Raw genomic sequence first — 70,381 nt, 5'->3', positions numbered from 1 at the left:
TAAAAACTCCTAGAGGCCGGGCGCGGTGGCTCACGCCTGTAATCCCAGCACTTTGGGAGGCCGAGACAGGTGGATCACGAGGTCAAGAGATCGAGACCGTCCTGGTCAACATGACGAAACCCCGTCTCTACTGAAAATACAAAAAATTAGCTGGGCATGGTGGCGCGTGCCTGTAATCCCAGCTACTCAGGAGGCTGAGGCAGGAGAATTGCCTGAACCCAGGAGGCGGAGGTGGCGGTGAGCCGAGATCGCGCCATTGCACTCCAGCCTGGGTAACAAGAGCGAAACTCCGTCTAAAAAAAAAAAAAAAAAACCTCCTAGAACAGAAGGACTTCGGTTTCCAGTTTGAAAAAACTCACTGAGTCTCCTGCAAAATGAAAGGAAAAAGACCCTTGGTAAAACACAATCCTGAAACGTCAAAACACTGAGATCAAGTCTCACAGTGAGAAAAATGGAACCCAAGCTAAGGACTAATTGTCTTCCCAACAGCAATGCGGGAAGCTAGAACGCAATGGGAATGTGATCCCCTGATCCCGGGGAAGCATTCCGCTTAGACCCTAGACTCTGAAGGGTGAGTGCTCCAGCCGGATGCAGAAACGGCATTTTCAGTCGTGCGAGTTCCCAAGGAGCTCACTTTGCAGTTACCTTTTCTGAAAAAGCTGCTATTGGATGCCCTCCAGCAAAATAAAAAAATAAATTAAGGAAGCAAAGGACACAAGATCAGGGTCAAAGGCAGGCTCCCAGCCACCTGGCACCCTGAGGTTACGGCAGGCAGCAACCTGAACCACAGGATTTTTAGGAAGGTCTCTTTCCTAGGAACAAATGCCACTGATGGAATATGTGATGTTTTTGAATGTATTCGGAAGAGATTTGTATTTCTGATGACGAATTTTTGGAATGAATTTTCAGCAGGTACAGAAAAATGGATAACCCTTAGTACTTTACAATAAAACAGGTATCTGTTTCTGGAATGAAATAGACTGCTAATTTCAAGAAAAATGAGTGGCTCATTTTTGTTGCTAATGACATAAATGTTGGATGCCAATGTTAAAAAGTCATTGTTCTTAGTCCATTTTCTGTTGCTTATAACAGAATACCTAAAACTTGGGAATTTATAAAGAAAAGGAACTGATTGCTTACACTTATGGAGGCTGAGAAGTTCAAGGGGCCACATTTAGTGCGAGTCTTCTTCTGGCGGGGACTCTGCAGAGCCCTGAGGTGTTGTGGGACATCATGTGATAAAGAGGCTGAGCGTGTCAACTCAGGTCACTCTTCTTATAAAACGACCAGACCCCCTCTCATCATAACGCATTAATCCAGTAGCCTATTAATTCCTGGTTAGATTAATCCTGCCCTCATGACCCAATCACCTTTTAAATTCCCCAGCTCTCTGTAGTGCCACATTAGGGATTAAATTTCTTTTTTACTTTACTTTTTTTTTTTTTTTTTGAGATGGAGTCTTGCTCTGTCACCTAGGCTGGAGTGCAGTGGTGCGATCTCGGCTCAGTGCAACCTCCACCTCCCGGGTTCAAGCAGTACTGGTGTCTCAGCCTCCTGAGTAGCTGGGACTACAGGCTCCTGCCACCATGCCTGGCTAATGTTTTGTTTTTTTCAGTAGAGACAGGGTTTTGCCATGTTGGCTGGTCTGGTCTCGAACTCCTGACCTCAAGTGATCCACCTGCCTTGGCCTCCCAAAGTGCTGGGATTACAGGCGTGAGCCACCGCTCCCAGCCAGGATTCAATTTTAACATGAGTTTTGGAGGAGACAAATATTCAAACCATGTCAGTCATTAAAAGTTGAAAGCATTGAATACATATTTTTTCCTGATAATGTTCACAGTTCAAATACAAAAGAAATTTATAATCCTCAATGAGAAAACATATAATAACATTATGAGCCAGATATAATAAAGTATTTGATATATTATACTCTTGGGGGAAAATTTATAGAAAAATATTGTAATACAAATTTAAAAAATGGAAAATATCGTCAGAACCTGCAACATATTTTGGTAAACATTTCTGAATTAAGACAGTACAATTTTAGTTATCACTAATGAAATACAGTTTTATAGCTGAGGTATATTGTATTAGGCTGTTCATAGTCCCAGAACAAAATAGCATAGACAGAGTGCCTTAAACAACAGAAATGTATTTTCTCACTTCTGGAGGCTGAAAAGTCCAAGATCAAGGTGCTGGGACACTCGGTTCCTGGTGAGGGCCACTTCCCGGGTTGCAGAGGCTGCCTTCTCACCGTGCCCAGGGGTTGGGGGGAGTCTCTTCATCTTCTTATACGGGCACTAATCCTGTCATGAGGGCCCCACCATTGTGACCTCATCCAACCCTCATCCTTCCTAAGCCTTCGCTTCCAAATACCATCCCTCCAGGGGTGAAGCTTCCCCATTAGAATGAAGAGGAAGGCACAGTTTAGTCTGTATCATATATTAATATCTAGTCTTTCAAGAGGAGATAATTCTGTGGCTGGGGGTTGGGCAGTGACTCTTTGGAAAGCTCAGTGCATGCCCTGTGACCCAGCAAGTCTGTGCTCAGGCATGCGCACCTGTGCACCAGGAGAGACAAAAAGAATGGTTACATTTGCACTGCTTGGATTGTAAAAAAGTGGATAATGTAAATATCCATTCACAGAAGAATGAATGATCTAGCGTATGAACCTACACCAGAATATTGTAGGCAGTTACACAAATGCATCTAAAAATGCTAATGTTCTTTGTAAGAGGCAAGTTGCAAAACAATACATTCTGCCAGGTGCAGGCTGTAATCCCAGCACTTTGAGAGGCTGAGGTGGGCGGAGCACCTGAGATCGGGAGTTCAAGACCATCCTGGCCAACATGGTGAAATCTTGTCTCTACTAAAAATACAAAAATTAGCCAGATGTGGTTGCACATGCCTGTAGTCCCAGCTACTCAGGAGGCTGAGGTAAGAGCATCGCTTGAACCCAGGTGGCAGAGGTTGCAGTGAGCTGAGATTGTATCATTGCACTCCAGCCTGGGTGACACAGCCAGATTCTGTCTCAAAACAAATGCATTCCATGTTATGCCAAGTATACAAAGTTAAAAGAAAAGGCATGCACCACAATGCATTCGATTATTAATGCATGTATAAATTTGCAGTATTTAGACTAACCTCAATTATGTGAACAAGTTCTAAAAAGATACTGTACTAATTTTTGACTGGAGTTTCATAAAACATGTAAGATAAATGCAGTTTTTCCATTAAGAAATAATATATGTCTCACCAGATAAACCTTTTTTGTACCTCAATCAGTAGATTTTGATGGTTTTCTTCCTCAGTTTCTCTACGCTGCTTTAAAGATCATAAGCATTTAATGTATTTTTATTTCTGCTATTAATGGATTATCTCCCCCATTATAGCTTATATTCTGTGATTTTTGTGTTATAGAAAAGCCATTAATTTTGTAAGATTTAATCTTATGCATGGTCACTTAATACAATAGTTTTAAGATGATTCTCTGTTTTGTATATTATTCCACTATCCTTCGGTTGCGATAATTTTATTTCCTTCTTTTATGCAAGTACACATCCTATTTCTGTTTTATTTATATTAAAACATTTTTATCGCCTAAAAATTCCAGATAAATGGCAAATAATAATGTTCACAACAGGTAATTTTTTTCCTAATAAAAATGGGAATGTCTTTAAAGTAGGTTTTTGTTGTTGCTCAAAGGTAGGTAATAATCTCTTCTTCTTAGAGTTTTCAACTTTTCTTATGACTAATAGATATTAACTTGGGGATATAAATGAATGTTTTACTGAACTTTTTCAAATTAATGGATAGCATTATCTTAAACAAACGACGGCGTTGGCATTTCTGGCATAAACCTCCAACCCCGTGGTAAGCCAGAATAATATTGTAATTGAGGAATTTGGCCACTAGATGGCGGTGTGCCCCCAGTTTTTGCTTTGGGAACCTTAAATTGCTTAGTGTTAAAATTTAAACCTTTTAAACAGGGGTGTCCAATCTTTTGGCTTCCGTGGGTCGCGCTGGTAGAAGAATTGCTTTGGGCCCCACATACACTCCATTAACACTAATAATAGCTGAAGAGCTGACAAAACAAAACTCATGATGTTTTAAGAAAGTTTACAGATTTGTGTTGGTTTACAATCAAAACCGCTTTGGGTCTCACGCGGCCTGCGGCTGAGAGTTGGACATGTTGGTTTAAATTAACATGATCCACAAACTATCATCTTCCTTTCAACTTTCAATTTAGTGGCCTTAAATTTGGAATGTGCTTAAGAATACTTTTGTCTTTCAATTTAGTCAGTTTTATTGGGGTATAATTTATACCCCAATACGATTCAACAATTTTAGGCATACAATAGAAAGGGTTGTAACAAATGCCTCCAGCCTGGTTTCCACCACTACAATTGTAATGGAGACCACGTCCATCACTCCAGGCGCTTCCCTGTACCTTCCCTGCCTGCCAGCCCCTGGAACCACGGATGGGCTTTTGTTACTTGACCTTTTCTAGAATTTCATATCAGTGAACTCACACAGTGTATAGTCTGATGTATGTGGCTTCTTTTCCACGGCCCCATGCTTTTAGGATTCACCCATATTAAGTGATTCAGTAATTTTCTCCTTTTTATTGTGGACTAACGTTCCGTTGAATGGCTTTGCAACAATTTGTTTGCTCATTCAGCCACAATGGACTTTTGAGATGCTTCTAGAATTTGGGTATTATGAATAAAACTGTTACAAACATTTATACCTAAGTCTTTCTGTTGACGTTATTTTCATCTCTTGGTAAATACCCAGCAGTGGCGTTGCTGTGTCGTGTGATGAATACGTGTTTTAACTTTCTAAGAAAATGTTTTCCAAACGGTTTTCTGAGGTGGCTGCAGCATTTTATGCTCCCCCGCCCCGCCATGTGTGAGAGTTTCAGTTTCTGTGCGTCTTTGACAGCACGTGGCATTACCAGACTTAAGTTTTGGTGAGTGTGTAGTTACACTTCATTGTGTTTTGACTGCATTTCCTTAATGTCTATAACGATGATAATAAGCATCTGTTAATGGGTTTATTTGCCATCTAATATCTTCTTGGTGAACTGTCTGCTCGGATCTTTTGATCATTTAAAAAAATTACCTTGTTTATCTTCTCATTTTGGATTGTAACATCTCTTTATATATTCCGGATAGAAGTCCTTTCTATTATTTGCAAACATTTTCTCACAGTCTATGGCTTACCTTTTCATTTAGCAGTGTCTTTTGAAGAGCATGTGTTCTTAATTTTGATAAAGTTCCAATTGTTAAATTTTAATATATAGTTCTTGTTTCTTCTGGGTCCAGTTTAAGAAATCTTTGCTTAACCCTAGGTGACCAAGATTTTCTCTTATGTTTTATTCTAGAAGTTTCATAGTTTAGCTTTTACATTAAGATCTATGATCCATTTCAAATTAGTCTTCTTCTATAGTGTGAGGTAGGGGTTACATTTAATTGTTTCATTTTTGCATGGGAAAAATTTGCATCCAGTTGTTTCAGGACCAGTTGTTTAAAAAATTATCGTTTCTTTGTTGAATTGCCTTGGGAACTTTGTCAAAATTTTAATTGGCTTTACATGAGTGGATCTATTTCTAAACACACTCTTCTGTTCCCTTGATCTATATGTTTTTTTTCCTTACACTAACGCCACAATGTCTTGATGACTGTTGATTTATAGTTAATTTTGTAATGAGTAGTGTTAGTCTTGGAACCTCATTCTCCTTTTCCAAAATTGTGTTGGCCACAAACAAAATTGTTCTAGGTCCTTCGCATTCCACTTAAATGTTATGATTAGCATCTCAATTTCTACAGAAAAGAAGAAACTTTCTGAGACTTAACTTGGGATTTCACCAAATCTCTAAATCAGTTTCAGTAGAATTGACATCATAACAATATGGACTCATGAGCGTGGCCTACCTCTCAATTTATTTAACCTTCTTTAATTTTTCTCAGGATTGTTTTGTAGTTTGTGCATCTTTTGTTTAATTTATTCCTAAGTATTTAATATTCTTTGATGTCATTGTAAATGTTACAGTGTAATTGTAAACATTTCTAATTTTCCAATATTTTATTGTGTTTTAAAAATTTCCAACTTTCAATGTACTTCTAGTATGTAGAAATCCAATGAATTTTTAAAAATAGAACTTGTATCCTACAATCTTGCCAAATTCACTTGTTAGTTCCAGCAGCTTTTTGTACATTCCTTAGATTTTCCCGTGAAGATTACCGTATATCTGAATAAATCCAGTTACATTTCTTCCTCTCCAATCATATTTTTCTTCTCACAAGGACCTCTGTGGTTGGCAGAATAATGCCCCAGTGATGTCTATATCTGAATCCCCAGATCCCAAGAATATGTTACCGGACAGAGCAAAGGGGAATTAAGGTTTCAGATGGAACTGTGGTTGTTAATAAACTGATTTTAAGAGGTTATTCTGGAATACCCATGTGGGATCCAATGTAATAATGAAGGTCCTTGTAGGTGGAAGAGATTGGCAGAGAGGACATCAGTGTGATGGGTGAGAGAAGGACAATCTGATGTTGCTGGCTTTGAAGGTAGAGGAAGGAGCCACCAGTCAGGGAATGCAGGTGGCCCTAGAAGCTGGAAAGGCAGGAAATGATTCTCCCCTAGAGCCTCCAGAAGGAATCGCTCCAGCTGACACGTTGATGATAGCCCAGTGAGACCTGTTAGGACTTCCCTATAGAACTGTAAGGTAATAGGGAATGCCTGCTGTCTTCAGGGACTACGTTTTTGATAGTTTATTACAGCAACATTAGTGTATTCGTCTGTTCTCATTTTGCTAAAAAGGACACACCCGAGACTGGGTAATTTATAAAGGAAAGAGATTTAATTGACGTACAGTTCAGCATGGCTGGGGAAGCCTCAGGAAACTACAGTCATGGTGGAAGGAGAAGCAAACACATCCTTTTTCACATGGTGGCAGGAAGGAGAAGTGTGGAGTGAAAGAGGAAGGGATGCCCTTTATAAAACCATCGAATCTCATGAGAACTCACTATCACGAGAAATGCATGGAGGAATCACTCCCATGATTCAATTACCTCCCACTGGGTCCCTCCCACAACATGTGGGAGTAATAGGAACTGCAATTCAAGATGAGATTTGGGTGGGGACATAACCAAACTATATCAGTTAGGAAACTAATACAACCTCCAAAGTTAAAGAAAAATGGTGAGAGTGGATGGAAGATGCGTTTTAATGGAGTACATACATTAAAAATAAAAAAGCTCTTTACAGTAACAATTGACATATTGACCTTTTGACGAACCCCTGCCCCGGCTCTGATCTATAATAAAATAAATCTGGGTCTGTTTAAAATTACTTCTGGCTTTTGTCTTGCAGAAGTTGAGGATACTTTAACTGCAGTCTCCAGCTCATGGTGTTCAGGAGTGTTGTTGACTGTTATTTTCCTTCTCTGATTAAACTATTTTTGTGACATTTGCTTTGAGCATGAAGGCTTTCACATCACACTGCCTGAAAAGTGAGACTACTTTCTGATTCATTTAAAAAAGTCATGAGAAATTAATTTCATTCAGAAGATGTAGGCAGGCTGAGATTTATGTTGCAAAATCTTCCCAGCACTCTGGAAATACAGGTGGAAGAAAATGTGACGTTGAAGCTGGTCTCTCTCACGGGCTACCTTGGTCTGTGGGATTCATCATGAAGGAATTTCTGAGGTGCTGGAGAAGTGGCTTGGCTGATGGCCAGTGCTTAGTTTTCTTAGAGGATATGCCTGTCTGTCTGTTTGTCTTTCTCTTTCTCTCTCTGTTCTCGTTCTCACTCTGCCTCCCTGCTGAGATAATTTAAGCGCTCAGGAATATTTAAGACTCCGGGAGACACCTTCTGGATCTTTCTCTACCTCCTTCCAGTGAGGACACTTCCCGTCTTTTGCAAGGATAGCCTCCACCCACCAGCCGCCGCCCTCCAATCTCTGTGCTCCTTTCTGCCTTCTTTTTCGCACATGAGTTTGAGTTCATCGTGCAGCACAGAGCTATGCATTTATTTTATATGTCGCCATCAAGTATCTGGGGAGCAAGGCAAATAAATAAGGGTGTGCATTTAAACCATTTAAGCACCACACTTAAATATCCTGGCTTTGTGTCTAAAAAAGGAAAAGATTCCAAATGGGGGAGAATGGGAAAAATGGTGACGTAAGTGAGTGTAAAAGCGAGTGTAAAGGTCTGCGGCACATCGCGTGACCCTGCGTATCCATTCTGTCCATTTTTCCTGGTGAAGCAGAAGATGTGCTTCTGCCCTTCTTGGAGGCGACCCCTTCCCCTGTGCCCTGGCTGCCAACCAGGCCTGCCTCTTGGGCCTTCCCAAGGCATCCCGATACCCGCCTCTCGAAGGTGTCTGAGTAGCCATCTTCGGGCTGCTTCCGCCCATCCTGGAGACAAGGTCACGCTCATTACTGTCCTCGACCACCCCCCACAGCCCCACAGCCCCTGAGTTTGCTGCTACAGCCTCTTCTTTCACGACCAAATCCCTGGAATGGGTAGTCATCACCTGCGCTCTCCACTTCCAAAGTTAACTAAAGAAGAAGCAGGCTGGCCCTCCATGAGGCAGGCCCTGGGGGAAGCGGAGCTTTGGGCAAGCACATGACTGTCTCCTGGTCCAGCCTGTCTCTTTATCAAGGAGGAAGAGATGCTTGGGATGGAGTCTTGTTCCCTTTTTTGGTAGGAAGGTGACCTGCTGACTCGACTCCCTTGTGAGAGAGGAGCCTTCTATGTTCCTGAAGCCACCAGGAAAACATTTTCTTCCTTTGAATTTAGGTGGCAGGATTTCTGAGAAGGGAGGGCGCTCTTTGGATTCTGTGTTTATGTGCATTGGATGTTGGTGCACTGGGTGTTGGCTGGAAGCCTCCCCTGACTCTGCCTAGACTCCCCCTAGTCATTTGTATTTTTCCTTCTCTGCACTTGCCATGATTGCTGTTCCATGGCTGCTCTTCTCCATGGTGCATTTTGCCTGGGCCGGGTGTCTGACAGGCTCCACACGGTCAGACCACCCATCAGTGAAGGGCTGTCCAGGCTGGAGTGCTGGAGCTCCCTGCTGAGCCACTGCATGGGGCCCCAAGGCCCAGGAGGATGCCCAATATTTGCCAGATAAACATACAACTTTCCTTATAAATACAACACCCCATTTCCTTAGAAACAAACTCCCAGGTTGAAGTAGATTATAGTGATTATAGTCATCTGATCCATCTAGTCTTACAGCACAATCCAAAAAGTGGTCAGATAACCCTTGCCTTTTAAAAAATGTTTATATCCATTCACATCTAAATAAAAGCGCTGGAAAACAAAATCGTGTACTGTTTTATATTCAGAAACCATATTTTAATGATCTACTTCTGGAAAAGCTGGGAAATGGTTCATCTTCTTCATTTCCCCTGCCTGCAACAACGAAACACCATTTCTTCTCAATCAATCAGCAGCATTTGCTGATCACATCCGATGTACAAGGCATTGAATTAGACTCCAGGAGGTATGAAGTTGAAGCAGACACTCCATCTGTGCTTTTGGAATATATGTGCTAGGAAAGGATTATTAAAAGTGAGTACTTGTCTAAAACTTTCACTTTTAGCCAAGAAAGGGCAACACATGATATTTACCCTTCCACTTGAAACAACTAAAAAATCAGACAAATATATATAAAATAATAGTTTTCATGATGTTGGACATGAGGCAGGGAAGGACAGCGATCCCTGAGAGAGGTAGGAAACAAATGAGCGTAGTCCTGTGGTTTCCCAGCAGGCTGCCTGGAGAGAGTTTCCAGACTCCAGCTCACATGTTGGAACCTGGCACACTGCCAGGGCTGAGGAAGGGGAGTTGGGCATCTGGTAAGTCCAAGGCAGCTGGTATTTCCAGGGCACGGCACCACTGCAGAGAGGGCTGTGCAGAGAGAGAAGCCACAGATCTTCTGAGGGGCCCTGCAGTATTCAGTAGAGTGTCGATCAATGAATGTTTATGTGGAGCTACCCAGGGCTGGGAAGGACCCCATGCAAAGCATTAGAGGGAGCTGTACTGGGAACTCACACAGGGCCAGGAACAGTGCCTGCTCCCATGAGCCAGGCTGGAAGAAGACAGAATCTGTAGGGTACCGGGGACAGTACGCAGAAGGGCCTTCCCCCAGCGGTGGGGTAGTTAGTTCTAGACTGCAGCCTGCTCTGGACTCAAATAACAAATCTTCAAACAAGTCCTGAAACATTGAACTATTTCTAAGAATCTTAACTGCCTCCCAGAGAAAAGTTAAAAAAAAATTTGTAGGGATACAGAAATAATCTAGTATCCAATGAGGTCAAGTAGAAATTTTTGACATCGAATAGAAAATCACTATGCCTGTGAAGACATAGAAAACTTAACCCCGAATGAGGAGAATAACCAATCAACTGAATCTGACTCAGAACCGATGTTGATGTTGGAATCAGCAGACAAGAGCATTAGTTATTATAATTGTATTTCTTTCTTTCCTTTTTTTTTTTTTTTTTTTTTTACTAGGCAAAGAACTTTATTAACCTTGGTTTCAAACTTGATTCCCAGGCTTTTTCGGCTTAATTAGCTGCAAAGAATGAATTGTGTATAAGCAAAAAACTGAAAAGAGCTGCAGTGGCCAAGGGGCTTGGGCTTAAAAATATTAGGGATCTAGATTTTATCAGATCCATAAACAAAAATTTCTTAAAAAACAGTCATAATATAAAATAGCAGCTCCCAGTAACTTCTTCAGGTTTTATCTTCAGAAACGGACTCAATTCAGTTTGCCTCATTCTTGGAAGTCTCATCCGAATTCTCCACAAGAGCTGGAACTTCATCATCATCCTCCTCTCCAGTAGCAAGTCGTGCTTTGGACGCAGCTTCAGCCAGTCTCCGTAAACTAGTCAGACTGTCTGCCCCGAGCTGGTTTAGGATGCTGGGTGGCACTTCTGTCTGCTGCTTTGTCTCAGCATGGCCTGTAACGGTGAAAGTGTTCACTGCCAGAGATGCCTGCACTTCAGGGTTGTTAAAGTGGATCACTGTTCCTTGGTGTGTAAACATATTCACCTCTTCAATACCAGAGATATTGTTTACTCCTAACTTCTTTAAGGAGAACAGAAGTTTTTTTTATTATCTGCTATGGCTGTTCTAGGAAACACCTTCTTCTTTCTGCGAGCAGTTCCTTTCCCGCCAATGCACACGTGTGCCTGCAGTGTGGCGAGATTTTCCTGGTTCATGATTGTTTCTTTCATCTTGTCGGAGCGGATAAGGGGTCGCACGAGGGACTAGGGTTGGTGCTCAAGGGGTCTCGGGTGGACCAGCTGAGATTAGGCACACACACGCGGGGACGCAAGATCTATAATTGTATTTCTTATGATCAGAAAGCTAGAGGAAGAAGGACTAAAAAGGAAAAAAGACTAACATTTGGGTTAAAAAAAAAAACAACCTAAAAACCATCACTGGGCTAAAGGACAACTATACATGACTTCCACTCCTGTGATGTTGTGGGGAGGGATGGACAGAAGAGCTGAACAAATTATGATTGAAAAACATCCGAATTTAATGAAGAGTATAAATCTACCACTCCACAAAACTCAATAAACCCCGAACACAAGAAAAATGAAGAAAATGAGTCAAGGCACATCATAATCTAATCTTAAAAGCAGACAGAGAAGCAATACAAAGGAAAGGTGCAGAACCAGAGCAGGTTTCTCACTGCGAAGGATACAAGAGAGAACATGGAGGAGCTGCCCCTGCAAAGCGCACAGCAAAACCCAAACCATCAACCTAGAATTCCATGCCCAGAGAAAATACCCTTCAAAACGGAAGGTGAAATATACACGTTATCAGACATACAAAAGCAAGACAGTTCTGACCAGCAGCATGGCACTGCCAAAAACGGTAAAAAAAAAAAAAAAAAAGTCTTTAAGGCAGAAGGAAAATGATCCCAGGTGGGAAACTGGATGTAGGAACCGAAGAGTAAGAGAACTTTATAGCAATTCTAAGACTTTTTTCCTTTGATTTAAATTTCCTTAAAAGTAATTGTATAAACAAAAATTGCAGGGCGATGTGGGATTTATAATGTATATATAAGTAAAATGTGTGACAAATATAGCATGAAGTCATGGATGAGAGAAACAGAAGTATACTATCTCATGCTTCCTACAGAATACATGCAGTGGTATAATGTCACTTGAAGAAAGACTAATAGGTTAAAGACAGATACTATAAACTCCACAGCAATCACTTAAACGATAACAACAACAACAACGGCAACAACAAAATTAAGCTGAAAAAGGAGGGAATCCATCTAATTATCCAGAAGACAACAAAAAGTGAAAATGGAAATAAAGAGCTTGGGACAAATAGAAAGCAAATGGTACACAATAGATTTAAACCTAATCACGGCAATAACCCCATTAAGTGCACATGACCTAAGCTATCTAATGAAAAGACAGATCCTATTCCACGTGGGTGAAGTGCTAGCAAGAGCAATCAGGCGCGAGAAAGAAATGGCATCCAAGTAGGAAAAAAAGAAGTTAAACGATGTCTCTTCATGGATTAGATAATTCTATACCTAGAAAACCCTAGACTCCACCAAAAGGCTACTAAAGCTGATAAATGACTTAAGCAAAGTTTTAGGATACAAAACCAATGTACAAAAATCAATAGCATTTCTATAAACCAATAACATTCAAGCTGAGAGCCAAATGCAATCCCATTTACAATAGGCACACACAGAAAATACTGAAAAAAGCATCTAACCAAGAAGGTGAAAGAGCTCTGCAAGGAGAACTACAAAACACTGAAGAAAGAAACTACAGTGATACAAACAAGTGGGAAAATAGTCCATGCTCATGCTTGTGGATTGGAAGAATTAATATCATTTAAATGGCCACACTGCCCAAAGCAATCTACAGATTCAATGCTATTCCTATCAAACTGGACCCCTATATAAAATATACAAAGTTAACTTTCACCGTATACAAAAATTAACTCCATATGGATTAAAGATTTGGATGTAAGATCTCAAACTATAAAAATCCTAGAAGAAAATCTAAAAATACCCTTCTTAACCTAGGGAATACTGTCTGACAAAGAATTTATGGTTAAGTCCCCAAAAGCAATGGCAAGAGAACCAAAAACTGACAAAGGGGACGTAATCAAACTAAAGAGCTTCTGCTCAGCAAAAAAAATTATCTGCTGGGTGTGGTGGCTCATGCCTGTAACCCCAGCACTTTGGGAGGCTCTGGCAGGTGGTTCACCTGAGGTCAGGAGTTCAAGACTGGCCTGGTCAACATGGTGAAACCCCGTCTCTACCAAAAATACAAAACAATTAGCTGGGTGTGGTGGTGGGCTCCTGTAATCCCAGCTACTCAGGAGGCTGAGGTAGGAGAATCACTTGAACCCAGGAGGCAGAGGTTGCAGTGAGCCAAGACCATGTACTGCACTCCAGCCTGGGTGACAGTGAGAGACTCTGTCTCCAAAAAAAAAAAAAAAAAAGATATCTTCAACAGAGTAAACAGACAACAGGATGGGAGTAAAAATTCCCGAACTATTCATCCAACAAAGGTCTAATATCCAGAATCTATGAGGAACTTAATTCCACAAGCAAAATCCAAATAACTTCATTTAAAAATGGACAGACGTTAACAAACACTTCTCAAAAGAAGACATAAGAGTGGCCAAGAAACGTATGAAAAAATGCTCCACATCACTAATCATCAGAGAAATGAAAATCAAAACCACAATCAGATACCACCTCATGCCAGTCAGAATGGCTATTACTAAAAAGTCAAAAGATCACAGATGCCGGGGAGGCTGCAGTGTGCAAGGCATTTGTATACACTGTTGGAAGGAATGTAAAGTAGTTCAGTCACTGTGGAGAGAAGTTTGGAGATTTCTCCCCAAAGAAAATGGAGCTACCATTTGGCCCAGCAATCCCATTACTGGATATATATCCAAAAGAAAATAAATCATTCTACCAAAAAGACACATGTGTTTGCATGTTCATCTCAGCACTATTCACAGTAGGAAAGACGTGGAATCAACACAGGTGCTCATCAATGGTGGACTGGATAAATAAAATGTGGCATGTATACACCATGGAATACTATGCAGTCATGACACAGAACACAATCATGTCCTTTGCTGCAACATAGATGCAGCTGGAGGCCATTATCCTAAGCAAATTAACACGGAAACAGAAAACCAAATATTGCATGTTCTCACTTATAAGCAGAAGCTAAACATTGGGTACTGGTGGTCATAAAGACAGCAACAATAGACACTGGGGAATCATAGAGGGTGGGAGGGGGGCAAGGAATGAAAAACCAACTATTGGGTACTATGTTCAGTATCTTGGTGATGGTGTCATTCATACCCCAAACCTCAGCATCATGAAATATACCTGGGTAACAAACCTGTACATGTATCCCTGAATCTAAAATCAAAGAGAAAAAAAAATGAGAAAAGGTAACTTCTACCTCCTGGGTCCAAGAGATTCTCCTGCTTCTGCCTCCTGAGTAGCTGGTATTACAGGCTCCTGCCACCACATCCCAGCTATTTTTTTTGTATTTTTAGTAGAGACTGGGTTTCACTATGTTGGCCAGGCTGATCTTGAACTCCTGACCTTGTGATCCCCCTGCCTCGGTCTCTCAAAGTGCTGGGATTACAGGTGTGAGTCATCACACCCAGTGAACACATTCTTTTCAAGTTCATATAGAAAATTTATCAAGCCAGATTATAGTTCTGACCATATAATAAGTATCAATACATTTAAAAGGATTCGAACCATAAAATGTTATTTAACCACAATGGGATTAAATGAGAAAACAATAATGAGAGATCTCTGGGAAATCTCCAAATATTTAGGACAAGATGTGGCACATTCAGGGCGATTGATTGTAGACAAAACCTCTAAATATTTGGAAATGAACACTTCTATATACCTCATGGATTGAAGAAGAAATCAAAAGGGAAATTAGAAATCATTTTGGACTGAATGAAAAGAAATATCAACATTTGTGGCATACTGCTAAAACAGTGCTGACAGAGAAATCGTATCACTAAACATGCATATTAGAAAACAAAGGTTTCAAATGGATGATCTCAGTTTTCACATTTAAAAAAAACAGAAGCGAAAGAACAAAAGAGACCCCAAATAAGCAGAAGAAAGGAAATAATAAAGATCATAGCAGGGATCAATGAAACAGGAAAATGATCATAGAGACAATCAATTTTTTGAGATGGGGTCTTTCTTGGTTTCCTAGACTAGATTTGAACTCCTGGGCTCAAGCCATCCTCCTGCTTCAGCCTCCGGTACGTCTGGGACTACAGGTGCACCCCTTCATGCCCAGCTAGAAGCTGATTCTTTGAAGTGAGAAGTAAAATTGATAAACCCCTAGTCAGATTGACCATGAAAAAAAGTCACCAATTATCACACCAAGAAGGACAGAGATGACATCACTACAGATTGTACAGATGTTAAAAGGGCACCAACAAAATATGATGAAAAATTTATGTCACTAAACCTCACAACCTAGAACAAGGGACAAATTCCTAAAGGACATAAATGACCAATTCTTACTGAAGAGGAAATAGAAAAACCTTTCCATAAAGAAAACTCCAGGCCCAGGTGGCTTCACTGGGGAATTCCATCAAATACCTAAAGGTTTTTATTTTAAATTATGATTCTTATTAGGTTTATTTAGCTCTTGATTATTATTTTCATTATCCTTTTTAATTTTGAAGTTGTATTGCCCATCGTGACTACCAGGTACTGTGCCTTCCTTTCACAGTCTGTCCCTTTCGGAACCCCAGGGCGGCTTCAGCTCTTCACTGCTGCGTGACAGTCATCCCCATGCCCACAGCTGTGATTTGCTCATGACCTCTGCCAGCTCTGGGCTCGGCTGGGCAGCTCCCTCTTAGAGTCCCTCCTGCGGCAGCCATCGATATGGCCAAGTCATCTCCAGGCTTCTTTACATTCTCGTCTGGTGGTCGAAGCTGGCTTTCAGCTGGGATTCGAGCTGAGCCACCGGCCAGAACTTGTGGCCTGGGCTTCCTCAGGATGTGGCAGCTGGATCCTAGGCAAGATCCTGAGAGAGCCAGGATGTCTCCTTTACGACCTGGGATCGGAGAGCGGGTGGCATCACTCTCACTGCATTCTCAGATGCTGGTCTCACCTTTAAGGGGAGAGGAACTTTGCTCTGTCTTTTGTTGGAAACCATGTAGATAAATTCTAAATGTGTTTTAAAGTGACCGTGACATCCCTTAGGGTCTCCCATGGCTGCTGTAACAAAGAATCTCAAACTGGGAATGAAGAGCAGTGAGCCAAGAGGGGCCTGGTAGCTGGGCACCTGCATAGGCTCGCCTGAATTGCTGGTCTCAGAGCTGTGAGGTGAGAAACAAACTCCGTTGTCTTCAAGCGAGTGTCAAGTCAGCTTGTTCCAGCAGAAAACCCTTTCCTCGCACGGATGCAGACAGCTGACTGGCATGGCGCAGTTGTTTGATGAAGGAAGTTTTTTTCATGTCTTCGCTATGTGTTCTGAAGGGTACTTCTACCTTTAAGAATTTAAGATTTTGAAGTATTGCCAATATTTTGGAGTATCTGGCAATACTCCAATGAGATTAAGAGGGTGGACCCAAGAGTCAAAATACCAGGGTTCTGTCCTGACTCACTCGCTGGGACCTTGGGCAAATTACCTAACTTCTGAGAACCTCAGTTTCCCCATTAGCCGAAATGGTAATAATAGGAGTGCGGCCACATAAGAAGGCTGTCGTCAAAATTCAATGAGAGTATGGAAGTGAAGTGTTTGCACAGCGCTTGATACAGAAGCGCTCAGTTGATGTGATTTTTATTATTGAATATTTTAATGTTTTCAATGGCACTCAGAAATGAAACAGCCTCACAAAGGGGCCTTTTCAACTCAGGGGGACCTTTGTTCTGGAAGGGATGCAGGTGAATGATCACAAACCTTTTAATGGTTCAAGGAAGGAGTCACGTGATGTCACTTTTCAGTAGTTAGTCCAGTAGCATGTATCCTGTATGTGATTTACAGTTTTTGAACTCAGCCACAGCTGGGTGCTCCTCATGGGACAGCTGACAACCTGAGGGGTCCAGGTGCCCCCTGCCAAGGAGGTGGGGCCAAATCCCCCTGATCTGGCCACAAACCGTAGACTGACCAGGAGGTGGGGTCCCTGGCTGGTGGCTATTTCTGGCCCCTAAGGGGTAAGATGGCCTTGGTGGTAGGGTGGTGGGGAGTGAATGAAGGGCAGGTAGATGCTGGAGTCAGGTGTGTGTGGTTCACGAATGGTGAAAACTGTTTTGCAGCTTCTGGAATGTTTCCAAGTTGTTATAAAGATGATCTAGAATGTGCACTTTAAAATCGATCTCTTATCTTTTCTGTAGTTCCCAGAAATATAGGCCGTTACGTCTCTGTGCCTCCTAAATCCTGCTTGGGTGGGTACTGTACCATTGCCAGAGAGGCTCTGTCTGCTAGCTTGGACTGGATCCTCTGATCCACCGAAGATGGACTGGTAGCTGAGTGGAAGGTGCTGGCCACAGAGGCCTCTGCACGGGTTGGGGTGAGCCCTCCCACTCCTTCTTTATTTCTTTTATCTGCCTTGTTGCAAACAGATGGGCATGGCCGGTCCAAGTAAGTCTGTGGGCATTGGGGTAGAAATTGGTGCTTCCAATGTGCTTCTGGAATTTTGAGTTAATGCTACTGTTTGAAATTGTGTATGTGTATATTCAAAATCATGGGAGACTCCCTTAAAATATCATAGCTCTTGAGTTACAAGACTTCTTACGTGAGCCACATGATTTCAGGGTGGGGAGACCCCTTGTCCCCAGTTGAAACCTTCTGGTATTTAAGAAACCATCGAGAAGGTGCCAGACTGCACTCTGTCTTTTGCATCCATGAAGCCTGAAGCCTGCAAAATGTGCCCCCCTCTCACTGCCCGTGTTAGTTGAGCCCAGGAGTGATTACGAGCCGCGGGCAGGGGCTGCACTGGGCAGCAGCTGGCCTCGAAATGACCCTGGCAGCTGCCACAAAAGCAGCCTGCCAGGGGTCATCACATTATTTATGCTTAGTTTGGCCCAATTTCCAGTAATAAAAGTTCCATCAGAGCGTGTGCCCGGACATGCTGGGGGTGACATCTGTGTCCCCGGGGGGCTGGGGCGGAGCTGGCTCTGCTCCTGGCTCTGACTCCAGCACAAGCCCCTGCCACAGACCCAGCTTGTCCTTAGGTCCGGCTGCGGTGTGGGCTAGCTGAGCCCATCTGCTCAGCTGAGCTCAGTTATCCTGACACCAGAGGGAAGCCTCTGCCCCTGCAGGCCTCCCCCAGAGAGTGAAGGGCCCTACCGGTGGGGATGGGCAGGGTGAGGGAAGGAAGTGACGCCGGGGACCTGGTATCTAGACACCTGGCTGCATGGCCCCCATTCCAGCAAGGCTAGGGTTTCAGCCAGTGGTTCTAGAAGCGCCTCTAAGGTTTCATTTTCTCTTGTTGTTGTTGTTTTTGGAGAACTCTCTCCTTCCCCAATCACAGTTAGAAGGCCCCTTTCTCTGGGAGCCATCAGGGTGGCCTTGTTTCTTTGCTTCCATGGCACCCTATGGGTCTCCCATCTGGCCCTGCGTGTCTGTCCCTCGCAGCGGGTCGGTGAGAACAGGGCCCTGGTCAGCTGTGCAGCAGACCCAGCAGCTGGCAGCATGGGCACAGGCTTGTTGGTTCACATTTGTTCCTTAAGCTTTTCTTCCTCCTTTGAGATCCTGCCTTCACATCTCCCTAGGTCCACCTCCAGGCCGCCCATCTTCGCCTCTTCATTCTCCGCGTCCCACACCCCCTGGGTAAGCTCTGCTTTCTGTTCTCATTCTGGGGGACGCCTATGCTGATGCCATCCTTCCACTGTCCCGCCCTGGCCAAGAGACACAGAGACTGCTTCCCTGCACGACATGGCGGCCCCGATGCTCCACGTGCATGACAGCGTTCAGACTCAAGGATGGAAGACCTCACCCTGCTCCATGACAGAAGGCAGACAGTCACCAAATAATAAAAGCATGGCTATAGGACAATACTAGGTGCATGTGAGAGTCCTGGAAACTGGGAGAGGGAGTCTTCCTGCTGGAGTGTGGAAGGAGGGGGTGTCAGGCAGAGAAGCTTCACTGCCCAGGCAGGAGTGCAGTTGGGTCATGAAACAGCAGAATTGTACCAAGGGAGGACTGGGGTGGTGGGGGCAGGTGTCACAGCTGGTGTCCTGTTACCCACTGCAGTGGGCCTCCAGCTGGAGCCTGTATCAGATGCCCTTGCAGAGTTTCCAGAACACAGATCACTGGGTCCCAGGGTTCGGGTGGTCGAGTGGGGCTAAGAATGTGCATTTCTAGGGAGTTCCCAGGTGAGGGGACCATACTGTTCTATGTGAACTCAACCCTTATGCAGTGCTAGAGCCGGGAGCTACTTGGGAGCTGGTCCCCAACTGCACTCCACAGCATCCTCCCTTTATGGTCGCCAACAAAGGGTTTTGTGGTCAAATGTTCGATACCTGTGGCGTGTCCAAACTCTTGGAGATCCTTGGATATGATGGAAGCCTTGGTAAGTCCTGCGGTCATGAATTAGACTTTGTTCAATCCAGCATTGTCCAGATCTATTTAAAAAGGAAACGCTCTTCGGCTTCATCCCTTCTGCCCTGGCGTGAGGCTCTGCCAGGCTTCAGCTGGAGAAGCTGCTGCACCCCTGCGTCTGCCCTCCGCCCCCGTGTGGTTGCTGCAGCCTGCAGGAGAGGCCAGCCTTCCTCACTCTTGCATTCCCACCCCAGGCTTTGTGAGCTTGTGTTTGCATGAACTGTGGGCCGTCCCCTGCCCAATGCCTTAGGCATCTTCCAGACTCTTCCCCACTCCCTTCTGTGGCTTTGTCTCTGGGGCTCTGGGACACTCCTATCCAGGGTACACACGAAGAGGGAGAACACCTGATGGATGGCAGGGTTGGGAGATGCCCCACCAGACGATGGGCTTCCAGAGGTCAGAACCCAGTGCACTGCTCGATCTCCAGCCCCAGCTCATTGTCTTGCACACAGTAGGTGCTCAGCGAATCCTTGTGGCAGAGGTTGAACTGCATTGACTCGGCCTGTCCTTCTTTTTCATGAATACACGAGAGCTGGCCCTTAGTGAAAACCAGCGAGGACTGCTCAGGGACACACAGTGCTCCTGCGATGTGTGCAGAGCTGAGCTGGGGCAGACGCTCTCAGATATCAAGTCTTCTAGGAGCCCAGTACTCTTACGTTGTGGAAGCAGGGGAGAGCTGTGGCCTTGGACGCTGGGACCTTAGGAGGGGCCGAGGCCATGCAGGAGCTGCCATTCAGTGGACATTGAACTTCTTCAGAGGCTGGCTCTCAGCAGGCTCCTGGACACACGGATCTCTGCAGACTCTCCGAGCTTCTGGGTTATGAGGGGTGGGTCCCAGATGACGCTGCATTCTGGAGGGCAACTGTGTCTCTGTACTGCCGGCCAGCGGGGCGTGGAGCAGACCAGTGGCCAGCTCCCAACACTGGACACGCTATGCTGTGACGGCCGGAGGGGCCCAGGTCTCCCAGCAGACTGCCACACTCTGCGTTGCAACAGCAGCACACAACCATCACCAGCAGGGGAATAGGTCACGGGACTGGCCCCGCGCCCCAGAGGGGATGGAGATTGGTGGCAGGTGGAGCATCACTGTTTCCTTCCAGGGTGGCTTGGAGGGAGGAGAGGCTTCTGCCTGGGGCCTTTGGTCTTGCCTGCTGTCCAGAACCTGCGGCCAGAGTGACCACTTCTCCCCTGCCAGAGTTTGTGGGTGAAATGATGAAGTCCAGGCCTCTCGTCACTAAAGAGCTCAGTGCAAAGTGCTGGGTGAAAAATTCAGTTTACATTTCAAGGAATCCCTAGATGATGTGACCTATTTCTGTGGAATTTTGAGAAGAGGCTTCATCTGGGATGGTCTACATATATTAATAGTTTGGGAATTGGCACCTTTGGTCATGTCTGTGTAAGAGTTACCTGCTGAGCAGTGTCCTAACGACGCTGAGACCACTTTACCAGCGCCGGTCCCCCGTGCCACCAGGTGCTGGAGGGAGAGTACCCATCCGGGAGGGCAGTGAGTCTCTGCACGTCGCTCCATATTGGTTACAGAGGGAAGTGTCCATACACATTTTCTGACATAAACGGAGTGAGGAAGTCTCGTCACACCGCATATTTATGACATATGCTGGGGAAAATAGTCTATCTCCTTCCCTGCTAGAATTCATTCTGCTTACCCACTCTGTTATTTAGAGAGTGTCTGGCGCCAGCTGAGAGCCTGACACCGTGCTGGTGTGGCAGGTCCACCCCCACCATGGCCCAGCAGGTCCCCCACCCCCACCATGGCCCAGCAGGTCCCCCCCACCATGGCCCAGGAGGTCCCCCCCACCGTGGCCCAGGAGGTCCCCCCCCACCCCCACCGTGGCCCAGCATGTCCCCCCCACCATGGCCCAGGAGGTCCCCCCCACCGTGGCCCAGCAGGTCCCCCCCCCCACCGTGGCCCAGCATGTCCCCCCCACCCCCACCGTGGCCCAGCATGTCCCCCCCACCCCCACCGTGGCCCAGCATGTCCCCCCCACCCCCGCCGGGGCCCAGCATGTCCCCCCCACCCCCGCCGTGGCCCAGCATGTCCCCCCCACCCCCACCGTGGCCCAGCATGTCCCCCCCACCCCCACCGTGGCCCAGCATGTCCCCCCCACCCCCACCGTGGCCCAGCATGTCCCCCCCCACCCCCGCCGTGGCCCAGCATGTCCCCCTCCTTGCCGATTCCTCTTTCCATCCTTCCTCCTTCCCTTTCCTGGATCTGGCCTGTCATTTGCTAGTGGTCCCAGATCCCTGAAGCAGGGATCCTTGTCTCTTTGTACAGAAGGGATTCATTCCCAGCTGGAGTGAGACAGACACTGTCCTTGCTCACCAGCCCCCTTCTCCTGGGGACAGTGTATCCGATGATCTGGGACTCTGTGAGCGACTCAAAGGCCTGGCAGGACAGCCTTGTGATGAAGGCTGTGACCACCACTATCCAGGAGCGGCAAAGGGCAGGAAGCACCACCTGTGATCCAAGACTCTCCCCTTAGGGCATGTTGGCCGTAGGCAGCCTCCTGGTGGCCTCCGGGTAGGTCCTGAAGGGTGGGGCAGGGAGATGCCCTAAGCCAGTGGCCAGCAGGAGCACAGGCAAGCTGGGGAATAGAGGTGGATGGAGCTCGGAGAGCATGGGGGAGCTGCCCGGCTGAAACCCAGGTACAGGGCACCCGCTCTGACAGGGTTGCCACCCTCTTCGTCATTGAAATTAGCTCCTGTTGCATCCTGGAGCAAGGCAGGGGCCGGGACGTACACACCTCCATGAGAAGGGTGAGCCTCTCCGGGTAGGATGGCTGCTTAAATCAGTTATCCTGGGGGAAAAGCAGCAGCGGTGGGATCCAGCCTGAGACTACAAGCCGGAGGGCCAGGTGGAGCTGTCCGGTCCAGAGTGAACTGAGAGTGAACAGAGCAGCCCGCCGTCCGCTCAGTCACAAACTATTGCTTGCTGTAGACTCTTCAGTAAAATGGAAATGCACCATCCAGGCTGTCTTCTGGGCTGTTTTTCTTTTAAAAAAATTAATATTACAGTTTAATGTGGATTTGGGGTGAACTAATAAAAATTTCCCATCTACTCAAGATATCGGGGAGTGCTGTGAATGTATATACTCCACAACTCTTGATAAGCGAAAGAGCCCAGGTTTGCTGCCGAGCTTGCTCCAGTGCTAACAGAGCATGGACACTGGTGACTGCAGCCACCCTGCTCCGATGACCTCTGACATCTTCCTGCAAACACTCACTGATTCCAAAGGGCAGAATAGTGACTTTCGGCAGGAGAAATCTGACAGACACCACCTTGGTCAAATGATCATCACCCTATGGCAACCAGTAGCCACAGGACACCCCATGACAATCAAGAATCAGAGGACAAGTCAAAACATGTGATCCTGATACAACATGTCCAGGAGGACACGGCATCGCCACTGTGATGGCCCCGTTAAAGGCTCATCCCCTGAATCGAATCAGGAGGAAACAGCCGCCAAGCCCCAGCAGGGTAGGGAGTGGAGGCAGAGAGGAGTCTGTGCCATTAACAGGCCTGAACTCTTAAAAACATGTCAATGCCATGAAATGTTACTGTCGTAAAGCAAGACTCAGGAATGGTTTTGGATTCAGGGAGATGACAGGGACATGACTGCTGAATGGGCCTGTGACCCTGGGCTTTCTTTTGCTGCAGAGGACATCACTGAAACAATGATAAAAATCTCAATATGGTCTGTATATTAATTACATCAATATTAACTTCCTGAATTTCATTATTTTACTACGGTGTACAGATTTAGGATAATATTCTTGTTTTTAGGAAATACACATTGAAGTATCTAGTGGTAAAGAGGCATCATATCTGTATCTTACTCTCAAATGGTTCAGGAAATCATATGTATGCTTGAAGGAGAGAGAGAAGGCTGAAACAAATAGAGTAAAATGGGGGAATTCGGGGAAGGGTACTATGTGGGAATACTTTGCTTTACTATTTCTATAATTTTTCTATATTTGAAGCTTTGTCAAAATTAAAAATTTAAAAAAGACCTCCAAAATACAGAGGCTTAAGACAGAGATTGTGTCTTGTCTATCGACACAATAGAGTGTACGGGCTGGCAAGGAGGCTCGGCTCCACACAGCCATGCAGGACCCCAGGCCCTTTCCCCTGTGACCGCATGATTGAATCACAACAGCAAAGTGGAGAAGGAACCCGTTGATTGGCAAAGAACTTCTGTTAGAGCAAGGGATGTACAGGAACTGGGGCCCAAGACCATCCCACGCAGTAAGAGAGACTGGGAATGCAGTCTCTAGCTGGAACTCCCCGTGCAAAGTCAAAATGCCATTACTGTGGATCAGCAGAGAGCAGAGCCGAGGGCTCATGTGCAGCCTGCCCCTCACCTGTTCTCAGATTCAGAGGTAATCTGAAGAGTGGCCGTGACCGTTATGAGCCTCAAGCTTCTGCATCTAGTCTTTATTTCTCACATCTTCCCTTGCCTGACAGTGGCTTCCCCTGGGGGCCTCACACCATCCTGCCCCTTGCATTCTGAAACGGCGCCTCCCATCTACCCTATACCTTGCACCTTTTGGCGAACGAACGACCATGCACTTGTGTGCATGCATTAATTACCCTGGGATCTTGTGAAAAGGCAGATTCAGATTCCGTGAGGCTAATTAGCTCCCAGGGGAAGCTGAGGCTGCTGGCCCTGGACGGGTCCACGGGTATCCTCAGGGTGCACCCGCGTGCTTTGGAGACGAAGGATCTGCAATTGCTGTTCCTTCTGAGAGGGTAACGCGGGCAGTGTTGGGTGCGTGGGAAACGCACCAGCAAGTGGGGTTCAACTCATCTGGGATCGCTGTCATGCCACCTGTGGGATTTCACCCATGGCAGGCTCTTCATGTCAGGGGCTGCTGAAGAGATTGGGAAATTAGACAGGGTTTCAGAGGAAGTCACCTTTGGGTCCCTTTCAAGTTTAAATTTGCCTGTGGGTTTGTGAGTAAGAAAATAATGACCTATATACTTCATATCATGTGGCTGATGAGGGGAATTCAGAACCCTAGACCATAGAAGATTCAGAGCATTCCTGATTTTGTAAGAAAAGGAGGGTGTACACCCTGCCAAGCATAGCTGAATTACACAAGAGTCTGTGCCCCAGGGCAACTTTCAGCTGAGAGCCAATGTCCTGCCCGTGGTGTGGCCTGATGAACATGAGGCTGCAGGTCTGGCACATGCTAGCTAGAAGCCCAGCTCTGTCATCGGCTCTGTAACCTGGGCACGGCGTTAATCTCCCTGAAACTGAGTGCTCCCATCTGTGAATTGGGAATGGACATTACAGCTGACACATGAAGCCTCCCTGAAGGTTAGGTCTGTTCTCCTTGGTGATGGTGGTTCGCATTGCCCGTGACTACCAAACTGCACCATCCTCTGAGCCAGCCTGGCTTCTCAGGGGCTGCCCAGCGGTGGCACAGTGGGATCCGAACCCACTGCCACCAGGGTCTGTTGCTTCTGGATGTTAACCTTAATGTGTGATGAGAACCCATGGCTTCACCAGAAACACGCTCAAGGGGCAGTGCTTGTAGGTCTGGAAGGGTTTAGACCAGCTGAAGTGTACAAGCTTTTTAGGGCTGGAAGCAATATTCTTTTTGACCACAAGATGTCACCCTGCAACCATGATATCAGGACAGGCACTGCAGGAGTCACGTTCCTAAGCAGAACCAAAAATGGTTTTGAAACCTCCTTTTCACCTGGATGCTCGCCTTGTCCTTGGTGGGCAAATGGTTTGTTCTAAAGGCTTAAGAAAAGGTCTCACAGTGCAGTTCATCTGTTCCCTCTTGCCTCTGAGAGGAGTTCCGAACACCCAGCTTTGACACCTCCTGGCTGTGTGACCTTGAGCAGGTTGTTCAACCTCTCTGTGCCCAAGATTCCTCATGCCTAAAATGGTGATAAGAACACCTACATAGCAAGTTTGTTATGAGAATTAGATGATATTTTCAAAGTGCTTGGAACAGTGCCTGGTGCACAGCAAGTCCTGGAAAAATCTGGTAAATAAAATGGTAACAATACTACTAATAATAGTATACTCAAGGAGGGCCCCACCCTACTCAAACAGACAAAATCCAAACACTGAGAAATTAAATCATACCTTAGCATCTCAAACACAGGTTGGGTACATGACAGGTTTGCAAATTTTAGAATTCCTTGCTGTGTTTTGTAGACAATGGAAACAATTTTCATAATTTATTGCTGTAATTCATTTCTGGAAAATAGACATTTTCACCAAGAAGGAAGTGGAAGATAATTCCTTCCATTGCTGCTTGCCCTGGCATGCACAGAGGACTCCCCAAAGGTCCCAGGAACCGCATGTCTCCGGAAAGGTGCCGTCCAGGGTGCTTGTTCCTGACAAGGCCGCTGGCCATCTTCCCTGCCTCCAGCATGTTGCTGGCACATTCCCTCCCAGTCGGGCCAGAGTTAACGTCCGAGTACAGTTATGACGATTTTCACTTAGTCACAGGAGTAGACTGGCATCAAATGGCAAGAGGACGCGTGCGGGAATCAAAGGTCGCAGTCTGGGAGCTCCCTCTCAGGAGCAAAGCCCCGCGGACGTCTGGCTTCTGGATCTCTGACCGTATGGTCAAAGGTCACCGTGCAATAACCTCTGCAGCAATCAGGCCAAGGAGGTCAAACGCCGAAGTTACTCCATTTGAGAAGTTTTAGATATTTGTATTAAATAAGATTGAACTGCTGAATGTTTAATTGCAGAAAAACTTAGGAAAGAAAATTAAAAATCACCTACAATCTCATCACTCCAAGATATAATCACCACTTTCTACTTTGTGATTTTATTCAGTGATAGTCGTGTACGCTGAAAGTTTTTGCAAAATTAGAATCGCACAATTTCGTATTTTGCTTTTTTCATATTACATCAAGCCAGGAACTACTCTTTGGAACCCCTTTTTATGGACGCATAATGTTTCATTTATGGGTACACCATGATTTAGCACTAGCCCCTTATAATGGTTTCTAATTTTTCATTATTTTAAGAAACACTGCAACAAATATTTGCTTGTCATACACATTTTTGAATGGCTTTTTTTTTTTTTTTTTTTTTTTTTTTTAGAGAGCTTAACTAACAAGCGTTTAATGGGTTAACAAGCATGAATTCTTTTTACCTTACACTTTAAATCATCTGCTAACTTTTTGCTCAAGGTCAAAGTCAACAAGCAGCTAAGCCCAGCTTCGAGTTCTGCTCCACACAGTCCAAACTCCAATGTCATAGTGCCTTCTGGAGGTTGTTAATACCTTTCAGGTTCTGGAACACAAAAGAAGGAAAGCTTTACTTTGGAAGTTCTATGGTTCTGTTACTCTATTATATCTACATGTGAACATTTTCAGAAATCTGTTAGAAAAGAAAGTTTACTGCCAACCCAAGTGTCTGCAAACGCCAGGCAGGGCATACACGTGCCAGCAGGGCCTAATGTGACATTTGGGACATGCATATGGTGACAGAGAGGATGTGTGCCATCAACTCTCCCCTACATGAATGAGCAGGTCAGACCTGAATTTCTGAGTCTTTCGGGACACTGTCCACCAAACTCAACCCATCTGTGGGCCAAATGGTTGACCAGGAGCAACCTTCTAAGACCCCGGTGAGGTTCATGAGGGGTAAAGGGCACTATGTTTATTTCCTAGGTTGGAAAACCCAGGTTCAGAAGACTTGGGTGCTCAGTCAGGCTGGGAAGACTGCACATCTGTGGCTTCTCAGGGGTTTTCAGCTACAGTGTGGGCTGATGACTGTTACTACCTAGGACTGTGACAGGTGCCATGAATCATTTCTTACTGTTGATGGTGAAAGGAACAAACGCATAAATAATGTATCCTTCCTCCCCAGTTACTTTGAAGGACTTCCCTGGGCTAATGTTAACCTCTCTCATGCTATGCAAGTGCTCACCCAAGAATAATTGCTCCTTCCAGAAAGTCTTTCCATAGGATGACTGACCAGAAACATCCAGCTTTTGCTAGGTGTGTGTGGGAGGTGTCTTCCTTTCTCAGCTTCCTGTTCCTTGTTTCAGTCGTCATCTGAAGCCTCCCTGTGTGCAGATCCGCGCTTCACCCTGGGGAAGGAGGAGGGCGTGGTGGTGATGAGGGCCAAAGCAATGGTGTCCTTCAGATGCTGGAAGGCATCTGAGATGCCCCCGCTGGGTTTTAAGTAATAGTTTTTATGTGTCTGCATGAAAACTTGGTTTCTTTTTTGAGTTAATGATTGACACTGACTTACTGCTGCCCCCTATCATTCAAGAGTTTTTTGGAGCAGAGAAAACTCAACACAGGACCCCGAAGAGACTTGTTCCGGCTGGAGAAGGGGCTGGATGAGGGGAATAGTGAGGGCAACGTGAGTCTGTTTGGAAAGGAAGCCCAGAGTGCTCCAAGAGCCCGCTGCTGACATAGGACACTGTCCTGCACCAGCTGAGGCACAAATGGGGCTTGACGTTTTTGGCTTCATCTTTAGGAACTTGGTCCCTTTACTCTGTGCTTCCAAGTTCAGTTTCTTGATTGCAAGCGCAAATGTCTGCAGGCGACAGGAAGGTGATGCAAATGAACAAAGCAGCTGGGTGTCCTCAGCTGGCCTCTGGTGGGGACTGTGGTGAAAGGGAGAGCAGTGCCCAGTGCCAGATCCCAGTGCCCCTGACCCCTGCTGAAGGTTACCAAAGTGGGGAGGGGACTCTAGGCACATGATGGCCAAATCTTCCCATTTTCCAACAGAAGCTAGAAATCCAGGTGTTTCTATGAATGCAGCTAACTTGGAAAGGTGGCAGTGAATTTGACTTTGCCTAAGATACCTCATAGGCCAAAGAAATCCTACCTGCAATCTGCATGGGGCTAGTGTGAGGCTAGCTTGCAGTCCACAGCCTCTGGTGGAGCTGCAGTGGCTTCTGGCACATTGCTTGGGTAGGATAAGGGCATACACCTGCTAGTTAATGACAATGTTGTGCACTCTCCACACATAAGTAACTTGTGAAAATACAGTAAGAAATGTCTATAAGCTTACTGCTTACTTAAATCTCACCCTCCTTCTGTACCCAAATGAAAGGTATCAGTCCATCAATGACCTGGTTAAGCCATGAAAGAGTTACAAGCACATTTCAGAGAATGTGTTAATAAAAACAGTTCAACTATAAACATTTCCAAAAAGGTTTTAAAACAGAGCACCTCTGAGGATTTCCCTTTAAGCAAGTCACCATCACCTGCATTATAGAGGCTTAGGGGAAGGTTTAGGGGTGCACTCATAGGAAGCTCAGGACATCTCAGCCACCTGTGACTTGAAGCACAGAGCAGGCCAAGCCCCTTGCTGCATGCAGTTTGGGAGAGCTGTGGCCACAAAGCTGTGTAGTGGGACAGTCTGCATCATCAAACCTTAGTGGGCACCGCCCGCTCCCCAACATGGGGGCATCCCAGGCCCAGAAGCTTCAGCATGTGTCTGAACTGAAGAGTGGTGGTGGGTCTGCTGGAAGGCCACCTTTGCCTGCAGACAAAATGGTTCTTCTCTAATTGAGATGGGGACTTTGGGGCCATTGGGACTGACCTAATAAAGCAAAGTGAGGCTGTATCCTATGTCAAAAAGGCAGTTTCCTGAAACTGAATACCTTAAAAATGTGAGCAGAGTAGAACAGCCCCAGGGGGTTGTCAATCATCCTTCCTGATCCAGGCTGGCTCGGGAGGGACGGGAAATGCACCCGCCCCCAACCCAAAGCCAGGAGTATCCAGTAGTGGCTTTCCTCTGGGAGGAGGGGCTGAGGCTTCAGGTCCAGCCCTTGTTTTCTCTTGCCTGGCATGTGGGCAGAGTTCCAGTGTTATGAATTGGAGGGGTGGGGTGTTAGCCTGCTAAGTAAGTCTTATTTCCAGCATGGCCTGGGGACCTGGAACTGATACATTTAAGAATCTTCCCATTTTCCTGGGAACACAGGTACATATTAAACTATGTTTAATAGTTTTAAGAGTAATACTTGTATTCTAATCACTTAAAACTAACATATTTTATCCAATCAAGGCATATAATCATTTTATACACCAAGATAGAAAGAAAAGAAACTAGCGAACAAACGGGGCAAAATGTCGCCTGGCCCCGCTCCCTCCCATTCCCCCCGACCACCCCACTCCCCGTCCTTACGAAACACCCACTGGAGTTCAGAAATGCTAGAGCAAGCTCTTCCTTCTTAAAATCCTGGAAAGCCCTCCGCCGGGAAGCCGCTGGGAGGCGCAAGAAGCCAGCTTCTCACTTTGGCAAAAGTGTCTGCCCGCAAGCGCAGAATGAAAACTTCCCCACAAGTTCAGAAGTACCTTGTACATCCATCACCCAGAGAAGAAAGCCCGAAAGAAAGGAACAAAGCCTGGCCGTTGTTTACTTGCCCATTATCGCCCCGGTCTTGCTGTAGGGCTAGGGTTTCCATCGAATCCACCCGGCCCGCCACTCTCCCAGCCAGTTTCCCAGGCCTCACCCCAGAAAGGGGAGCAATGAGGTGACCCCTGGAGCGCCCATCCACGTAGCTCAGAGAGGTACAGACACCAAAAGTGCTGCGCTCAGTGGGTGAACCCTCTGAAAATGCCAGCGTGTATGGTCAAGCGACAGCAACCTCTAGCCTGTTAAACTCCCAAGATTTCTTCCAGACTTACTCTATTGCCGGAAAAAAAAGGCTTTTTACATATGCGTATTTAAGTAATTAAAATATTTCAACACAGCGTAAGACAAACAGGCTCTTATTCCATCAGCACTGGATGGGAATCTCCTTTCGCCCTCTACTCCCCAGAGTTACTGCAGCGCCACTTTGGATGCGTTTTGCAGCCCTTACTCGGGTTCCTACTAATGTTGGACAGGGCTCAGCGGGCCTGGCCGGGCAGCTCCGTGGCCGCCCCCCACCCCCCACCCACCGCTCTTCCCCCGGCGCCAGCCCAATGGAAGGGTGTGCGTGTGTGTTGGGAGAGGGAAGGAGAAATGGGGTTTTAGGATCTTTCGAACTTGCCTGTAGATGGCGCCCCGGGAAAGAGATTCTGGCCGCGGGGTCCCGGCCAGAGGGCGTCCAGCCATGTAGACCGCGAACCAGTTCCCAGTCTTTCCCAACTCGCGCGGCTGCTGGGCACCCGTGCAAGAAACGGGTGGAAGGGAATTACATGTAGCAGGGCCAATACAGGGGCGCGCACTCAGGGACCACGGAGCGGCACGCAGCCTCGACCCCACGCGCCGGGCAGCCCGGCGACCCCCACGCGCGGCGGGGGCCTGCCCACCCCACCCGGCAGCAGGTGGACAGTGCTGCTATGAAGAGAAAGCCTCGATTGTCCCTACTGCAAACCGCCACACGCCAGACCACTGCTATTGTGCGCCCTCCATAGAAATGCAAACGAGCGGCGTGCGCCGGCCGCAATCTGCTCGCCCCCGCCCGCCCCCCTCTCCGGCGCCCCGCCGCGCTCGGCCAAGGGCGGGGAGGTGGGGTAGGAGCTTCCAGCGACAACTCAATGTATACATTGAGTGTGCGTGGGAGGGATCACCGGCGCGCTCGGGACGCCAGTGGTCAGCTGTAGGGGTCTGTGCCCACTGCCTTTTGCAAGCCCCTAACTGGCACTACCTGTTTTTACCTTAATTTCTGGCTCCCATGCAACAGTCTCATAAATTTCAAATTAAAGGAAAGAAACAAATAGAAAGGTAGCAATAAAAATAAATGCAAAAAAAATTCCTTTTGATGCTATAAAGGTGCTTTTCGCAAATTGCTGCATCATATTAGCAAACAAGGTTTTTGTGGGTTGGTTTTTTTTTGCTCTTTTTTTTTTTTTTTTTTTTTTTTTTACTTTTTCCTTTTAAAGACTTCAAAAAAAAAAAAAAAAGGCAGGCGAGATGAAATCTGCAGGCTCTAGTCTGCCTGGTAACACCCCAACAAAAGCGGCAGATTTGAGGCTTTGTCATCCCCCGCGCCCCTCCCCACGTGGCCTTCTGGCACGAGCCGCCGGCTCGCCGCCTCATTTACATCAGAAAGCGGGTGCCGGCCAATAGGCGCGCAGCCTCGCGCCAGCTGGCGGCGCAGCACCCTCCAGCCTATATAAGGGCGCGCGGCGCAGCCGGGGCGCAGTCGCTAGTGGCAGACGCGCCGAGCCGAGCACCAGCTCCCCGCGTGTTCTCCCGCGTCCCCTCCGCGCTCTCCGCTTGTGGATAACTTGCTGCGGGTCGATCGCGCTATGACTCTGGAAGAAGTCCGCGGCCAGGACTCAGTTCCGGAAAGCACAGCCAGGTGGGTCTCGGGGCTCGGAGAAGGCGGTGGTCGGTCGGCGGCCTTCAGGGTCCTCCAGGGTGGGAGTCCGCAGGGTAGAAGCCGAACGCGGGGGTATCGGCGGCAGATCCGGGTTGGAGAGCCGGGGTGCGGGCGCCGAGCCGGGGCTGGGGTGTAGTTGGAGCTGGGGAGCCACGGGTGCGTCCGGGTGGCCGGGACTGTGGGCTCCTCCCCCGGCCGGCGCCGACTCACTGTGCTGGCTCCTCCGCAGGATGCAGGGTGCCGGGAAAGCGCTGCACGAGTTGCTGCTGTCGGCGCAGCGCCAGGGCTGCCTCACTGCCGGCGTCTACGAGTCAGCCAAAGTCCTGAACGTGTAAGTGTAGACACGGCCCAGGCTGGGAGAGCGGGGCGGGGGTGAATGACGAGGAGACCGGCGGGCGGGAGGGGTGGCGGCGGCAGACCTCTGCTTGCGGGTTCTGACCTTGGTCCCCGCCTGGCCCTCGCAGGGACCCCGACAATGTGACCTTCTGTGTGCTGGCTGCCGATGAGGAGGACGAGGGCGACATCGCGCTGCAGATCCATTTCACGCTGATCCAGGCGTTCTGCTGCGAGAACGACATCGACATCGTGCGCGTGGGCGATGTGCAGCGGCTGGCGGCTATCGTGGGCGCCGGCGAGGAGGCGGGCGCGCCGGGCGACCTGCACTGCATCCTCATTTCGGTGAGTACGGCCCCGTCCCGTCCCCGCCCCGGTGTCGTCCCCGCCTCGGCCCGCGGCCAGCCAGTCTGACCCTGCTCTCTCTCCGCAGAACCCCAATGAGGACGCCTGGAAGGACCCCGCTTTGGAGAAGCTCAGCCTGTTTTGCGAGGAGAGCCGCAGCGTTAACGACTGGGTGCCCAGCATCACCCTCCCTGAGTGACGGCCCGGCGGGGACCCTGGTCTGATCGACGTGGTGACGCCCCGGGGCGCCTAGAGCGCGGCTGGCTCTGTGGAGGGGCCCTCGGAGGGTGCCCGAGTGCGGCGCGGAGACTGGCAGGCGGGGGGGGCGCCTGGAGAGCGAGGAGGTGCGGCCTCCCGAGGAGGAGCCCAGCGGCGGCGGGGCCAGGCTGGCCCGAGCTGAGGACTCTGCAAGTGTCTGGAGCGGCTGCTCGCCCAGGAAGGCCTCGGCTGGGACGTTGGCTGCAGGGCCGGGAAGGACAGACTGGCCGGGCAGGCGTGACTCAGCAGCCTGCGCTCGGCAGGAAGGAGCGGCGCCCTGGACTTGGTACAGTTGCAGGAGCGTGAAGGACTTAGTCGACTGCGCTGCTTTTTCAAAAACGGATCCGGGCAATGCTTCGTTTTCTAAAGGATGCTGCTGTTGAAGCTTTGAATTTTACAATAAACTTTTTGAAACAAACTTATGCTCTTTATTGAGGGTAGGGGATCTGTGTGTCGGGGGGAGGTGGTGTTCAGGGTTTCAGAGGATTGCTGGAACTCCGTGGAACGGATGGCACCTGTTCCGTCTTCCTGTCGGCAAGAATGACGGGCTCGTCGGCGCTGGCGGAGGAAGGGCATGCTGCCCAGTGCTAGGGTGGAGCTTGGGCCCAGCTCCTACTTTTCTCCTTTTAGGAAGATTTTAAACTTGCAAAACAGGAGCATACTTTAGATAAGACATCAGTGCAACAGCTAAAGCCGTGCCTTCCAAGGCGATAACAGTGACCTCTGCCTCCCCTCCCCCTCCGTCGGCCCCCCTCCCCCTCCCTCCCACAGCTGCTTATCTGAACAGCTTGCTGGAGGCCGCAGGCTTTCCTGCACAATGAGCATTGCCTTCTGCAGGCCCTGCCCTTTGTGGTCCCTGAGGACGGTGGCAGGCTGCTCCTGCTCTTGGGGACTTTTTCCTCTTAAATGCTCTGACACAAAGCAATGCTACAAAGGTATTAATACCAAATATGACATTGATGACTGCATTTAAGTATGAGTCATTACTTTGTCATGGCTGTGACAGAACTTGGAAGATCTGAGAAAAAACTGGAAGGCAGCATCTGTATAAATAGGCATGAGCAATTCTGAGGGGGCCTGGCATCTGCCATCTACTATTTTGAGTGTCCTCTGCCCACATCAGAGTTACAAGGATTGCTGCTATTCACAATTCCACTTAAAGACTCACAGGAAAGAAAAAATGAAATATTTTAGGCCAAGACTTTCTTTAAGAAGGATCTGGGGGCAAATCTCCTGATGGAATCAATCTTTTTTATTAGACCAATATGACTGGAGCTCATTCTGTGCCTGACTAGCTGCTTTCAGCAGGAGAAATGCATGTGGCTTGTGCTGTCAGCTGGGCTGCCAAGCAGGCTGAACCTTCTGGGCAAAGGAGGCGTGGTGTGCCGTCTTCAGTCCTTGGGGTGGCTGACTTACCTCATTAAGTGCCACTGTCTAAAATTCTCTCCAAATTACGAGCATTCTTGGGGCAACAGGAAAACTTGACTGAATTACTTTTCTTGTACTGAAAGCATCCTGTTTTCCATTTATCAGCTCCTAAAAGCATCTACTCCTCAATGAGACAGAAGCCCAGATAAAAAACTCAGTTGTGTTTGTGCCCAATTTTCATTACTATTTTACCTATTTGCTGCTTGAAATCTCAAGGTTTTCTTATTGAGGTAGAATCTTGGGCTGGGCCTGTCCACCAGTCTGTATTCTGGCAAAATGACCAGAACATGCTATTGTAAACACGAAGTGGACATGATTAAAATAGACCCTTAAATGAGTAAATTCAGCAGAACATTGTGCAGAGCAGGTCGGCAGACCCTCCTGCGGGCCAAGCGACCCTTGTAGAACATGAGGTTGGCAGCCCTTGGCTTTTTGATCAGAGCTTGCTGTGAGGCCACCTGTTGGAGTCCCAAGTGCTAGGAGAATTTGCAGGGGAAGAAACGCATGGTGGGACACAGTGCCATGCCCAAAAGTTGTGCTAAACTTTTTCTTTTGGATGAACAGGTGTTTAATGCTGTTAACATGAACTAATCCAGAGAGCAGATAATAAAATATCCAGTGTTTAAAAACATGTAATTGCATTTAATACTTTCAACAAAGCTATGTGATAATGCATATATAAGCCCTTGGTACATGGTAATTGAGGTGACCCATAAAGACAAGTGCAATGCCTCACATCTAGAAAACACTGAATGAATGCTCATGATGATAATACTTACAAGCTAATGAAGGCATTTGTTCCAGACCACAGAACTCCAAGTGAACGAGTGGGTTTTGGACCAGCAGGCTGGTTTCAGGACCAGCAGATTGCTGCCACGAAATTCCAGGTGCTGGAGCACTTGTGGCAGGCTTATTTTGGAAAGAAGGCTATTTTCATTAGATGACTTGCTACCTTATCGACTGCAGAAAAATTGGAAGATACGTAAACATTAAAGAAATAAGTTAGAAGCACCTGTAACTGTCAGCAAATTTTGGTGTTTTAATATTTCCTTCTGAACGTTTGTTTTTCCTCTTACATATGCTATAGCATACGTAAACACACCCCACAGTTTTTAAGAAGCTGCATTTGGCTCAGTCTGCTTTGGATTGTGTTTCCTTCTCCTTTTCATTACCATGCTATTACAGCCCTCACATATCCACATGACCTTGCAGGGACATGTCCCTTGACAGGGACAGGGCTTGTCTCTGCTTCAGCAGGCTCCAGTGCCTGGGTGATAATACACATTCCAGCCTGATATCCAGCTGGGGCGTCTTCTTTACCTTGCAGCCCTCACTGAAGTAGAAAGATGGCTACTGTTTGCAGGATTTGAAGTGTCACGTGTCTAAAACAAACCTTTGCTGCCCCCAGAGCAATGAAAGTAAAACGTGCCTACATTTTTTTTCTTTTAAGTTTTGCATCTGATCATTGTAAAAATTGGCACTGGCAAAGCACCCATCGTGAGGATGAAAGGAATACCGTCTGACAACAGGAGCAGCTTGGAGAGTCAGGCATTCCTTGTCTACACCCGGCACCGCCCACGCAGGGAGCTGAGGTCTCCCTGTTCCTCTCTTGGCAAGATGATAGGACAAAATGATCTCTGAGATTTTTTTGTTTTTAAGGGCTGTAATTTGCTGTGTTATATATTTTATTAAACCATTAACCTCAATAGTACAATGTGTATTCGTTTTGAAGCCACTTGAGAAAAAAGTGAAAAATGAATTTTTCAGGGGAAAAGCAAGGATGTTGGCAAACAAAGCAAGGCTGTTAGGGTCAGCTCAGCAGACAGATACTCAGTTTCGCTTTTTAGAGATTCTTGTGCTTTTCAGTTGCTTTTCTGAGATACCAACCCCTGTACTACTCATTCGAGTATGACCCCCAAAACATCAAAAGGGAATTGTCCTTCCACCGTCACAATGGAGACTTTATGACTTAACTGGGATCAATGAGACATGATGCTGCCTGGTGCACCCGAGCTGTGAGCAGCCGCCAGAGGAGTGCTCCAGCTTGTGTGCAGGGCCAGCTGGAAGCCTCAGGGTGCCTGGAACGAAGACTCGGCTTTGAATTCTGTCCTAGGGTGAATTTATATTTGGTTTCTAGGTCTAGCTCAAACTTTCCTTCTTTATCAACTAGAATAAAATTGCCAAATAATTTCACTTCTCTCATCAAGTAACCGTGCGTTGAGTAAAGTTCACCCACATAGGGTGGCAGAGTCAAGATCATGGGAGCAGGTGGCTGCACCACCATGATGCATGGCTTTTTGCCCACTGAGGCAGCAGAGGCCTTTAAAACCCTTGTGAGCTCCTCGTGCTGGCTGAGACAGGTACTGCCTTAGCTACAAGGGTGGGGACATAGACTGTCCACCATGTGCTTCAAGCATTCGTTCATTCATCCTCTCATTAATTCAGCTGGCATTTCCTAAGCACACGTGCTGTGCCAGGCACAGTGCTGGGCACGGCCTCGCCACCGATCCTTGCCTGCCTGGAAGGTCCTGAGAGCGCTGGGCTAAGGCCAGGGCTCCACATTCCCAAGCCCATCCAGCTCCTATTCATCCTGCCTAGAAAACACGGTGAGGACAGGAATGAGGAAGGTGAGCGTGGGGACACCATTTCCCATACCCATGGCTAATTTTATGAGACTCTCACTGGCCAGCTAAAAAGACGTCACAATTTGCATTCCCTGACCTCTGGGGGTCCAAAGCGTCCTCTCCCTCCTTCCTTCTCGCCATCTCCCAGTTCTTCCTACTTGTCTGGTTTTCCTCCAGTGCGAGCCTTCCCAGGCTGTGACTTGTGCTTCGCTCCCGAGCACTGCTAGCGGCTTCTACAGACTGCTTTCCAAATGCTCCTCCCTCCGCTCAGCCTTCTCTCCCTCTTCCTTTTTTTTTGCCTCCACCTGCACCTCCGCTCTTTCCTCTCATCTATTTTCTCCTCCAGCCTTCCTTGCCTCCCCGCTTCCCCTTCCAGCTTCACTTCCATTATGGAGCTCCTGCTGTGAACCAGGCCCTGCGGACTCAGATGAGAAGTGAGAATAGCTCCCTCTGCTCCCAGGAGCTGACCCTGGCCCCAGCTCTCTGGCCTGACCTAGGGCTGTCTCCAGTTCCCTCCTGCGGCTGTTTCATCCACCTAGTGTCCCGGATTTATCTGCTCAAGCTCCCCAGGCCCTGACCCTGTGTGGAGGTCCAGAGGACACCTTGTCTAACTGAGCCCAAAGTCAGTGTCTGCCGGGGGCCTGGCCCAGCACGAAAAACCATGCACACCCTCAGTCACTCCATGCTCTTCCCTGGGGACCAAGGTCCTGACCTGCGAGGTGGGCTCGTGGATGATGACTGGGGCTATTATGACAGTGACAAGGAGGTGAAGTTTCCCATTGAAGACAGTGTCGCAGCCTGTGCAAACATGGGTGGGCTCCATGTGTCCCAGTGTGCCCAGGGTGCAGTGCTCACTCTCTGCTAGAGCTCTCCATGCTCTGCCCATGCTCTGCTTCTGCCCTTCTGCCCTGTCCTCAGGGTCCAGCTCTCTACCTTCACCTGCCTGAGTCCCATACCTTCAGGGATGTTGGTGTAGACTTGCAGGTAGCAGGAAGGCTCCTGGTCAGGGGAGCCCCTGGAGTCGTGGAGAGCGTGTGGCTGCTTTGGGTCCAGCTCAGTCTGCGTCTGTGTCCTGGGCTGTGGCTGGAGGGAGCATTGGTGGGAACTCACCTGGGCTTCCTTTTCCATCTTCCCGACTCTGCCTAAATCCCTCACAACATCTGACAGAGTCCAGAAGCTTGTTTGTCTTGGGTGGAAGGGAAGAGAGCCTGGGGGCTGGGTAGCTCCCGGGGGAGGGTGGAGACACAAGGGTGGGAGAGGATGAGGGCCACCTGCCACCATCCCTGAGACCAGGATCAGACAGGCGGTGCAGGCAGAAGGCTGGTGGATGACTGCGCAAACCTGAAAGCAGAGCCTGAGAACAATCAATTAAGACAACTGTCCCGCAGACTCCCCTCTGAGCTTCGGAATAGAACAGCGTTTCTGGGAGAACAGAGTGGGCTGACTCCTCCTCAGCTCTTTCTCGCACAGAGGAAAATGCATTAGAATTGACGTCTTAGAAGTAGCATCATCCTAGGAGACACAACCCGACAGAAATGGGTAGAAGAAGGTGCTGTGGAAAGGAGAGAGCCTGTGTGTTGTCTGTGCCTCTCATGGAGTGCAGGCTCATCCAGCAGAGCTGCCTTCAGAGCAGAAAGAAGGGATGGGTGACCCCTGGAGGCTGAGCTGATGGTGTCAGGCTACAAATCAGTGAAGGTCACATGAAGGGTTGTTGGCTATTGGGGAGCATGGGATTCCACAAACCTGCCAGAGATGAGAAAGTTTCTGTTGATAGAAATTCAGTAAATGTCTCAGAAGGACTCCCCAAAGCCCCCGAGTCCCTTTCCCATCCAGATCCAAGATAGGCAATTCCCTCTGAGTAGGGCCCATGGGCATCTGGTCAGACCTGCCCCTGCTGCCGTCTACCTGTTTCTCACCTGGATGCCCAGTGACTGAGGGATGAACCTGTCATACCTATCTTAGTGGTATCCCAGCTGGTATCTCATCAGAAGGCAGAATTCTACCACAGACCCCCCAACCTCTGCCTCCTGGTGGTATTCTCACAGTTGTGGCATTAAGGGATTTTGCAGATGTAATTAAGGTTGCTAATCAGATGACCTGAGAACAGGGAGATGTTGTGCACAGGCCAAACCTAACACGTGAATATGTCAAAAGCAGGCACTGGCTGGTTGGGGAAGAGGGAGCCAGAGACGTTGCGGATGTCTGAAGAACTGGACACATCATTGCTGGTTTTGAAGAGGGAGGGGGTCACAGAGCAAGATTTGAGTGCGACCCCTAGGAACTGAGAGTGGTGCTTGGCTGGTCGCCTGCAGGGGAGTGGGGACCTGATTCTGACAGATGCATGGAACCGAATTCTGTCAACAACATGGATGAGCTGAAAGTAAACTCTTCCCCAGAGCCTCAGATATGACCCCAGTCTGGCTGGCAGCTTGGTTCAGGCCTTGTGAGACCCTGAGCAGAAAAGCGAGTGGAGCCTTCCTGACTTCAGATCTATGGACCCGTGAGCCCATAAACAGGGACTGCTTCAAACTGCTGAGTTTGTGCTAATTTGTTACTTAGCAATAAGGAGCGACTACCAGGAACATCAGGGGCCCCTCCTACCCTCCCCCCATCTCTCGTGCTCCAGTTGGGTCTACCTGGACTTCTTCCAGCTTTCTCACTCCTGTCCCGCACCACCTCCCCCACTCTCACCCCTCCCTGTGTCCCACAGGGCTCCCCCCTCTCTTCAGAAACATCATGCCCTTTCACATCTTGGGGCTTTGGATGTGCTGGTCCTGCTTCGTGAACTGTGTGTTTTCTTGAATGGAGGCTCTGCTTGCAGGTGGAGTGCATGGAGGGCATGAGCACTGCCTAGAGAGGATTTGTGGAGGCTGGGCATGGAGGCAGCAGAGGAGTCAGCCTGTGGACCCTGGGACCTACCAGAGCTGGGTTCCACCTTAGCATTTAGGGAGGTGGCCTACACAGAGCAGGTGGCAGTGTCTGGATGGGGGGGGGGTCCTTCCAAGGTCACCATGGGACTGGCAGGCAGACCTGTGCTTGTGGTCCAGTTTCTGGCTCTGATTGGAGCATGCTTATTTCTACAGAATACTGGCAATCCTCTATTGCTCACCTGCAGCTAGGGATTAAAAGACCCAAGGGTCACTGAATCATCGATTTTCATCCCCAGATCCTTTCACTTAACATGAAATTTCCCAAGTGCTATCAAATCACAGTTTCTTAGTGTCGGAAGGAAGGGTAGTTATTTATTCTTTACTTCACAGACAAAGAAATGGGCTCAGAGAGGTGAAGTCACTTGTTGAAGAGAGGGCCAGGTCTCCTTAGCAGGTCAGGACTTTGTTGACCCAGGGCCTTTTGGTTGAAAGTTGATCAAGGGCCTTTCAGGCCCTCTGGATTGCCATCCGAGGCCTAGATGATGGGCCGGACACAAGCAGAATGGCCACAGAATTCACGATTCTCCAGAGGAGGAAGCAGCTGGGAGAACGGGATGGGAAAGTGGGGTCTCCACCTGTCGTGGCCTAATTTTCTTGTACTGCAGTCTTTGGTTAAAGCATCTCTCATTTTGTGGTCGTTGCCCGTGGCTTCCCATTACGAGGAGTCGACGCAATTGTCTGTCTGTCTAGCCTCTGGATGTGGGACAAGCAGATCAATGAGATCCAGGAAAGGTTTGTGTCTTGCTGTCTGGAAGCCGAGGCGGACAGAACAAAGTCACTCAGTTATGGGAACACTTGCTAAAAGAATGTCAAAGCTTTTATTTTCCCCCTCAAAGTGGGTCTCTCGTCCTATAACTACCAACCGTTTTGATCTCATACCGAGCCATTGATGTGGTTTTACTTCACCGCCTCCAGAGGAGATGGGATTTGCTGCTGCCCAGATTCGTGATTCATTTTTCACCTTTCAGAGTTTGCTTTGGTTTGAGGTTTGCACGCCTGTTAGTGAGAAAACATGGTCGTTAGAATTGATTCTGATTTTTGACACTTACACTATCCTTACCCTACAATGGTGGCATGGGCACACTCATTTACAGCCTATCTTCGGCAAGTGGGAAAACTCAGAATAATTAAAATGTGTTGCATTTTTATTGTGATAAAATTTAGATAAACAGAATTTGAAGGAACAACAGTGAAATAGCAGTAAAAAGCAAAACTGAAAGGAAAGGAAGAGATATACTACGGAGAAAGTATCCTCTTTTGCAGCGAGATTAAATTTCCCTAGAGTGATTCACAGCAGGAAAGTAATTCATAGAACTCCCACGTTGAGCAAGAATTTGATGCTAACATTCCAGGAAGGACAATGCAACTGCGGGTTGGGCTCAGCAATCAGAAGACCACTTAAAACCACGGTGTCCTCAAATTTCTGCAAATCACTCAAGTTCTAGCCCTTCAAGGCCAAAACAGTGACCAAGGTAAAGTCCAGGGACTTGGTAGTTGGCCCACATGTCATCAAATGATCCACTTGGGCTGACTGAGGGTTTGGGGTCGCGCCAGGCCATGTGAATGCCCCCGGGCCCCCTGCAGAGAAGAGTGAGAGGGGTTCTGCTTTCACCATCATGAGCAGGGGCAAGCAGCTGCTCTCCTCCCACGTGGTCCCTAGGTCCCTGGGTATGCTCAGTCTCTCCAAGAGCTCAGAGAAGACTCAACCTGCCCACCCAGAGGGGCTGCTGGAGCTGGGGGACCCTGGGGCAGGAACTTAGCCATCTGGAGCTACCTGTTTACACTGGGTTCCCGGGTCTTGATTCTGATTATGTTGATAGAGAAGCAGACCATCCCACAACTGGGAAGCCCATTCCAGGGCAAATGGGTCATTCTACCTTCAGGGCCCTCCAAGAGGGCCCTGGCAGCTAAAGTGAGGCCTGAGCAGAACTTGGTGGCTTCCTCTGGTCGCCAGCCTCCTACTGTGCCCCTGTGAGGTCAAACAGTGTGGCACAAGGCCCAAGTAAAATCAGGCAGGGGTTACAGGGATTGAACTAGGAGCCTACGGGTACGACCCCAGCTGCATCCTCCGAGGGACCGTCATGTAGACACTCGTCAGCGGTCACTGCAGGCTCAGAGGACAGCTGCTGAAGCCCATTGGATGAGGCCATGTGCTATAGTCTGAATGCGTCCTCTAAAATTCATGTACTGGAAATGCAATTCCCAGTGCAATGGTGTTGGGAGGTGGGCCTAACACGAAGTGTTTAGGGCATGAGGGCTCAGCCCTGGTGAATGGATTAGTTCCCTATAGATGAGCTTGATGGAGGGAATTTGGTTCTTTTTCATCCTTCTACCCCTCTTGTCACGTGAGGACGCAGTGTTCCTCGCCCCAGGGGATGCAGCAGACAGGTGCCATTTTGGAAGCGGAGAGCAGCCCTCACCAGACACTGAACCTGCTGGTACCCTCGTCTTGGATTTCTAGCCTCCAGAACTTCCAGAAATACATTTCATTTTTTTTTTTTAAATATAAATTACCCAGTCTCAGGTATTTGGTTATAGTAGCACAAACAGATACAGACACCGTGTTTAGTGTTTAGGGGCTTGAGTGTCCTGGGGGACAGGCTAGGTGGAGGTGATGGGCTGGGGAAGAGCTCTAAAAGCAAGGCAGGTGGAGCTCATGCACAGAATTGAGGACCATCCCTGTCCTGGGGACATCTTCTACGTTTGCTCCCGGTCACTGTCTCAGTCCTGTCCTGAGGCTGGGTCTGCAGGAAGCCCAGGATCGGAGAGTGGATGCTGGGCTTGCTCGTGTTGTCTTTTTTTTTTTTTTAGACTTTGGCAGTAGGAGAGATTCAACGACCCAAGGGCACACTTTCTATGGGGGAATGGAGAGGGAGAGAGGGAAGGTATGTGTGTGTGGAAGGAAGAGAGAGAGAGAAAGTTCTCAGAGCCTAAGCAGAAGTAGGATGGCCATGGTGGAGGGCATGGCAGCCCAGGGACTGGGGTTCGTGTTAGATGTGGGCTGCCTGTGGGGACAGGGTGGGCTTCTAACAGTCCCAATGTGTCCGAGACCCGTAGGCCCTGGGCTGACCCGGTGGTATCTGCTGACCTGAAGATGGGGACAGAAATTGCTCAGCTTTCTGGGGGAATTTGGCACTTCTCTCTGTGTCCCTGCATAACCCCCGGCCCCCATGGGGCATTTTTTTTTTTCTGTGCAATTCTTTATTGTTATTAATGATCCAGTAAAGCCAGGCCATAAGAACAGACAAAAACAGAAGTGATTTAAAAAATAGAATTAGAGAGCATGAGATGAAACACCCTTCACAAATGCTTCACTTTGGGCAGTGTGTTTTCCTCTGCTAGGGCCTGGGTCCTCAGCATTCCAATCTGGGGTGGCTTGTAGCTTGGCGGTGCAGTTTGCATAGATTCAGCCAACTTCAGATGACATGGGCGTCAATTATTCCTTTCCGAAATAGCATTGTGCTTAATCAATTACATGTTACTCCAGTGCAAATCTTCCTTGCTTGCTTTTTGGTCATTCGATGGCCATCTGTTTTACCAACCTGGATTCTTTCACTCATCACAGAAGTCAGGCCCCAACATCTTGGGGTGTTTCTCAGCTCTGGAGACCGGCTGGCCTGGGCTCGGTGGTTCCCTTGCTCTACCTGAGGCTGCCCAAGGTTGCCCGCCGGTTGTCTGGGGCCTGGATTGGCTGAGGGGCTCAGGAAGTGCCATGGGAGGCATGGGGTGGGGCTGCGAGGCTGGTCTTCGCCGGGAAGCTGCCCCTGCCGCTCCCTCCCCACGGAGGCCTCATCACAGGGTCTCTCTCTACAGCATCCTGCATGGGGATGTTCCGCTCCCACTGCATTTTGTGGGTGAGTGGGAGCTGCTGGCCTGGGTTACACAGGGCAGAAGACCACCTGAGAGCAGGAATCCTGGAGGGTGGCCACGGGGCCATCTTTGGAGATTTGCTGTGACTCATCTTCCTGAATCAGGTGTGAGGCTCATTTAGGTTACGTAACTCGTTTCAAGGGGAAAAAACTTCAAAGACCAAAATGTTATCGTCTGTGCCGTTGCAGTTTTGGGAAACAGCTACTGCTTTTTGCTAGAAAAGGGCTTTAGGAGATTTTTAGAGGCAACAGGAATTGCTAAGATGAATTCCAAGGCAGAGATGCTCAGGCCTTGCTTAGCACAAGGTTAATTCAGCAACTTACCAAGGGGACATTCTCAGCTCCTGGACCCTTACTGGCACCTGACGGTACCAGGCTCCGCACAAGAACACTGCTGCCCGGGCAGTGTGGTGTCTGCCTCGCCTTGTAACTGGGCCTGCACCCACCCCTGCTTCTCGGAGCTGATGGGGTCAAGGCTGTATCCCAGCACATCCTCCACCCAGTCTCAGCTTCCTGCTCCCTGGGAAGTAAGCCCTCTGGGACTCGATTTCCCTTTGGCCCCTCCCCATCAGCTATTCTCTACTTCATCTGAAACATCTGGAAGGTGGGAACATCTGTTATACCACAGGGTAAGTAGAAGTGTTGCGGAAGTTCTTTTTGCAAAGAGCAGCTTCTCAGCAGGGCCAGGGGACCCCCACTCACCTCCAGGAAGTAAATCTGCTGGGTGTGGTGGGGTGAGCCTGCTGCCTGTGAGGAAGGGGTTTCAAATCAAGTCAGGCTTCTCCTGCAGCTCACCATTCTTCCCTTATCAGTGGGAAAAATAAAAATATCGTTTCATGCTATGATTCAAGTTTGAATAATGAAAGTATCAATGAATACACAGAGCTTTAAACTCTGGTCCAAGTTCCGCCCATCATTCTCCATCAGGTGCCCCCTCCCCCCATGCCCTCTTTGTGGCCTGTCTGTGCTGCAGGACCGCGTGTCCCAGGAGGACATGGCATGGGCCCCTGCCTCCTGGCTTCTCATTGGATTTGGCCAGCGAGACGTGTTGGTAGGAGATGAGAGGGCTGTGGGGAAGGAGGTAGGGGTGTGTCTTCCCTCTGACTCCTGCTTTCGGCCGAGTCCCCAGGGGTGCCTTGTTCCTCTGCACTTTACCTCCTGCCAGGAGCCCCTGTCCCATGGCTCTGGTGTGGGCATCCCCTGCCCTCAGCCCTCAGCCCTCAGCCCAGGGCTGGTAACAGTCCCCCGGTCACGGGGAGTATAACAGCTCCATCCCCTTGGGTCTTTGAGCCGCCACACATCTGAGAACGTGAACCTTCCTTTCTCTGTGGGAACTTGGGCAAGACCTCCTCCTGCTTGGCCCTGGCTGGAATGCAAGCCGGAGGAGCTGAGTAGAACCATGACCCCTGGATGGGTCAGGCTTGGGACCGGCTTGCTGTGGGCACAGTGCTTGGCTTCAGTCCCGTGTATCTGCCCCTGCCTCTTCCACATCCCTGGCCAAAGCAAGGCATGGGGGCTGTGCCTAATCAGAGAGCAGATCAGCACACCCCCCAGGTGCCTGGAAGGAGGGGAGCAGGAGGTTTATGAGTGGTGCCAGGACTTGCACTGAAGCCTTGTTGTCAGTGACGTGGGGGCCAGCTCAGAATGCCTTTGACAACAGGTGTGCCATCCCTCATCCCCTGAGAGCGTCACTGCTAACTAGTACCTGTTGCTCCTTCTCCGCAGATTTGCACAAGGGAGCTGTGGGGGCTTTCCCTCTCCGGATTCCAGCCGAAGATTCGCAGGCAAAGGAGACAGGAAAGGCCAAGCTGCTGCCTCCAAGTGGGATCAGCTCTGGATGCAGTTCACACTCCAGAGCCCCTGGGGGCTCAGCCCCAGGCCACATCCTGGCTGAGCTTTCCCTCCTCACACCCCTTCTCCTGAGAGCATCCCCATCCATCACTGGAACAGGGGTCCCCATCCCAGCCTCTGGGGAACCCAGCCTGAGGCAGGAACTGTTTCAGAGTAACAAAGCCAGCAACAGGAGGAGCCAAGACCCACAGGGAGGCCTGCCTGACTTAGAGTCCTGCCTTCCTTCCAGTGCTAGAAAGTAAATCTGCTGTAGTTTGAATGTTTGTGGACTGCCCCAAATTTATCTGTTGAAATCCTAACTCTCTAGGTGATGGAGTTAGGAGGTATGGTCTTTGGGAGGTCATAGGTCATAGGTCATAGGGGTGGGGCTCTCATGACTGGGATTAGTGCCCTTATAAAAGAGACTCCAGAGAGCCCCACTGCCCCTTACACTGCATGGGGACACAGTGAGGAGGCACCCGCGTATCAACCGGGAAGCCCTCGCCAGATACCCACTGAGTCTGCTGGTGCCTTGATCTTTTACTTCCCAGTCTACAAAACTGTGAGACATAAATGCTTATTATTTATAAGCCACTCTGTATGTGGTGTTCTGTGATACCAGCCCAAATGAACTTAGACAAAATCCAATATCCCCAAATAAAAATAAGACTCTGCCAGGCACGGTGGTTCACACCTGTAATTGCAGCACTTTGGAAGGCGTAGGGGGGTGGATCACAAGGTCAGGAGTTTGAGATCAGCCTGACCAATATGGTGAAACTCCATCTCTACTAAAAATATAATCATTAGCCAGGTGTGGTGGAGGGCGCCTGTTGTTCCAGCTGCTCGGGAGGCTGAGACAGGAGAACCACTTGAACCTGGGAGGTGGAGGTTGCAGTGAGCCAAGATTGCACCACTGCACTCCAGCTTGGGTGACAGAGAGAGACTCCATCTCAAAAAACAAAACAAAACAAATAAAAAAATAAGACTCTTGGTGCATCTTGTGGTGTATACTTTTTTTCTGTGGGAAAGTGTGACACAGTCATAGAAGACCATTGTAAATAACAATGACTGAACCCCCCACCACTGCTGGAGGAAGCAGGGACTGTACCAGGGGAGAGGAGGGCAGCACCTGCCTGCTGGGAGATTTCCTTGGAGCTGAGGCTGGGGTGAATGCCGATCACCATAAGCTGCATAACTTGGGCCAAGCTGCTGTTATCTGGGAGGCAGGTCTTATCTCATCACTTGTGGGACAAAGGTATAAAAAATGCAAAGGCAGGTGGATCACGAGGTCAGGAGTTCAAGACCAGTCTGGCCAACATGGTGAAACCCATCTTTACTAAAAATATAAAAATTAGCCGGGTGTCGTGGCATGCACCTGTAGTCTCAGCTACTTGGGAGGCTGAAGCAGGAAAATCACTTGAACTTGGGAGGCGGAGGTTGCAGTGAGCTGAGACCGCACCATTGCACTCCAACCTGGGTAACAGAGCAAGACTCCATCTCAAAAAAAAAAAAAAAAAAAAAAGAAAAAGCCCTGGACAATGACTGCATGGGTAAAGGTGCAGTGGGTGCTGGCCAGTGTTGTCTGGCTTCTGTTTGGGTTTTTAAGGGAAGGGAGTTCCCTGCAGCCAGCCAAGCTGCTCTCCAGACCAGCGAGAGCTTTCCTTCTCTGCAGGGGTGCTGGAAGGAGCCTTTCCCTGCAGCATGGCAGCTTCACCACGTGAGACCAGGACCGACTACAGCCAGGGAGGAGGCCAGGCCAGTCTGCCAGGGATTTCTCCAGGGGCTGGGGAGGAACTTGCCAGAGAGAAAGCCACGGTAGTCTTAGGTAGGTCAGTTTCCCTAGGGGATGCGCTGGCTGGCTTCCTCCAGGCTCCGGCTGGCAGCTGCTTGACCTCAGGGTCTCCTTGGGCTTGGGAAGAGCAGCCTGTCTTGGTCTCTAACGTGCCTGTCAGTCCCCTGGGATCTCCTGCACACTCAGGAGGGCAGCTTTTCCAAAAACTCTTCTGGGGACAGTGCTGCTGTGGCTGCTGCTGGTTCACTGAGCACACGCTGGGTCTGGAGAGGAGAGAGGAGCCCTCCACTCCATGGGGCGGAGGGGGGGAGATTTGCATGTGCACTCAGGTAGAGCTCTGTGGGGAAGTTTCTGGCTCAATGGGGGCCAAGCTTGAACTAACATTGAACTTGAACAGGAGCTTGAGCTCCAGTTCCAGGCTGATCCTGGGAAAGGGGGCCGTCCTCTGCCGATCTGACCCCATGCAGCATTAGGGGAGAAATAAATGGCAGGTGTGCTATGCCGCCACACAGGAGGCAGAAGGCTGTCCTGCCTTGGCCCTTATTGGTCACGGGACCAGAGCTCTGGGCTAGGAGCCAACGTGAAGCTGGAGACTGCATTTTGAATTCTTGATCATCTCGGCTTCCCAGCTGTGACTTTGGACTCTTTGGTACCTCTCTGAGCTTTAATGTTCACAGTTTTAAGACCTCTGACGCCACACAGTACCTGTGTGCTCTGGGGTGCTCCATGCACCCTTTGCCTTGGGATCTGACCTTGGGGCCCCCTCCCCCGGGGGGATTGAATAAAATTGTTTGTTCAGTCATTTGTCTGTGGGAATGCCTGGATGTTACCTGGTGCAGGCCGGCCCCGTCTCCTAGGATCAGCCTGGAACTGGAGCTCGAGCTCTGATCAAGTTCAGTGTTGGTTTAGGCCCCCATCGAGCCATAAATTTCCCCACAGAGCTCCACTTGGGTGGAAACGCAAATGTGTACATTGCACACCTCTTACTGGCCTTCCCTGCCTCGGTGCTCAGTATCTTCAGAGATGGCCAGAGGCCTTTCTGCTTGTGAACTAAGGATTAAAGCCAATGGGCTCTTAAAGGCTCTCCCAGTTATAGGGCACCAGTTTCTCTGATTCCATAATCACCTGTTCTGTTAGCTGCTTCCTCCCACACAGGTATGCACACGCACACACAGACACAGGCACATGTGTCCATAATCCATACCTGTCTACTGTGAAGCACAATCGTTCAATCCTGCTGGACTCCCCAGCTATTAAATTAGGTCAGCAGCATTGGCTTTATCAACCTCAGATGGTCAAGGATGAGTGAAAAGTAAGGGGGCTGCTCTGTCCTTGCAGAGAATGGCAGAGGCGCCGGCCAGGAGGGCCCGCATGCCATGCTCAGTGGCAGCAACATCTCCTATGAGCCTCCCACAGCTCATTCTTAAAGAGTGGGCACTAGAAAATAAACAGTGATTCTCTTGATGTTTTTCATTCTCCTGGGTTCTTTCTTGAGGCCACCCGAGGGTCTGTGGGAATGTCTGGATGTCACCCAGCACAGGCCGGCTCTGCCTTTCTCCCTCTGGTTTTGACATTGTCACCATCCAGCCATGTTCTGGATGAGGCTGCAGTCTCTTCTGCTCGCTTCTGCTCCTTTCCGTGGAGGCTGACATCTGTCTCATAAACTTGCAAGGAGAAGACCCGATTTCAAAGCTGAAGGAGACTTTTTGCCTTTTTTTTACAGGGTAAAATTGAACACAATCACTTTTTCTACAAGCATCCTCTCTCCCTAGCACTTACCCTGTTTATTTTTTTCAGGGCTGCAAATTACTTTAGATAAACAAGCTAGTACAGGAAAAGCAATGGCCAGAACGCTTGGTTTCTATTAAACGATCAGGTTATGGGAACATTGCTCCTTCCGGAATCCCCGGGCGAGGTGATGGACAAGCAGCCGGTGCACGGTATGTTCTGTTCCGAGCGGCAAGTTGGTTGCTTTGATTCTCTTGCTTGTTCTTGCACAGGTTAGCAGTCAGTGGAAAAGAACTTCAGCTGCCAGGCTTCTCCTGGAGCTTGTCTTGTTTGTCCCAGGGCCAGGGTCTGGCAGCAGAGAGCAGATGCCGAGAGGTTCTGTTCCCTGGCTGGCAAAGCTCTGGGCCTCAGCACAAACACTGCCATTAGCATATCTGCCAGGAGCTGGGCAGGAGGAGACCTCTGGCTGGGGTCTGGCCTGGTGGAGAAGGGACTGGCCCTCCAGTTCACACCTGCTGGAAGGCAGATCACTGGCACCCCCACTCCCTGTCCTGCCCACTAAACGAATGTGGTCCCAGCCTTTTCCCGTCTCCTCTTTGGTCCAGCAACCCTGCTCAGACCATTTACTATCATTGTTGCAAAGACTGAGACAAGACACGTGAAGGGTTTGTGCCCAGGCAGGGCCTTGCCTGGAGGGGATGCATAGTGAACGTGAGTTTCCTCCCCCGACTTGGAACGTGCACCGTGTTCTTTTTCCCACCGTGTGACTGTGCCTGCAGCCGCTGGCTGCTTCACTCGAGATCTTCCCTTTTCACCTCTTGTGGGTCTCCTGTCTGTATTCTCTACAAGCCACAGAGGCTGACGGCCCCTTGAGGCAGTCTGGCCTTGGGCTGTCTTTCCTACTCATGCGTAGTGACCACCCCAGGGCCTGCAGTGCCGGGAGGTGGGGATCTGGGAAACTGTTCTTGCCCCCTGACTACTTTTTTACTTGCTGTCAGAGGAACGTGCATTTCTGAATACAGCCACACTGGAAGTTTCAGGAGGGGAAGGTCTGTTGGGGTTTCCAGGAAGCACAGTGAACGAACTCGGGGTGCCCCAGCAACCCCGGGCCCAGCGTGGTGCGGTGAGCAAGGAAGCGGAGCCTCGGCCGGCTTCAGCCAGGGGAAAGTGAAGCTCCAGCCTTAGTGGGATTAAAGCTTTTCTGGTGCATGGCAAGGTACCATTTTTCTTTTCTTTTTTCTTTTTTTTTTTTTTTTCCATGAGGAATTAACAGTCTTTATTGGGCTCAGACCAGGAGTCCATGGGTCTTGGGTACCATTTTTCTTAACTGGAAAACAAAAGGAGCGAAGGCCCCAAGCAGCCATGGGGCCTCCCTAGCTATGGTTTTGGCAGAGCGAATGCCATGCAGGCGTGTGGATGAACCTGCTCTTCAGTTAGTTACAAATATGTTTGCAAAGCGTGTCATAAACCAGAAAGCAACTATCTGTATAAACGTCTGTGTGTGTTTATATATCCTACTTCTGCTGAGTCCTCAGATAGAACCGACACTGGCAACTAGATCAAGAAATTGTGGCCCAGGCTCAGTGCCACCTAAGGGCAGCTGACTCAGCCTTGGCAATGGCACCAGCATTGGCAGGGGTTGTTGTGGTCCCCACCAGGACGCGCTCCCTGACTGGGGTGGGATGTTCTGACCCGGGCAGATGGGAATTAGGCCCAGCCTTGCACCTGAGTGCCTCTGTAAACAAAGGGCTTCTCACTAAGCAGAGCTCAGCGTTTAAAGCCCTGCCATTAATGGTTCTCGCTTGCCATGACCTCAAGGGCTGGGTATCATTTTCCATCCTGGGAAGGGGAGACCCCCGAGGTGCCTGGAGTGAAGTGACTGGCTCAAGGTCACCAGCGAGGGGATGACTCCAGGCATCTGGAACAGGCCCAGGGGAGTGCTTTGCACCCATCCCGAAGCCTGTTTGGGAACTGTTTACAAGGCCTGGTCCAAAGCTCTGCTAGGAGTCGTGCGTCCTGACCAAGCTGCTCAGACGTCTGCAGAAGCAGGGGGCCAGCTCGCGGGAGAGAAATTGTCCAAGCTAGAACGAGGAGGGAGCCAGCCCCCACGGCTGCTGGGGGTGAACTGCCCGCTGTCCCCATTATTTGGGTCCCCGCCCCAGGCCCCGCGGCAATGAGGAGCTGCGAGCACAGCCTGCTTCTGGCAGGACCTCCTGTCCCGCTGTTATTTTTATCTCTGCGCTGGGCTGGAGTTTACCTTTTTGCTCTGGTTTCCCATAAACACAGCTTGTGGGCTTCCCTCGCTGTCTCCTTTCTTGGCATTTAAGACATACACCTGCCTGCATTTCAGATCTTTCTGGCAGGCTCAGGAACACTGGGAGGCTCTTTGCAGCTCTGGACTGTGTTGAGAAAGTACAAGGACACCAGGTGAAGCTCTTGGGCTCTTAGCCTCTCAGCCTGGGTCTCCAGAGTGGCTCGGCTCTGCTCAGCAAGGGAGAGCATGCATGGCCCAACACCCAGGAGCCCAGGAGGGGGCCAGGCCAGAAACCCCTGCTGACGGCTGCTGCCACTTTGAGGTGAGGAGGCCCCGGCGCCCCCCAGCCAGCTGGTCTGCAGCCAGGAGCACTGAGTGCCCTTTGTTTCTTGGCGGTGATGACTTCCCTCTGGGTCAATTATGCAGCCTAATAGCTGTTATTACTTCTGAACAAAGTGTGCTACCGGCAGCCTGTGGCAGTGTTAAGGGCAGCTCTGTCTACCAGCTTCCCCTTCTCCAGGTGCCCTGCCTACCCGCCAGAAAAGTAAATCGAGAGGGTGCCTCCCAGCACGGCAGCGCTCAGTACACTGCGGGCAGGAGCTTCCTCCTGGCTGCTGCCTGCTCATGACGTTGATGTTGGAGGGCATTTTACTTTTTTGGGAGACCTGGGTTTGGGGGCTGACTATGCCAGGGAGGAAGCGGCTGGGCTCAACAGTTTGACCGAAAAGTGCTGAGCATGGTGAGACCCACTCTGACTTTGTCCTGGGGCCCAGAGTGTCTTGCTCAAGGCTCAGAGTTGCTGTTAGTTGTCGGCGCACAAAGCACCCCATAGGCATGGCTCCTGAAGACTGTGGGTTTGGGGTACAGAGGGGCCCTCAGAGCTCACTTGGCCCCATCTCTACCCAGCACAGCAGCCAGAGCCTCAGAATCTCCAGCATTCAGCTCTCACTTTCTGTGACTTCCAAGTGGGCACTTCGAGACAAGCTACCTGGTGTCTTTCATAACCTGGGTGCTGACGGCCTCTGGCATTTCTTCATCTGGCATTGTAAACCCCCGTGGACCAGGGGGATGCCCCATTCCATGTGATGTACTCTGTGGAGGTGAGTCCAGAACACAGTTCCTAAAATATTTATGGAGGCAAATAAAAAACCCCAAATAGGCAATGCAGAAATCTCATTCTAACTTTTGTCTCTTGGGTGTTGTGAATGTTTCCCAGACTGCAAAGGATGCATCTGAGTACATCCCCTAGTCCCTCTGCTGGAGGAGCTAAGCCCAAGGAGGACAGAGGCAGGGGGTAGTGGCTCGGACATGGGGCTGGACCACTCAGTCCTGCCCCTGTGGTCCCCAGCCTTGGGTGCGGCAAGCCTGTTTCCAGGAGGTGCTGTTGGGCTGTGGGCATCTGTCCTTCTTTGTAGCTATTCAGAAGGCCTCACTTTTATTTATTTATTTATTTATTTATTTATTTATTTATTTATTTATTTTTTAGACAGTCTGTCTCTGTCACCCAGGCTGGGGTGCAATAACACCATCATGGCTGACTGCAGCCTCAACCTCTCAGGCTCAAGTGATCCTCCCACTTCAGCCTCCTGAGTAGCGGGAACTGCAGGTGCATGCCACCATGCCCAAATAATTTTTTTTTTTTTCACTATGTTGCCCAGGCTGGACTCGAACTCCTGGCCTCAAAGCATCCTCCCACCTCAACCTCCTGAAGAGCTGGGATTACAAGTGTGAGCCACTGTGCCCAGCCAGGCCTTTCCTTTATAGTGGCTGGGAACATGGACAGCCTCCATGGAACATTCTGGAGTGCACCGAAGAGGTCTCACTGTCTGGCTCTTGGCTTCTAATTATTCTCAAGGGTGACTCAGACTTGTTTTAGGGGGGTCCCTCTGATGGCTGCAGAGGGGCTGATGCAGTCACCACGCAGATGTTTAGGGAGCTCTCATCATGCGTAAGAGATGGTAGGGGAGTGTAGGGTCCCAGATGGGCTGGCCGAGACTTCCACCCTCAGGGAACAGAGTCCAGGTGAGGAGCCAGTGGTCTGGGGTGGAGGGAGGGCACCAGGTACTACCCCAGGCAGTGTGCTGGGTCATGGCTTGCCTGTGGTTGGCTGCAGATGGTGCTCCAGAACAGCAACCCCGGGCCCTCTGCAGCAGGGCACTCTCCCGGCTTGGGTGCGTGGAGGGGGGTCTGCTGCAGTGCTCACTTCATGGTCATTTCAGCTGAGACGGTCACATGGCCACCACAGGCAGGCCTGCAGGTAGAGGCAACCTGTGTGTAAAATGGCCCCGTGGGTTCCCCCACGCTGTGGAGGCAGGGGTGAGACCACCACCCCTGCTGCCCTGCTGACTTGGTGAGTCCTCAGTGATGCCACAGAGCGTTAAGCCATGTGGATTCTGTGAATTTTCTCCCTTCTCCAGGCATTTTCCTCTGTTGTTGAAACAGTGGCCCAGAGCAGTAGGATAATACATTGGCCTTTGTAAGACTGTCAATAATGAGTGCTGTTTTAGCTGAAGCAAAATGTTAGCTTTTCTGTCTAACCCTTTCCACTGGGACACTGTGTTTTTCTTCATTCTTAGACAACAGGCAGCTTTTTGCTAGCACACATTTCACATTTCTTAAATGTTTGGCTGCAGCTCCTGCTGGCTTCGAGCAGAGCCCTGCTGGATCTGAAAAGCGTGCGACCCAGCTGATGTCATGCTGTGGAACTGCCACGCACCCAAGAGATGGGTGTAACCTGAGTCAGAGAGTCCCTTGTCTTGAGGAGACAGGAACCCTGAGAGGCTGATGGTTATAGAGAGGTCAGCAGCTGGCAGGCTGTGGTGGCTCACTGCCCCCCTGACCTGGTCCATCGGGTCCCTGCCTTGCTGGGGCATTTCTGCTCACATGAGGGGCTCCAGTCTTGCAAAGCCTCTTCCCACAGCCTAACTCAGTCGGCTGGCACTCACTGCAGGCAGAGGAGCCCCAGATGCCTGTGTGATCTGTGGGTGAATGCAAATGGCAGTTGTACCACCAAGCTCAGTTCTCAGCTTGCTCACATTTCTTGTGGAAATTAGGGAACATTCCGCTCGGGGGGGGCGTGGAGTTGCCTATGGCCACAGAGTGTGACCTCCAGCCCAACAAAACCTCTCTGAGGAGTGGGAGAAGGGGAGCTTGTGTTCCTGCTCTGTCTGGGACGAGAGGCGAACTACCTGATGTCAGAACTTCCAAAAGAGATAAAGAGAGCTTTGACACGCCCCAGGGAGTGAACACAGCTCCCAGCGTTATTTTTCCAGATCAACTGCAGGCCCTGAAACTCTGAAAGGGAAATTGTCTTCCTTCCCTTCGTTTCTCAGCATGGACAGGGAATCCATTGAGTGCCCAGAACTATGTCAATGTCAGGCTGGGGCGTCAGCCGCTGAAGGCCCTGACGACCATGGTGTGAATAGCGCGGGGCTGGGCGATGGTGCCGGCTGGGGCTTCAGTGGAGGGGATCCTGGTGTTATGCGATTCACCCACCGTGTTTCCTGTGCCCACTTCAGGAGGCACAGCCTCTGTCACTCTGCTAACCAGCTGGGTGAGCTCACAAACTCTGGTTCTCACTTGTGACATTGGGGCAAAGTCACGTGGACATTGGGCTATTCTGAGAACAGGCCAGTGGAACATCTTACTGTGGCACAGATGGAGCTCAGGCTATGTGAGCTTCATTCTGCAGCCCCGGCCTCTGTTCCACACCCTGCAGAGCTGCTCTTCTGTGGGGTCTTTGGGAGCACCGGATGCAGCCAGGCAGCGTGGGACATGTACCAAATCACTCGTGCCGGCACTCACCAGCACCCTGACTTCCCCAAAGTCCCTTTCCTTGGTGACCGAGTGTCCCCAGGCTTAGCTTCATGCTTTCAGGCAGTTTCTTTCTGGAGCTCAGAAAGTTTCCATAAATAAGAGACGTATCCGTAGCAATCTTCGGACTCAGACAGAGTGTTCTCTGTGCATGGTAATTAATACCAGGAAAAAGGAAAATGCTGAGTTCCTGGCCAGGGCACCCTGGGGATCTGAAACTTTGCCCATGGGCAGTCACGTGGCAACTGCTTTCCGGGGTGGTGGTGGTGGGGGGTGGCAGGAAGTCTTAGAAAGCTTGAGGAACCATTTGTAAAAACATGCGGCTCCGAGCGACAGATGCAATTTTAGGCATACATTTGTCTGATTTGGCGTAGGGAGTTGCCCTTTAAGATATGCAGGACCAGAAAATAGAACGGGCATCTTGAAGGCCGACAGATTTCATCTTGCCAAGGACAAACTTGCTGCATAAAAATCAAACATTTCTGTTTGGCAAGAAGTAACGTGACTAAGAAACACCAGGAAAAATGTTTCGGAATTTCTGTGGAAGATAAAAGCTTCGTGTCCACAATATGAAAAGAACTTTACAAATAAACACAAGCCAAAAATGGGCAAAGATTACAAGACTGGAAGAAGAAGCCACCTCGGTTGGCAAGATGACATCAAAAGATGCTCAATTTCACTAGCAATCCGCAAAATGAAGATGAAAGTCACAATGATGTGTATGTTCCACCTCTGAGATTGGCACAATGTCTAAAAATGGACCACCTCAGCGGTGGCTGGTTGCAAGGAAATGGGCACGCTTCCCTACATTATTGCTGGAATGCTGAACCTCGGCAAAGGCGAGGGAGACCATCAGGGCGGTTTTCGTTACAGTGGAAAATGCCTGGCCGCTTTGACTCAGGAGCCTCCTTTTTAGGAAGTTATCCTTCAGAAGTAAGTGGACTGACGTGTAAGAATATATGCACAGGGTATCACTGCAGCTTTATACGAAGACAGCACAAAAGAGGACAGGGAGCCTGGATGTTCCCGGGAGGAGGATCAATGGATGAATGCTGGGACATCCATTCAGTGGAATATCATGTAGCTTTCAAGAGGAACAAGACAGATCTATGAGAATTGATCGGGAGGAATGCCCAGGAAATATTAAACTGCAGAAAAGCAGCAAGTGTCCACTCAGTGTCCAGGGTGGCCTGCCCCACGTGGGCTCGGGGGCGGCGGGTATGTGTGTGTGCACATGATGCTGCAGGACAGGGCAGGGCCATGGCTTCGGGTCCTGGACGTGGGGCAGGGGGTGAGCAGAGGACTCAGAAGTGCTCCCTCATGCAAGTGTGCTATGTTACTTGTTCCAGCCACATGCACTGTTTCTGTAGTATTAAAGGAGTCAACAATAAAACCCAGCTGGCTGCAGGCAGGGTGCCTTCCATGGGCCTCTCAGATGCCTTGTGCTGCAATTGCTGTTGGATTGCTTCCATCGCTGTTTTGTTCCCTCCCAGCTTCCAGTTCTAGAAAAACTAGCAACCATCTAGTTGTTTAAAAAGTTTCCTTCTGCAGGCTGGACGCAGTGGCTCATGCCTGTAATCCCAGCACTTTGGGAGGCCGAGGCAGGCAGAACATGAGGTCAGGAGCTCGAGACCAGCCTGGCTAACATGGTAAAACCCTGTCTCTACCAAAAATACAAAAAAAAAAAAAAAAAAAAAAAAAAAATTAGCTGGGCACAGTGGCACGTGCCTGTCATCCCAGCTACTCAGGAGGCCGAGGCAGAAGAATTACTTGAATCCAGGAGGCGGAGGTTGCAGTGAGCTGAGATCGTGCCACTGCACTCCAGCCTGGGCAACAGAGTGAGACTCTGTCTCAAATAAAAAAAAAGTTTCCTTCTACAAAATCATGTTTGGAAGTCTCAGTTCGTCAAAAACAACGGCACTGTCCAGTTGGAAGGAGCAGTGAGCCTGCTGATGTTGGCTAGTATGCAGTTTCATCTTTTGAGTCCTTTGTGTGTGTGTGTGTGTGTGTGTGTGGGTGTGGGTGTGGGTGTGTGTGTGTTTTAATAAGAATACTCTTCTAAGCCAGATTGTAGAAGAAAGGAAGAAATCTCTAACGTTTCTCTTTGGCAAAGGGGAAATAGTCCCTATTCTGTGCATGGAACACCCCCTTCCCCACGTTTTCCAGAGCAGGCACATTCTTGCAGACAGGCTCCAGTTTTTGGTATTCACGGACAGAGAGTAGGGACCCAGGGCTCCTTGTGCTCAGAGCAGGAGGGCCCAGCTACAAGCAGGTAGAGTTTACCATGTTGAAAAAGCCTCGGGGTAAAAGCTTTCCTGAGACCAGGACAAATACAGGGTCAGACCAGGCAATGGCTGAAAACAATAGACGGTTGGTGAGTTTCTTAGTCTGATTATGCTGCTATGAGAAGGTACTGGAGACTGGGGTACTTTAGAACACACACTTACTTTCTTATAGTTTTGGGGTTTCAAAGGTGGCCCTGCCCTCAGGGCGGCATCAAACATTGCCCTAATGAGGACTTTGCTGTAGACCTGACCCCATGGCTCTGCTGGGCATTCCCTAGTGGAATGTTAGGGTCTGAATGTTTGTGTCCTCATCCAAATGCATGTTGAATTCTAAATCTCAAAGCAATAGTATTAAGGGGCGGGGCCTTTAGGAAGCGATGAAAGCATGAGGGTGCCTCCTTCATGAATGGGATTAGGCCCTTTACAAAAGAGGATTCACACGGGCTCTCCGTCTCCTCCAGAGGGTATAGCAACAGGGAGCCATGTTGGAAGCCGAGCGCAGGCCTCACCAGACACAGAACCCACCAGAGCCTTGATCTTTCCAATTGTCCAGCCTTTAGAACTGGGTGAAATACATTTCTGCTGGGTATTAGCCACCGAGTCTGTGCGATTTTGTTGTGTCTGTGTTAATGGACCAAGACCATGAGCAAGCTGTGAAATGGTCCCATGGTGACTTTCCTTCTAGCACGTGGCAGTGTTGGGGCACTGCTGTCTGTACTCACCACTTTTCTTATTCAGGGCATCCTTGGGCAGCTGGGTTGTGTGGGGCCCTTTGCGGAAGTTCTAACTTGATGGACCCTGTGCCTGGTCTGCAGAAATGGCCATTGGTTTGGTGGCACTGTCTCAAGTTACAGACAGTGTCTTACTGAAAAGAGAAATGTCCTGAAGTGTTGGCCCGGCAAACTGCAAACTCCAAACTGGATATACACTGCAGCTCCTCATCGTGTTGTATGAAGATCCTCACCCTATATGCCAGATCTTGGAAACGACATCACTCTGGTCCACTAGGACCCTTTGGCTCTCCTGAGGTAAGGACCAATTGCCCAGCTACCTGCAGCTCAGGGAGGAGGTGCCTGGCCAGGAGCACGTGCTCTTCACTATGTTCTTCGGCCTCTGAGTGAGTGTTCCTCTCAATAGCCCCATGTGTCTGCTGGCTCTGGGAAATGAGCCATGGCTCTGAGTTGTGGTAGGAAAAACTGCCTTCAGCAACTCCTTTTGGTGTTTACAATGTCGCTGGGCTGTCAGGGTGATGCCAAGTGAAGCGTGGTCATTCAGAAGCCTGCTAAAAGCACGATAGGCCACGTGAATGGACACTCGGTAGTTGCCTTTCCCCTAAATTCTCTATCTATTACTTTGAACATCTTTATACATTTGGGGAACGTTCACCCCAAAACAGATAAATACAAATTACACTGAAGGGTAGGGCTATTCCCCGCATGGCTGGGCTCCTTCTGTATGCTCCCGTCTTTACTTTTAAAAATAAATAAGATGCTTTGGGAGGCTGAGGCGGGTGGATCACGAGGTCAAGAGATCGAGACCATCCTGGTCAACATGGTGAAACCCCGTTTCTACTAAAAATACTAAAAATTAGCTGGGCATGGTGGCACATGCCTGTAATCCCAGCTACTCGGGAGGCTGAGGCAGGAGAATCGTCTGAACACAGGAGGCAGAGGTTGCGGTGAGCCAAGACTGCGCCATTGCACTCCAGCCTGGGTAACAAGAGCGAAACTCCGTCTAAAAATAAATAAATAAATAAATAATAAATAAATAAATAAATAAGATGTCAAACCTGGAGGCTTGTAGCCAAGGTTTGCTGTGGACCCAATGTAAGTGAGCTTGAACTAAGGGAATGACGATTGCTTTCTCTGAGCTGCTGCAGGCCACACTCCAATGTGACCTGCTTTAATGGGTACAGCTGATGGCATGACCTTCTGGCTCTGGGTTTCCTGGGTCACCACCCTTTGGAGGGGGTTGGGCACAGTTAATATGCCAGAATCTCCAAGTGCCCAGGTGAGGCTGCTGGGCCCAGTGGCCTGTGGCTGGAACTTTCTGGAGGCTTGCCTCTGAAAGTGTCTCCTGGATTGGCACAGAGGAGTCAAGTGAGAACAGGGCAGTGCCTGACTTGCAGTGGGTGACCCCTCACAGATCTGCTGCCTGGCGCATCTGGCATAAGGCCTGATTTGACATGCAAACTTTGGGCAGTCTGGACTCTTCGTTCCTTCAAGATATGACCACTGGTTTTAAGCTACAGTGTTGGCTTTTGCTTTTAAAGTCTTTAGCGTCCCAGCTTGGAAGCTGTGCCCAGCGTGCCGGTCTCCAAGGTCCAGCTAGGAGCCTCTGTTCTCCTGAGCTTATGTGGCTGACATGCAGGTCTGTATGTGCTTATTAGCAGCTCATAGAGAGGGAAATCCGTCTGTTTTACAAGGAAATGGGATGTTTGCTGCTAGAAATCTTTCAGGACTGGCATGAGGAATGCCAGCAAATGTTGAAAGAATTCCGACCATGTTGATCCCACCAAAGTTTGTTTAAAGATTCGTGTAAACTTCCATCACAGAAAGGGCTGTGGGGAGGCGGGAGCCTCCAGCTCCAGCTCTTATCAGAGATCCTGAGAAGTGAAACGCTTGAAGAGTACTCTGGCTTGGAGGACAAATGCAGCAGGGGCCTTGCGGGTGGCCTTCCCAGGGACACTTAATGAGGAGGAGACTTCTGGGGCACTCTTGGGATTAACGCCTGAAGAAGGAAGGAGACAGGGAGCTTCAGCGGAACCTGCAGGGGCACTGGAACCTTCAGTCAGGTACCTGCAGAGGTGTCCTGAGTCAGGCCAAGAGGACAGGCATTTAAATCCCAAGGTGGGCCCGTCACAGAGCAGACTGCCTGGGAGGAGCGGGGCAGCGAGCTTCAGCCAGCCCGTCCCTGGAGGGCCAGGGGGTGGCTCCAGCAGGAGGGGTGCAGGTGCTCTATTCCTTAAGGGGGCTCTTTGAGGTGCTTGGTTAAGCCATGGCTGCACCCCAAATCAATGTGACCTGGGCTTGCTTGGAGCATTCGCACCCCAGCGATGCAGTGTTGGTTAGGTTACGGTAAGGGACCAGCAAGACCTCCTCGCCCGTGCCTCCTGGGCGTCCACCCGCCGCCTCTGCAGCATCCTGTCTCTGGCAGAAACATTCTGGTCAAGCCTGGCAATGCCTGGCTGTGGGAGTCACGCCCTTGAGAACAGTTTCACTCCAGGAGAACTGAGGGTGGTTGTATAAATCCCCTCTTCTTACCCCTCCATAACGTGACCCTGGGTCTATACCCCCTTCCCTGAGCGCCTCATGGCTGGAGCTCCAGTTGCCTACAGTTCCAGGTACTTGACAGCGTGTCCCTAATCAATCAGCTTCCTCCCTGCCTCTGATCTGAGGGTGAAGGTGCCCAGGATAGCCATGAGGATGGGGCCACCCCAGCTCTCCAGGGTCATATCTGATTCCCTGGAAGGCCTTGGAGCAGGCTCAGCCCTGGGGGACCTCCATGGGATGGCAGGTGAGGGTGCTTTTGAAGGGCCCCCCTGCTGCATGGAGCCGCATCCCCGGGACAGGGCTGAGAGACCCTTTGGCGGGACACTTTGAAGGCTGCTTTCCATCACATTCTCAGTTTCAGAGGCTAGCGTGGACCCATGTCTGCTGAGGGGTCTTGGAAGCCAATCAGCTCCTTGGCCAGTCATGCTCCCTCTTGGTATGAACTGTGCATCCCCTCCACACAAAGACATGCTGACATCCTAGCCACCAGCCCTTGTGAAGGTGACCTAATATGGAAAGAGTCTTAGCAGACGTAATCAGAGGTCACTAAGGTGGGCCCTCATCTAATGATTGGTATCCTTATAAGAAAATAAAAAGACAGATGTATCAGGAAAATGGCCCTGTGCAGATGGGCCAGAGACTGGAGGGTGCATGGACAAGCCAAGGAATGCCAGGAAGGGATGACCCGGGCAGAGCTAGGAGGCACAGAAGGGTCCCACACAGTCTCAGAGGAAACGTGACCCTGCAGATCCCTGGTTTCTGACTCCAGGCCTCCAGGACTGTGAGACAATCAGTGTCTGTTGTTTGAGCTGCCCTGTGTGTGATACTTGGTTATGGCAGCCCTAGCAAGCCACACCCCGTCATATGACATGTCCTTGTGCTCAGGCCACGGTTACACCTGCTGTCATCCCGCCCTATCTGTGCTTTTCTTCCTGTGCTCAGCGGGCCACTGGATGGAGTTAAACCCAGAAGCCAAGTGCTTTCACTCCATGTGGCCCAGCCACGTGTGTCACTCAGCTCATCTTCACGATGACAGGCTGGGCAGTGTCATTGTCTCCACTTTGCAGAAGAAGAAACTGAGGCTCGGAGGCAGCTCAGTGACAGATTCGTAGACTGGCCAGGACTGTGCAGTTCTGTGTGCAATGCGATTTACCAGTTTTCTTATTTTTATGCCCTTCTTTTGCTTTCTCTGTGAATACACAAGATTTCAAAAAAAAATCTTTAAGACAAAATTAAATGCTCTAGTATCCAATCTCTTGACTCCTACACCCTGCTCATCGAGATAAGTAGACATGGCACATATTTCCGAGTCTATCTTTTACAACATTTCCAGTAGGAAAAAATGGGTTGAATCATACAGAAGTTAAAATGTACCAGCAGCAAAACAAAACAGTACATTTTTTTGCTTTATGGGGAAAGTTTGCAAAGACGGAGCCTGAAGCTGAGCTCTCATATTAACAACGGGTTTGCAAAGTCAAAGTCAAGGATTACTTTGATCGAATGCTAAAAAGTGGGACAATGCCCAGGGTGTTCCTGGGTGAACTTGGGAATGATCTTCACAGTAGGTGTGAGCAGTGTTCCGTGGTGAAAGCCAGGCCATGAAGCCACCTACCAAAATAGCAACACACTTTCCAGTAACCTCAGTTTCTTTAAAAGCCATGTAATACCTAAATCCCACAATCGTGGTTGAGAAACTCTCCTGCTCCACCTTTTTTTCCCATTAAAGCTGTGCCTCTACCGGGTCCATTAGTTACTTGCCATGTTCTGAATAGAACAGAGTGAGTCAATTTAAACAAGCACAGGAGGCAAGAGTCTTTCTTTTCCATTGTCAGCTCTGAAGAGAATTTTTTCCTTTGTTACTGTTTGTTGTGGAAAGGAGGTGTGTGGGAGGAGTTGCTGTGGTCAGTTTTTAGATTGTACCTTGTTGAAAACAGATAGAAACTTTTTCGGAAGGCGACCCTGCAAAGGCAACTTTGTGTGGAGAAGCAGGACCAGAGCCACCCAGAGCCCTTTGCAGGAGCAGGAGGAATGGAGCTGGCCTGGGTTGGCTAGGGAGTGATAGTCCAAATGGCCTTGAACAAGCCAGCTCAGACACAGGAACCCATGGCCTGGGTGGTACCTAGCCATCACGTCTATCTGCCATTACGGTAAGATAAAGTGCAGGCGGCTTATGCCAGACTGAGAGTGTCTCCAGTTGGCCAGGGGTGCTCAGCATGGCTTTCCCCAGCACCCAGCCCAGGGTGCCACTTGAATAGCAGCCAGCCCAGCAGATCACCCGAGGGAGGAGGGACCTAGTGTTTGTGGGTGGCATCTTTTAAGAAAAACACAATCAGGAAGGTTCTGGGATTTTGGTCAGTGCCATGCATTTCAGGGTCCGGGCCATGGGTCAAGGCCCCCTGTAGCACCCTTATTCTGCTAAGCCATTAGGGTTACTGCCCATGTGTGCCCAGAGAAGCTCCAGAAGCCCATCGTGTCTGAGTTGCTAATGTTGGCCAACCACAGTTCACCTTGGGTGCCTCTGTAGACGGCTCCAGCTGCCCCATGTATGAACCAGGGCACTTCTCCAACCGTGCCAGCTGCCATTCATGTAGAGACGGTAGCTGTGCATGGCCAGTGCTTCACACAGATTGCTCTCCCCTTAGCAGCTGCAGAGCTACGTTTGAAATGCACACAGGCTGCCCAAGGGTGAGCCATGGTCCCCTGGATGCATGGCCCAGGGTCCACTCAGATTTCTTTCACCTGACTCACCAAGGTAGAGGAATTCAACATGCTTCCCCATCCTTATATGGTCTCCCTTTAGAATTGGTCACAAATGAATCTCTGATGACCGTAGATAACAAGTGGTATAGATTTGGGACCAAGAACGAAAGAAATACAAACCATAAGATGCTGATAGATTCCTTTCCACCTGGCTGTCAGGTCTTGGCAATCACGCCTTGCTTTATGGAGCCCTAACACCTTATTGGAGCTTGAAAACTCACCCAGCACAGACTAGATCTTCCGGAAATGGTGCCACATTGGCTACCATCTTTGCCATGTGCCGCAACCCTCCCTGAGCAAGGGCCAAGGGTCCATCCTGCCTGCCTTCTGACAGCCAACTTCTGCAGGGCTCCAGAGGCCTCCACTCCATCAGGAGAGATGCAATAGGCCCACCCCAAGCGTAGGCTCCTGGAATCAGGGACCTCTTTGCTGAGTTACAGGATGCCTCCGCCTTATGGTCAGGTATCTAGCTGCTTTTACACAGATTAGCTTTCTAACAGAAATAAGTCCCTGAGACAGATTTATTTTTTAATCCCCAGTCAGTGCCAGATACTCTTCATTAAAGACAACATAGGCCTTTATTAAAAAATACACTAAAAAACAGGCCGGGCACGGCGGCTCATGCCTGTAATCCCAACACTTTGGGAGGCTGAGGTGGGCAAATCACTTGAGGTCAGGAGTTTGACACCAGCCTGGCCAACATGGTGAAACCCTCTCTCTACTAAAAATACAAAAATAGAAAAATAAAAATACAAAAATAACGGGGCATGGTGGTGTGCACATGTAATCCCAGCTATTTGGAAGGCTGAGGCAAAAGCACTGCTTGAACCCAGGAGGTGGAGGTTGCAGTGAGCCAAGATCACGCCATTGCACTCCAGCCTGGGTAACAGGGCAAGAATCCATCAAAAAGAGTATACACTAAAAATAATTGATCTGAGTTTAAGACAATTGAAGGAAGTGAGTTCTGCGCTTGCAAGTGCCTGTTCTCTTATCACATGTGGGCTCTGCTGTACTTTGTGGCACCCCTAGGAGGGCTGTTTCAGAAGATTTTAATGGCTATACACAAAGAGTGATTTTCCAAGAGCCAGCTGCAGGCTTCCTTCCCTTTATCTCACTGCTGAGCACCACATGCTCTAGGGGCTGCGTGTCTGGGGTCTTGGGTGTCTGTAGAGCTGTGTGTCTGTAGAGTCTGGGCCTGTGTATCTGTAGAGGTGTGTGTCTGGGCCTATGTATCTGTAGAGTTGTGTGTCTGTAGAGGTGTGTGTCTATAGAGCTGTGTGTCTGTAGAGGTGTGTGTCTGTAGAGCTGTGTGTCTGTAGAGGTGTGTGTCTGGGCCTGTGTGTCTGTAGAGGTGTTTCTCTGGGGGCCGTGTGTCTATAGAGGTGTGTGTCTGTAGAGTTGTGTGTCTGTAGAGGTGTGTTTCTGTAGAGCTGTGTGTCTGTAGAGGTGTGTGTCTGGGCCTGTGTGTCTGTAGAGGTGTGTGTCTGGGGGCCGTGTGTCTGTAGAGATGTGTGTCTGTAGAGTTGTGTGTCTGTAGAGGTGTGTGTCTGTAGAGGTGTGTGTCTGGGCCTGTGTATCTGTGGAGGTGTGTGTCTAGGGGCTGTTTGTCTGTAGAGGTGTGTGTCTGGGGGCTGTTTGTCTGTAGAGGTGTGTGTCTAGACCTGTGTGTCTGTAGAGCTGTGTGTCTGTAGAGGTGTGTGTCTGGGCCTGTGTATCTGTAGAGGTATGTGTCTGGGGGCTGTGTATCTGTAGAGCTGTGTGTCTGTAGAAGTGTGTGTCTGGGCCTGTGTATCTGTAGAGGTATGTGTCTGGGGGCTGTGTATCTGTAGAGCTGTGTGTCTGTAGAAGTGTGTGTCTGGGCCTGTGTATCTGTAGAGCTGTGTGTCTGTAGAAGTGTGTGTCTGGGCCTGTGTATCTGTAGAGGTGTGTGTCTGTAGAGCTGTGTGTCTGTAGAAGTGTGTGTCTGGGCCTGTGTATCTGTAGAGTTGTGTGTCTGGGGGCTGTGTGTCTGTAGAGCTGTGTGTCTGTAGAGCTGTGTGTCTGTAGAGGTGTGTGTCTGGGCCTGTGCATCTGTAGAGGTGTGTGTCTGGGCCTGTGTGTCTGTAGAAGTGTGTGTCTGGGCCTGTGTATCTGTAGAGGTGTGAGTCTGGGCCTGTGTGTCTGTAGAGGTGTGTGTCTGGGCCTGTGTGTCTGTAGAGCTGTGTGTCTGTAGAGGTGTATGTCTGGGCCTGTGTGTCTATAGAGCTGTGTGTCTGTAGAAGTGTGTGTCTGGGCCTGTGTGTGTGTAGCGGTGTGTGTCTGGGCCTGTGTGTGTGTAGAGGTGTGTGTCTGGGGGCTGTGTGTCTGTAGAGGTGGGTGTTGGGCCTGTGTGTCTGGGCCTGTGTGTCTGTAGAGGTGTGTGTCTGTAGAGCTGTGTGTCTGTAGAAGTGTGTGTCTGGGCCTGTGTATCTGTAGAGCTGTGTGTCTGTAGAGGTGTGTGTCTGGGCCTGTGTGTCTGTAGAGCTGTGTGTCTGTAGAAGTGTGTGTCTGGGCCTGTGTGTGTGTAGCGGTGTGTGTCTGGGCCTGTGTGTGTGTAGAGGTGTGTGTCTGGGGGCTGTGTGTCTGTAGAGGTGGGTGTTGGGCCTGTGTGTCTGTAGAGGTGTGTGTATGTAGAGCTGTGTGTCTGTAGAAGTGTGTGTCTGGGCCTGTGTATCTGTAGAGCTGTGTGTCTGTAGAGGTGTGTGTCTGGGCCTGTGTGTCTGTAGAGCTGTGTGTCTGGGCCTGTGTGTGTGTAGCGGTGTGTGTCTGGGGGCTGTGTGTCTGTAGAGGTGGGTGTCTGGGCCTGTGTGTCTGTAGAGGTGTGTGTCTAGACCTGTGTGTCTGTAGAGCTGTGTGTCTGTAGAGGTGTGTGTCTGGGCCTGTGTGTCTGTAGAGGTATGTGTCTGGGGGCTGTGTATCTGTAGAGCTGTGTGTCTGTAGGTGTGTGTCTGGGCCTGTGCATCTGTAGAGGTGTGTGTCTGTAGAGCTGTGTGTATGTAGAAGTGTGTGTCTGGGCCTGTGTATCTGTAGAGTTGTGTGTCTGGGGGCTGTGTGTCTGTAGAGGTGTGTGTCTGGGCCTGTGTGTCTGTAGAGCTGTGTGTCTGTAGAGCTGTATGTCTGTAGAGGTGTGTGTCTGGGCCTGTGCATCTGTAGAGGTGTGTGTCTGGGCCTGTGTGTCTGTAGAGCTGTGTGTCTGTAGAAGTGTGTGTCTGGGCCTGTGTGTGTGTAGCGGTGTGTGTCTGGGCCTGTGTGTGTGTAGAGGTGTGTGTCTGGGGGCTGTGTGTCTGTAGAGGTGGGTGTTGGGCCTGTGTGTCTGGGCCTGTGTGTCTGGGACTGTGTGTCTGGGCCTGTGTGTCTGCAGAGCTGTGTGTCTGTAGAAGTGTGTGTCTGGGGGCTGTGTGTCTGTAGAGGTGGGTGTTGGGCCTGTGTGTCTGGGCCTGTGTGTCTGGATGGGCTTGCTGGCTCCTGACAGCCTCGTTCCAGACTGCATCTCTGCAGGGCTCACGTCTGTACGGTGTCCTGGTGATCCAGCACTCCCTGCTCTGCTAAAATGCAGACCCCAGGGGCAGGCTCTTGTTTGTCTGGGAGTAATTCTTGCAGTCTAGGAGTGACTTTAACCCAAGTCACAGCCATGTGGCCTGCCTCACCTTGCTCCATGTTAAAGGTGGGTAGCCCCAGGTCCTGAGCGCTCACCAACCTGCCCGAGACCACACGGTGGCCCTGAAGGAAGAGGAGCAGGTGGCCTGGGATCTGCCCAGGGACTTTCTGAAGGCTCAGCCTCCCAGTTATGACCCCCCTGCGCCTTCTCGCCGCATCCCTCTTTGATCCTCGTGGATGAGTGTGGGCTCCGTAGAAAAACCCGGCAAGTGTGCATGGTGTGGACAGCTCTGAGCAGCTGCCGGCTCCTGGGGTAGCATGGGCAAGGCACAGGACAGTCTCCAGCCAGGCCCCTGTCACCAGCTGCCTAGGCTGGGACAAGCTATGTGACTTCTCCCTGCCTCAGTTTCCTCATCTGCACAGCAAGGATGATAACTGTGTTTACCTCTTAGGGTCACTATGTGCTTTAAAGAAGAAAATGTAGAGCAAGTGCTTAGGACAGTGCTAGCCCTGTAGGAAGGACTCACAAATAGTCACTGTTTCACTGATGACAGTAAGAACTGCGCTTGTTACATCGTCACCCAGCAGTGTGGGGTGGAGGACTGATGTGCAGATGGACGCACCCTTGGAGAACCTGCTAGTGTCGTACCTCCCGTGTACATGGACGGCAACACAGAGGAGGAAGCCTCCAGGTACCCTGTTTTTCGTTTCAGTGCACCCCATGTCACTCAATAGCTCCACACTCACACTCGCCGAAAGCGTGAGCTTGGTTCCCCCGAAGCAGCCTCTTCACTAATGGGCATCTTCAGCTGTGCCGAGGAATCTGGGCCTGCTCCTTCCTGCCTCGCCTTCCTCTACAGCCCATGTGGATTCGCCTGCCTGCTCAGGGACTGGTCCCAGCACTGTGGCTCCCGGGGCCCCAGCTTCACTCCTTCAAGCCTCAGGATGTTGAAGAGTGGAGAAAGGGACCCCTATGCCAGCCAGCCTGCCCTGTGTGGCCCACGGGCCCTTGCCGGGACCAGGTGGGGGTCAAAGTGCAGGAAAAGAAGGATGTCAGTTTCAAAAGAACCCGTCATGGGAATGGCAGGATGGCTCCAGCGTCGGCATGCCCTCCTGCAGCTCCCCTGGGGCCTCACCCCAGCAGCTTTGGGCGGCAGTCACATGGCTCTCCCATCCAGCCTCGGCCACATGGAAGCAGGCCTCGCTTCGCCCAGCTTTGCTTCTCTGCCTTGCAGGACTCCTTTCCTGTCTCAGGGAGCTCTCCTTTCCAAGCGGTTCCGTGGCCAACAGCTGGAGTTTTATTTTAGGGACGAGCTGGCAGCCCAGCATTTGTACTGAATGTTCTGAGTCGGCCTGGCCCGCGCCTGGTGCATCAGTGGGAACCCCATAAGGCTGGGCGTGGGGGAATGAATTGCTTCTGAGGTTTGCTGACATTCTATTCAGCTGCCTGAAATGCTTTCTCTTCATTCAAAGAGCAGCTGCTGGTCTCCGCCCCTCCGTCTTTCCTTCTTCCTGCCGGTGGTTTCCCTGTTCCTGCTATCCTGGCTCTCCTGGCTTTTTTGATCCCCATCCTGGCTCTGGGGGAAGGAGGATGGGTCTGGAGCACCTGTGAGGCCCAAGCCTGGGCCCCTCACAACAGAGGATGCAGCCCTCCAACCCCAAGAGCCCCAGATCAGAGGCCCTGAGCAGAAGCTGGGGTAGGTGAAGTGAATGCTCAGTCTGGGTGTTATCTGGGGAGGGGCTTGGGTCTCTGGGACACTCTGGCAAGATGCGCTCCGCTGGAATTTCATCATAACCAAGGGCAGATTGGTGGGCTTTTCCTCTGGTGGCCCCAGGGCTCTTGCCTTCTGGCTACTGCTGTCTGTTGGGGATGAGGTATGTCAGACTTCCCTTTCTCTGAGAGTGGGGGCAGTGGGAAAAACACATGTATCAGGCAGCCTCATCCCTGCACGGAGGAGCAGGGATCGTGCCTCAGCCCCAGAGCCCTGCCCAGTGGGGACCACATCATGGACGGACACGTTCCTGGGTGGCTCTGTGCAGTCACTGCCACCACGGGCTCCTGGGAGGCACCAAAGGCCCATCGTGAGCCCCTGAAATGACAGCACCTACCACAGTCAGCTGCCTTCATGGAGGGCACTGAATCTGCTGTCCTGGTGGGATGGAATCTCCCTTCTGTCTTTCCTGTTCATCCTCCCCAGGCCCCATGCCCTCTGTGTGAGGCCATGGCAGGTATGTTGTGGGCAGCTGGATTTCCGGCCCTCTCTGGTTGCCTTTGACCAGCAGGAAAGGGATTTGGAGGCAGATGCAGCGGGCCCTTCCCAACTCAGACTGAGGAGGAAGTTTCTGCGGGGCAGGAAGGAGAAGCAATGAATAGCCACTGTCTAGACCCTTCCCCACGACTCCATCCCACAGATGCTCCAGACAGGCCTGAGATTCCCCTTCTCAGTCCTAGCCACACGACTCCTGGTGTGAGTCAGGCAGGCAGGCCAGCCCTCTCCTGCCCCGGCTCCTGGTGGCAGGAGGTGTCTTCCTGGCCGCAGCAGGAAGAGTCCCCAGGTTATGGCCCTGTCCCTGTGCCAGGAGCTGGGATGGGGGTACACCCTGCTCTGGTTCCCCAGGAAGTGAGTTCCAAAGGACTCGGGCCTTTGAAGGAGAACTTGGTGGCTGTGCCTTTGACCTGGCATTGCAGGAACACGAACCCTGGTTCAACTTGTGTGAAAAACCCAGACCCACTGTCCCCACCTCTCGGGCTGCACTGCATGCTCTGGTGGTGAGGGCCTGTTTCGTAGCCCTGCATAGCAGGAGGCTGCTCAGGGCAGAGCTGCAGAGATACGATGCGTTCCTTTGGAGTGGAAGAACCTGCGGCCAGGTCAGTGAGGAGCACAGAACGAGAGCGTGAGGCTGGGCTGGAGAGGAGCTGTTTGTCCCACCTCCCTGGCTGGAGGAAGGCACAGTCCACAGGCTATTTCAGGGAGCAAGTACTGGCCAGCCAGAATATATCTGCACCTTCCCCCAAGACAGCAGCACCGTCAGAGGGGACCATCTTAGTCTTGGGGGAGCCACGTGGAATTGCATCTAGAATAGACTGTGCACAGGGGCGCCTGTCCATTTGCGTTTATTGGACTTGGTGCTTTTCCCTCCCAGACTTTCCCTCCCCTCCCTTCCAGGTTCTTTTCCCTCGCTGCAAATCTTGTTACGGGATGGGGATCAGAGAGCAGAGGGCTTATCTTGATTTTCATGAGCTTAGTGTTATTGATAGTTGCCGGGGTTTTTAGCTCCTTTCTTGGCCCTATACCCAACGGCCCCGCCCATGACATTTTTCAAAGTCCAGGGAAGCAGTGGAGGGAG

At 49.8% G+C, this 70,381-nt stretch overlaps 1 protein-coding gene, 1 long non-coding RNA gene and 1 pseudogene across 2 annotated transcripts; 1 reads left to right on the top strand and 2 right to left on the bottom strand.

Annotated features, from left to right (window-relative positions):
- Positions 1–10,784: 10,784 nt before the first annotated feature.
- Positions 10,785–11,257, bottom strand: LOC141583151 (transcription factor BTF3 pseudogene; annotated as a pseudogene).
- Positions 11,258–25,848: 14,591 nt separating this feature from the next.
- On the bottom strand, positions 25,849–31,660 carry LOC141583796 (uncharacterized). Its single transcript, XR_012516692.1, has 3 exons — positions 31,230–31,660; positions 27,553–27,715; positions 25,849–26,913 (listed from the first exon to the last, which is right to left on the bottom strand). It is a non-coding gene; the product is annotated as an uncharacterized LOC141583796 (long non-coding RNA).
- Positions 31,661–31,793: 133 nt separating this feature from the next.
- GADD45G (growth arrest and DNA damage inducible gamma) lies at positions 31,794–35,836 on the top strand. The gene is made up of 4 exons (XM_003938190.4): positions 31,794–31,876; positions 32,127–32,228; positions 32,362–32,575; positions 32,664–35,836. The coding sequence occupies exons 1-4, from the start codon at positions 31,824–31,826 to the stop codon at positions 32,772–32,774; spliced, it is 480 nt and encodes a 159-aa protein (XP_003938239.1). The 5' UTR covers positions 31,794–31,823; the 3' UTR covers positions 32,775–35,836.
- The last annotated feature ends 34,545 nt before the right edge of the window (positions 35,837–70,381 follow it).

The sequence above is a fragment of the Saimiri boliviensis genome, chromosome 2 (genome assembly GCF_048565385.1).
Source record: "Saimiri boliviensis isolate mSaiBol1 chromosome 2, mSaiBol1.pri, whole genome shotgun sequence".
Taxonomy (NCBI): Eukaryota; Metazoa; Chordata; class Mammalia; order Primates; family Cebidae; genus Saimiri; species Saimiri boliviensis.
The sequence above is the reverse complement of the archived record's forward strand: the minus strand, read 5'-3'. Positions and strand labels throughout refer to the sequence as shown.

Bases quoted from the DNA above. Each gene is read 5' to 3' on its own strand.
- GADD45G (XM_003938190.4), top strand. From the start codon at position 31,824: ATGACTCTGGAAGAAGTCCGCGGCCAGGACTCAGTTCCGGAAAGCACA. The intron at 31,877-32,126 runs GTGGGTCTCGGG...GCTCCTCCGCAG, and splicing joins GTTCCGGAAAGCACAGCCAG to GATGCAGGGTGCCGGGAAAG. The intron at 32,576-32,663 runs GTGAGTACGGCC...CTCTCTCCGCAG, and splicing joins TGCACTGCATCCTCATTTCG to AACCCCAATGAGGACGCCTG.